The 72089-nt window shown below is 43.9% G+C and overlaps 1 protein-coding gene across 2 annotated transcripts; it reads left to right on the top strand.

Moving 5' to 3' along the window:
• Positions 1-25759: 25759 nt before the first annotated feature.
• On the top strand, positions 25760-50424 carry LOC114600556 (acyl-CoA (8-3)-desaturase-like). 2 transcript variants are annotated; one of them, XM_028736834.2, is made up of 12 exons: positions 25760-26542; positions 28924-29034; positions 31966-32163; positions 34166-34267; positions 34626-34754; positions 35903-35960; positions 37737-37813; positions 38738-38835; positions 44833-44929; positions 47251-47330; positions 47471-47596; positions 48803-50424. In XM_028736834.2, exons 1-12 carry the CDS (start codon positions 25928-25930, stop codon positions 48852-48854), a joined length of 1743 nt encoding a protein of 580 aa, XP_028592667.2. In that variant the 5' UTR covers positions 25760-25927; the 3' UTR covers positions 48855-50424. The 2 variants fall into 2 exon arrangements, with proteins under 2 accessions (XP_028592667.2, XP_028592676.1); XM_028736843.2 differs by lacking the exon at positions 25760-26542 and adding an exon at positions 26632-26750.
• Positions 50425-72089: the final 21665 nt, after the last annotated feature.

The raw sequence follows: 72089 nt of genomic DNA on the forward strand, positions 1-72089 counted from the left end.
TTGTATGGAGCACACAGAGCTTATTATATTCTTGAACCAGCTGTTGCACCCATGATGGTAAAGAAATGGTAAGAAAGGCAAAACAATTGCAAGAGGTTTGTCATGCCTGGAGCTGCAGATGGGTGACACAGACAAACCTGCTGAGAAAAGTGCTGCTCACAAACCTAGTAATTGCAACATACCTTTTTGCATAACGTCCCTGAGAACTAAGTGGGAGCTGACAGAGGCTCATGTACTGTGGTTAGATAACAAGGATATGTAACAGGGCAAGAACAGTCTAGCAGCATTAATTTGACTGTGCCCTTTCTCATTAATTGGGGGAAAACTTTCAGACAACAGTTGTCAAAATTGTTGATTTTTACTGATGGTGCAGAAGGGGCAGGAATTGAAATGTGTTGTAGCATAAATACACAAGACGAGTTGGTAACCATGTGGCTCACAGAGAAGCATCAGATGTAATAATTTCTCCACCTAAGAAAGTGTTGTAGCCTAAAGGTCTGCCATCAAAATCTTGACCATTTCAGTTTTCGCTATTTTTTATATTTGCCAAAGTAAACACAAGATATTCAAATGTGATGCTATCCAGCTATTAACTGTGGTGTGCAATGCACATGTGCTATAGTGCCTGTCAGCATTCAAATGTGAATTTTGACAACACCAATGGTGTAATTTTGAATGTCAGCATCCGCAGGGCATCACTGCTTTGAGACAGTCACCTAAATATCAGCATTCACCGGACCCCTAGCCAGGTGTTTGCTTGAGAACACGTGGAGAACACTGGTTGGCCACAGTGAGAAGAGGATGCTGTATTAGATGGGCCATTGGCCTGACCCAGCAGGCTATTCTTATGTTCATGTGGAGAGAGGAACTGAACAGTGCACACTAACCTCACTTCCAGTGCCCACATCCCCACCAGCTACATCCTCATCAAGTGTTGGGAACCCTTAGGGCCCTTCCCACCAGTGGTATCTCCTCCATTGGGGGCAATGAGGTATTGCCCCGCCAGCCTCAGTCTGTTTTCTGCCATCCTCTATCTGCCTTCCAACCGGTCCAGAAGGTGGCACTTGCGGTCACCTTCCTCCTACTTAGTCTCCAGGTTCCCTTTGTAGAACTCGCCCCAGAGGGGGATAGGTATGTAATGAGCTGCCTCTGTCTGCCATTGACTCTGGCTCCATCAACTGCTAGCTGCCCTGCGTGCTGCCCTGCTAATCCTGTGAGCCCTGGTCACAAAAGGTTCCCAATTGCAGGGAGAATTCTAAGTGCACTCGGCCGAAGGATTCCCCTACAGGTCTGTGGATAGACCTGTCAGGGAGGGACCCTGGTTGGTGTGTGTGTGTGTGACATGGGTGCAACCCATGTGAGGCAATAATGTCTGAATGGGGCTTCTTGTATATCAGAAAAGTAGGGTGATGTCTCTATTTTCAGGGATTCACCAAAATAATCCAGGATTGTCAGTATCTCCATGTAAATCTCCACATCCTCACACCTAGTTCTTGAATGTGTTAAGGTTAAACGGCAAGAAAGAGTTGGCCTTTAAGAGCAATTGTTGTGGTTACTATTTTACCCCTGGAAGCTACAAAATGGGCATTATCCCGCCTCGCATTTCAAAGTACTTGCTGAAGGAGAGGGAGCAGCAGCAAGGAAGGCTGCATCTGTGATGTGGAAGTCATAAATGTTTACAAAGGCTTGGGCACTCCCACTGGTTTGTGGCATACCTGGAGAAGGTAGGGATCATGGCTAGCTCTGCCGCTGGCTGTAGGTATGGGAGAAGCAATACCTTATGGGAGAAGCAATTGCCTCATAGGCTCAGGTTATATATAAACCATATATCATAAAGACACCACTGTCTCCAGTGCACCTCATTCTAAGGAAAACAAACCCTGGGCAAGTGCCTGGATGCCCTAGAATCTTGCACTTCTCCCAATCTGGGGTGGTGTTCAACCTTATGAATTCATATATTGCAACATACAGGGATAGAGACAGTGGCAGAGCACTGGTATTGCATAGGATCATTTGAATATGATGTATCAGTAGTAACTTAAATTGATGATTGAACTGAAAGTGTAAAAGCAATAGTTCAAGTTACTGCAGTAGTTTATGACAAAGACTCTCCTCCCTGGAAGAGAGGGGAGTGGTTGTGGGCGGGAGCCCGAGCTCCGCCCTTGGCCGGGGGCCTTAGCCCCCGCCCCTCCTCACCTGGCTGGCGCCCATGCCCACCGGAGGCAGCCAACCAGGTGTCTCCGGGGGGGCGTGTTTAGCAGCTTAATGCTGCGGCTCCAGCTCCGCCTCCTCCTCAGTCGTCGTCGTCCTGCAGCGAGTCACCCACCCTCCACTCCCATTTAGCTCAGGGTCTAGGTTTTTTGGCCTTGCTATGGACCTTAGGTTGGTCGCCCCGGTTGTCTGGGGGGCCTGGTAGGAATTTTTCCATTTGGCATTAGGCTTTTTGGTTTTTTCGCCTACCTCGTAGCAATCGTCACAACTTTTGTGGTATTGGTGGGTAGGTTAGGCATTGGATTCATGTGTGTCAAGGGCTAGGTGTGGCCATCGCCTATGCTATCTACCGTGGGTTATTCCGTTAAAGGAATCTGGCGGTCGTGTATTCCGTCCGATGCCTGCTTGGCGGGAGGCCATGGCACGACCCTCGGTGACATCAGGGGTGAGCCTATAGTTGGATTGGCATCAACAGGCTCCACCTACTGTTGAATAAACCCACCTCCTATAGTCATCCAATGCCTAAGCCAATACCTTTTCACTGCTGTAATCAATAAAGTTGTGGCCTTTTCTTGCCCATCAACCTTATATCACGTGTCCTTGTGTGTTTATTTCACATAGCGGGGGTCGGGCCCTCGATCCACAATAACACAGAGTTTTCCAAACTTTTCAAGTTGGTGACCACTTTTTAGACATGCATCATTTCACAATACAGTAATTCAGTTTTACTAGCAAACCGGAGATTAAACTAACCCCTTTCTAGCCCTGGGAGGAGAACGGGGAGTGTTCATGAGACACACCTACACCCTGCAGCCAACAGACACACTAATGTGTTGTGACACACAGTTTGGAAGCTCTGATGTAATGCTTCAGTTTTATACTGTGGTTTTATTGATCATGCATGTTGACTTTGATATAAGCCACACTGGGTCAGTTTTACTTTGAAAGGTGGCATATACACTGTTTAAAAAGTAAATGCAAATAAGTTAGCGGTAAATAAATATGGTGAAAATTCATGCATCTTACATAAATACATTATCTTCAGAAATCAGTTCACATACAATACTTGTATTAGGAGAGAAAACAACCCCCCAGCCCTACAAACCTTGCAATTAAAAATTGCTATCTAAATGTACAGACGTTTCTGAACCTGGGTGAAATCTACCACATCACCAGGTTCAGAAGTTGGAACTTTTTTCTCAAAAGCTTTTCCACTCCTGGTTTGTTCAGTTTTAGCATGGCTTGACATGCCACTTTGATTTCTTCTTATTGGTTCCCCGACCACCACCTTGTTGTTTAGTATTCTAATTCATTTTTAAATGGTTTGGTGTGTTTGATGTGGGTGCCAATGTGTCTCTCTTGTTGTCAGTCAGCTTGGGTGAAGGTTTTCTGTATAAATGCAACTAACAAATTTAAATAAAATAGTCACCATCGTTGAGTTGGGATGCAGGCTGGGCAGAGTGAGGGGGTCTGGATCTGCATCCCTCTTCTGATAGTTCAAAAGACTTTCACTAAACAGCTAATGAGTCTTGTTTAATTTTTGTGTTTATACTTTTGGCTTCAGCTATTATTTTGGGTGTCTGTGCAATATGAAACTAGTAAAAGAAGAAAGAATGTAAAGGCAGGGAAAATCTTGTCTCCAGGGCACAACTCCTTGCCCATTCAGAAAGATTGGAAGGGTGTGGGAGGCAGGGTTAGCAAGTACAGCAAAGTTTTGAAACTTTGTGCTCTGTGGCAATTTAGGAAAGTTACTTTCTTGCTTTTCTGGTCAAACAGGCACACTGTGTATGCACAAGTAGAGAAAGTACCTCATCGGCAGGTTTTTGACATGCCAGGTATCAATGCACTTGATGAATTTCACCCATTAGAGCTGAATACATTAAACATGCATCATTATTCACCAGAAGTTGACAAAGCTGGTGACATTACTAAGAGGTTACCATATTATTTTAGGGACCATGTGTGATCATGCCCCAAGAATATGAAATAGGCATGTTTGAATCAATTCCTGCCCAAAGGGATTAGATAAAAATACTAACTGCATGCCTAAGCTAGTTGCGACAACTTGGGAAACTGAAAAAGTGAAGTGCAACTGGCCCCATCTCCCAAAAGTGCTGAGAGGTTAACTGGGGTTTGGCGGAAACCCCCAAGGACTAGCACAGGGAGGCGGGCCAGCCCAACCAGCTGGTGAGTCCCACGTGGCCCGAGGTGCTGTGCGCGGTCCCACAAAGGGCGCCCACCAAGGAAGGTGTGAGCACTCATTATGCCATTCAAATAATAGGTTTATATAGGGGTTTTGTTTTTGTTTTGCATTGGCATACACCACATAGGTGAAGCCTGCTCTTTGGCTAAAAATATGTTTAAAGTGTAAAAGCATTCTGGAAGACTACCACCCTGATCCAGTAAGAGATCTGTGCACAATGCCGGTATGATTGTTGGTGTACACCAAGATGTCACAACTCCTTCTGCATTGAGGTGTCACTCAAACCAGACTGAATTGGCTGGGTGGTCTTTTGATGTGGCTGTGGGTGCACATCCACCTCTGGGGGTTATCAGTTGTTGCACAGGACTAGTCGTCTGTCATTATAGTTGGATTAGGTCCATATGTGCACTTCGGAAATCTGCAGCCTACAGTATATTTCAAATGAACAGCCCAGTCCCATGTAGCCTACTAAGTAAACCCACTAAGTTAGTCCAATAGGACTCCTCCACCGCCTGTAAAACTGCTACACATCAGTAGACCTTAAAAATACTAAAATACTTTCACTTTTTTTGTTCTATATACATTCAAATTATGCTTCCTTATGTGGCTATGGCTATATAAAAGAGCATAATTTCACATTTTCTTTGTAAAAAAAACCCCCACACCCCATTGCCTTCTCTTGCTTCAGAAAAAACTAAAATCGATTCTCACACTTTGATCCTAGATACACGTAGGTGAAATGCCACAATGCAGATATTATTATTATTTAAACTGATCCATCGCCTACTACATAGCAGCTTCTCGTGGTACAGAGAACCTAATATCAGGCTGGACCTGTAAGATTGGGATTGGATCACACCACCTGCTATTTTAGGGTGTCAGGCTTCAGGGAACCCAATCCCTCCCCCAGTGGCAGCCAGTAAACAGAGAAACAAGAGGAGTTCTTACCAAGTAATTTATTCCATAGTTCACAGAGAGAGTCAAAGGAATGCATCCTCCCTAAAAGAATGGCATTGCTCTGAACAAAGTCCAACCCCCTTCATCCCTCCTATTCTACTTCACCCTTGTGACTGCTAATCTGATCTTTTTGCCTCTGAGCCTTCTGTTCACCTATCCTCAATGCCCGCCTGGTCCTGGGAGGGGGCGGTCAGGAATGCTCTTGAAAGACACTGAGTCTGTCAGCTGTCTCTCCTCTGGTGCTTCTCCTTCCTGCTGTTCCTCTCCCAATATTTCCCCGCTTTCCCCCTCTGCAGCTTCTGAACTATGTCCTTCTGCAAGCCACTGTTCTAAATCCATCCTGTCCTCCTGTTCTCGGGAAGGTTCAGGAGAAGGGAGGGGTGGCTCCCACCATTCCTCCTCAGTCTAGCCCCTGACGTCAGGATTCTCCTGCCCCCACCAGCCAATTTTGAGAGGCAATGGGAGATTGGGGGGGGGGGGAGCCTCCTAAGGCTCGTTAGGTGAAGCCCAATCCAAGTTCCTAGAGCCAAAGCACATTCCAAAGCCTTCTTGAGATTTAGATTCCATACACACCCTCCCATGTCAAGAGAAGAAACAAGGATACTCACAACTCAGCTGGGTGTGGAAAGCAACCCATTGAAATGCATGTCAGATGAGCAGATGGTGGATTAAGAAGGTGTGATGGCTTGGTGGAGTTTGTGGTAGGACACACAGAAAGGAACGCATATTGAGGTGGGAAGAGATACACCCTGTCCAGCATCCACCCTGTCCAGCACTTTTTCACAACAGCCAACATCCTTTCCGGCTTCAGGCAGCATCATTAAAATACTGTATTAATATCATGTAGTGGCGCCCGCCCTGTGGAACGCCCTTCCAGCAGATGTCAAAGCGATAAACAACTACCTGACATTCAGAAGACATCTTAAGGCAGCCCTGTTCAGGGAAGTTTTTAACGTGTGATATTTTACTGTATTTGTGGTTTTTATGGAAGCCGCCCAGAGTGGCTGGGGAGGCCCAACCAGATGGGCGGGGTATAAATAATAAATTATTATTATATTATTATTATCATTCAGATGCCGAGACAGAGTGTGCTCATTTTCTCAGGTTGTTTAATTATTTCATTTTCTTCCTTGCATCATTTCTTAAACCTGCTATTCCTGTTATGGATGGGTATTTAAAAAAACAAAAACTTTGTTTCATTTTTGTATTTTTTAAATATTGTTTTATTTAAAATATTGTTTTATTTATGTGTTTGTTCCTGTTCTGAGAGTTCTTGGGAACTGCCCTTCCATGCACAAGCAAATCCAACTGGAATACAGGCAACAGAGCAGCATCCTCCATTGCACTTAAGGGCAGCACACTAGATACAGATGTGTCTAGGTGGCACACACAGTTCTGTCCTACGACAGAGGGGAATGGCTTGGGGGCTCAGAAGAAATAACTGAAGGGGGGATGTTGCCATTGCTCCCCCTCCTGAGCACCTGCCTCCTGAGGCAGTTGCCTCACTATGCCTAACGTTAGGGCCAGCCATACTGCAGTCTCAATCATCATATTTAAAGAAGCTAAAAGATAAATGTATTTGAATTAATAAGATCCAGGTTTGCAATAGATCTATTAAGCAACAAGGTTAAAATATTGTCAAAAATGTAAAAGTTACTTTTGGAATGGCATATGAAAGATGAAGAAGTAAAATTTGTAATGATACATTGGGCAAAAGATATTGATTATAATATACAGTTTGAATATTGGGTAAGATTGTGGAAAGATGGAATAAATTTTACTGCATGCAGTTCGCTTAAAGAAAATATAATGAAAATGATGTATAGATGGTATTTAATACCAGTGAAATTAGCAAAAAATGTATAGAACAAATAATAAATGTTGGAAATGTAAAGAAAAAGAAGGTACTTTTTACCATATGTGGTGGGTTTGTAAGGAGGTGAAGGTCTTCTGGGAAATGATATATAATGAACTTTTAAAAATGTTGAAATATACATTTACCAAAAAAAAACCCAGAAGCATTCCTGCCAGGTATAGTAGGTAGAGAAATACATAAACAGGACAAAACTTTGTTACTATATTCAACAACTGCAGTGAGAATGTTACTAGCCTAAAGATGGAAGCAAGAAGATTTACCAAGGAAAGAAGAGTGGCAGATGAAATTATTGAATTATGCCAAATTGGCAAATCTAACAGGGAAAATCCAGAACCAGCAGGATCAGACTGAAAGACTGGAACAAATTTTTATTATACTTGAAAGACAATTGTAAACAATTAACATCACTAGTAGGGTTACAAGAAGTTTTGTAAGGTTAAAACTATTAATTATTACTTATTATAATTAATTTAGTATTTACATAAGATTATGATTTAATAGTAATAAGAAATATAGGAAAATGCAGTATCCAGAGAATAGGTTTGAAAGCAATCAATTGGGGAGGGGGAAGTCACAGGCTTGAGGAGCCAAATGTTTTATTTACTTCTGTATACCATGATGTTATGTATGGAAATATATGTAAAGACCAATAAAAATTATTATAAAAACAAAAACAAACATGATCGATCTCGTATAATAGATTTTTAACCTGACAACCTCAGCAAACATACTAAGAGCCTGCTGTAGAGGCAGGAGAGCTCTTTTAGGATCACAGAGGGCAGATCATCTGCAAACAGATTCAATTTGTGTTCAGTTTCCTGAATTTGGGATACATTTAATTTCAGCAGAGGATCTTAAGATTCGTAGCTGAGGCCTCTGTTGCCACTGCGAGTTGGAGGGGCAATAGCATAGCTGTCAACTGTCCCTTATTTGGTGAGAAACTCCCTTATCCCAGCACCGTTTCCTGCTGCTATCCCGGATTGATGATGTCCCTTAAATTTCCCTGGTTTCATGCTCGCCCGGCTTGGGAGGGAAGCAGCGGCTGGGGGTCCTCCGCCTCAAGAGAGCGAGAGCGAGAGTGTGTGCACGAGCTGCCGTGTCTCCGTCTCTCCCTTTTCCCCCTCAGGGGCGCGGCGTGAGGAGACGGGTGGCGGCAAGCGGGCAGACAGCCCCTCTCTTGCGAGACTTCTGCCGCACTGCCAGGGGAAGCCAGAGGTGGCGGCGGCGGCGGCGGCGGCTGAGGAGGCGGCCTGAGGGAGGAGGAAGAGGAGGGGATGGGGAGGGACGCAGAAAGGCGGCGCTTCAACGGCTGCCGCGGCGCTGCAACCACCTCATGCCGGGCTCGCAGGCAGCGTGGGCAAGTCTCTCTCCTTCTCTCCCTCCCTCTCGGGCGGGGAAGGGCCGATGGCACTCCTCGCGCCAGGACGATGGCAGCCCCAACGTGCTGCTTAGCATACCCTCCAACCAGTGCAGCATCTTAATGTAGTGATTTCCCCCTCTGCATCCCTTTCATAACTTATTTTTATAAATCATTTGTCCATCCATAGTTCAAATTTTTACTACAAGTTTTCTGTCAATCCTACCAATGTATGTAACTCTTTACAATAGCTTTTAAAATAAATTATAAATTTTCCCCATTCTTTATTAAAGAGGTCCTCTTCCTGGTTTCTAATTCTGCCTGTAAGCTTTGCCATCTCGACGTCGTTCATCAGTTTTGTCTGTCACTCTTCTTTGGTGGGAGTTGTAGACCCTTAGGATGATCTAGTCCATCCCCCTGCAAAACACAGTCAGTCCCAGCCAAAGCAGCATGGCTCCGTGAGTTCTGGATTTCTGTATAAGCTAAGCAAAATCCCTTATTTTGGCTGCTGATCCCTTATTTTTGAGGCTGCTGGTCCCTTATTTTCAAATCTGTAAGTTGACAGCTATGGGCAATAGTGGGCAGCCTCGTTTGTCCCTCATATGACTGTGAAAGAAGTGGAGTCACCCTCATTAATGGTAATGCAAATTTGTGGGGCGAGCGGGCAATTGGTGGTGGTGGGAGAGCTGGCAGGCAAGTGAGCAATCAGCAGTGGGGTGAATGGGTGATTAGCGACGGCGGTCAGGCCATCAGTGGCAGTGATCTCGGTGAGTGGGGGTTGGGTTAGGCTTCTTCCCTGGGGGATGCCATTTTCCACCCAGACTACTCGCCTGCTCCCTCAGGCCTCGGCCTTGCCTGCCTCCCTGGGTGCCTCCTCCTCCAGCAAGTAGCTCCATGGTGGCGGTGGGGCCTGTGGGGGCTCTGGCCTGGGCCTGGAGGCCACTGAGGGGAGGAGAAGGAGTACAGATGCACCTCACATGGTTGCCAGAAGCAACAGTGCTGCAGCCGCTGCTTCCTTTTGTAACAGTGGCGCTGCTCGGCTAGTGACTATATAAAAGGAAAAGCCCAAACATTTTTCAATTTTTAAAAAATCTGTCCAGGTGGTGATTTCACCTTTAGAATCCCGGGCATGTTCGGGGAAATCTGGATGTATGGCAACCCTAACCTGGAGACCACAAAGAACAAGAATATCTACCTTAAAATAACTTTATTAAAACAACAACAACCACCTAATAAGAGCAAACTGTTCTGTAGAACTTGGATAGGAGACCAAGCAGGCACACAGGTCACCTGGCCACAGTCTTCCCTACTGTGGGTGAGATGTGTTGTATAGTTCTATTTGTTTATTATTTCTACATTTACATATGCATAAGTAAGCAGCTGCACATTTTATGCAAATCAACTCCCTCTTTTATCCTTATTCTGCTAATAACTCATTTTCTCTTTTTGGGTGATGCGTAAGTAGCCACCCAACCCACCTGTCTCTGTATATTAGGATATTTTCTGGTAGCTTTTTCTAGTAAATAGTTGCCATTGTCTTGTCTCGACAGATTTTGGAGACATCTCCTTGACAGATTTTTTTGGAGACATTTAGTGTGAGTTGATAAAGAGTTGCCATTATCTAGGTTTGATTTCCTTCATATATCTAAAGAAGGTAAATCCAGAGGTGTTCAGATCTTCTACTAGTTGATTTATATCCTGCTTGTCCATTTATTTGCAGCCTTTATAAAATGCAATGGATTCATTAAAATGATACACCGGGGGGGGGGGGGACTAGCTCAGACAGAGCAAAAACAGAGGCATCTGATTTTATTTTTACCTGCTTCCCTCCCACAATCTCCTTCTAATACTTCATTTTCTGCCAGTCTACATGAGAATCCACCCTCCCTGTCCTGCAACAAATATTTCCTTTCTCTTCATATCATTTCTTCTTAATCATATTGGAAAGGGAATGCAGAGCTAATTTGTAATAAGCAAACCTACTGATATGATCGTTCCCTAGGTAAAGGTAAAGGGACCCCTGACCATTAGGTCCAGTCGTGGCCGACTCTGGGGTTGCGGCGCTCATCTCACTTTTTTGGCCAAGGAAGCCAGCGTACAGCTTCCGGGTCATGTGGCCAGCATGACTAAGCCACTTCTGGCGAACCAGAGCAGTGCATGGAAACGCCATTTACCTTCCTGCCGGAGTGGTACCTGTTTATCTACTTGCACTTTGACGTGCTTTCGAACTGCTAGGTTGACAGGAGCAGGGACCGAGCAATGGGAGCTCACCCCGTCGCGGGGATTCGAACTGCCGACCTTCTGATCGGCAAGCCCTAGGCTCTGTGGTTTAACCCACAGCGCCACCCGAGTCCCTTACTGATTGTTCCCTACCCATGTTCAAACTTGAATGTGATACTAATATACTTATTTCACATAAGGATAGCAAGCCTTAATTTCACATAATCAAAACTATTGTTCTGTACATCATGGTCTCATGTTCTTTCCTATCACAATCATTTCTACACATTCCCTTTCCCTAAATTACTCCCAAATGAAATTTCAGGTGTTTACGAAACTGGGTTAAGCAATCATGTTGATCAAGGAAGAGTTAAGTAACAGAGAGGAGAGTGTAGGAACAAGTGGGCTGTTCTCTCAAAGGAGAGATATTGAAAGTGGAGTCCCGCAAGAATCATTATTGGGACTTGTGCTTTTTAACTTGCTCATAAATGTTCTACAGTTAGAGGTGAGAGTGAGGCAGCCAAGTTTACTGGTGATAGTAAATAGTTTGTGGCAGTTGACACAAAAAGGAATTGTGAAGAGCTCTCAAATAACCTTCAAACTGGATGAATGGGCAAATGCAATTCTATGCAAACAGTGTAAAGTAGGGGTAGGCAACCTAAGGCCCGGGGGCTGGATCCAGCCCAATCACCTTCTAAATCCGGCCCGCGGATGGTCCAGGAATCAGCGTGTTTTTACATGAGTAGAATGTGTCTTTTATTTAAAATGCATCTCTGGGTTATTTGTGGGGCATAGCAATTTGTTTATTCCCCCCCCCCAAAAAAAAAATATAGCCCAGCCCCCCACAAGGTCTGAAGGACAGTGGACCGGCCCACAGCTGACAGGGCAAAAAAATATTCACTTCATATATTTGTTCATTGTGTCTGAACTAGTAGTAACCGATTAGGAACAGGAATGGGTGGTGAGAGGGAGCCCTGCTGGTCTGCGGTGAGAGGTCTGCTCCAAGGTTGCTGTAAAAAGGCTTTGCTCCTACAGAGGACAGCAGAACAGACCCTCCAAGTGTCCCTATTTTCCAGGGACAGCCCCAGATTTGCAGATGCCACCCCAGTTTCTGATTCAATCCCAGAATGTCCTGCTTTTCTGCAGGACGTCCCTAATTTCATCTGAGAAATGTTGGAGGGTATGGAGTTATGCGACCCCTGAGCCAAGGAGATAAGCAACTGTACAACGTTTAGAAGCCATCTGAAGGCTGCCTTGTATAGGGGCCTTTTTAATGTTTAATATTTTATTATGTTTTTATATATGTTGGAAGCTGCCCAGAGTGGAACAGGATGTCCCTATTTTCATCTGAGAAATGTTGGAGGGTATGGCAGAATGTCTGAGGAACTGTATTCCTTTGATGTGCCCAATCATTACATTGACTTTAAGACATTAAAGAGGGTGATACAGTTGGCGTTGATACTTGGTTTGATGCAAAAGCTGATGACTCTGAGTGCAGCGGTGCCTGTTGGCATCCATAGTTATTTATGAAGTTCCTTAATTCATTCAACCTAGTTTAGTTAAGGGGTGTATTAAAATATTGTGACATTATGAATCATAATAGTTCTCTATAAATATTCTTTCAATTAAGAGCAGAAATGAGCAAACATTTGAATAGTTTAAAAATAATTTTGTACAACGGATAATGAATAATCAAATATTTAAATCAGGTAACCTAATTTTTCATTCAGGTAGGTAGCCGTGTTGGTCTGATGCAGTCAAAATATATATACAAAAGTAATAATAATAATAATAATAATTGTCCAGTAGCACCTTAGAGACCAACTAAGTTTGTTCTGGGTATAAGCTTTTGTGTGCATGCACAGGTATCTGAAGAAGTGTGCATGCACATGAAAGCTTATACCAAGAACAAACTTAGTTGGTCTCTAAGGTGTTATTGGACTTTTTTAAAAAAAATATATATATTTCAACTAATTTTTCATTGTTTTCATTTTGGTTAACCTATCATCACATTTGTCAAAGAAAATCAGCTTAGCCTGCTTACTCTTTGCTGAGAGCATAAGAAGGTGGTTATTAAGCCTGAGCTTCCAATCAAGCCAAGAGCCTAATTTCATCCCAATTGTGGCATCCAATGTATGTGTCTACCCCAGCCCACTTGGCCTTCCCTCAGGAAAGACTGGGTAAATCAGGAGCTTTGGGTGTCACTGCCCAAAGGTGTCCAATAGCACATGCTCCCCTCCACAGCACCTTTCCCTTCGAGCTCCAACCATCTTGCAAAATCAAAAAACACCGTGTGCCTCTCCAGCCCATTGCTGGAGACAGGAGTGGTGGTGAAGTTGCCTCCTAGTGCCTCTGATTTAATGCTCCATTTCAAAGATGCAGCATGAGGTCAAGGACAGGACGCTGCCCCTTGGGACAGGAGCATGTTCTGAAGGCCACAAGAGGGGGGGGCGCAGAAAGGCGGGGAGAGTAGAAGAGAGAGAGAGAGAGAGAGAGAGAGAGAGAGAGAGAGAGAGAGAGACTACATTTATTTTTGCTCTGGCTCCATCTAACATCAGTTCCAGTCCCTGATTGAATTTATCAGTTTCAATTTACTAAACTGAGGCTGTGTACACACCTTGTGTTCAAAGCACACAAACTCTTCAGGAATCCCAATGCTGGGAATTTTAGCTCTATAAGAAGTAAACTACAGTTCTCAGGATACTGGTATGTGTGTGTCTTTGTACACCTATGCACGCTTTAAAAGCACTTAAAATGTATGATGTGTTTGCAGTCTGAATGCAAATGATATTGGAATGCAAATGAGCGTTCTTGGGGTAATCCATGTTCACAGAAATATAATTTCCTAGCGTCATGCATAAATTTGGACAATCAGCATTACATTTTTGCCATGGTTGTGACACAGTCCTGATGCTTTTTAATGTTAACAATGACCTCCCAAAAATCAAAGCACTTCATTAATTATTCAGTAGTCAACATGCCTTGGATATGTTCCATTGAGTAAATGAGCACAGAGCAAAATGGTTTCTTGATCTGCAGCAGATGATTGAATCAATATATTAGGGGCCCTCAGCCTTTTGGTATCCTGGGGGAATTCACCACTTTGCCCCTCTCTGTGTGTCCTGCTCTTCCTGGGTTCATGGAGACTAAACTACCACAGGTGTGCTGGCAGTACATAGGACACTCACCACTCACAGAGCCTGGCTGAGCCTGGCAGTGTGGGAAATATACTCTGAAGTGCATAGCAATGGTGTGCCTTCACATCATTTACAGGAACCATGTTGTTCTCATTTTGATTCTGATTTGAAAAGCATTCCTCTTCAGGTGTTCACAATCCAGCAACATTACCATCTGGGTGGGAAGGGATGAGTATGCAAGCTCCACTCCATGCATTACTGATTTAGCCAGCTTCCACTTCCAAAATGGGACTCTGGTGTTGTAACCCTAGAATTCACAGGATGCACAGGAGAGCCTTGGCCAAGAGAGAGAGAAAAGGCTTCTCGCTTTCCACAACTGCAGTTACTATTAACTCTAAAACTCAATTAATGCATATTGTCAACTCTAATATTAGGTCTAAGGTTCTTGATGCTACTAACAACAAACACTACTAATATGAACTCTTATTTACATGCATATTAAAGGAGCAAGTAGGAAACAGCTCTTAAACTGTAGATGGGCCAGTCACTGAATGCACGTAGTAACTTTGTTCCTTGTCATATGCAATTCTCTTAGTGAAGAAAGATCTGTTGACATACGAGGAACAAAGTTCCTTGTTTATTTTGTCATCTAGTCCAACCCCCTAAACTAAAGCATCCATAATAGATGGCCTTCCAACCTCTGCCTGAAATCCTCCAAGGAAGGAGAGTCCACAACCTCCCGAGGGAGATCGTCATGATGAGAAAGAAGATACTACAGTTCAACACCAGGATAGACAGTGACTGAATGTTAACCTTATATCTCTGATCTCTTATACCATTTCTTCTCCTGAGGCCCTTGAATATTTCATAGTAAACTACAATAGGCACAAGCAGCGTGTTTCCTTCTTGCAAAATTGTTGCACTGAAGTTGGCCAGAAAGATGAGTAGAAAGATTAACAGAGAAACATTTTTCAAGATGGTAGTTAAACAGTGGAAAAACACTTGCATTGTCCATACACAAATCTATGCGCCATTTTCCATGACCCCTCCACTTTCACAGGTGAAGTGGGTGGTGAGCAAAGGTAGAGTATTTTTGGTGGGGGCACCCAGCTTTGGAATGCCCTCAACAAGGGTGTTCACCCAGTGCAACTCTGAAATCTTTGCAGCACCAGGTGAAGCATTTTTTTTCATTTGCCTGAGTCTTTAGATTTGCGGACTTACTGTATTCTGTGTGTTGGTTTTGTGTTGATTTTATTGCTACATGATGATGCTATGATTTGACTGCATTTTCTCTCAGGTCCTTGAGACTGACGAATGTCCTGTTAAATTATATGAATGAAATTCACTTCCTCAAGCCTTCCTCTGGATGTTTTTTACGTACTCCAACACCATCAACCCAGGCCAACATGGGCTGTGCTCAGGAATGATGGAAATTATAGTCTGCATGTGTGCTAGATCCTTGTCCTTCCTGGCTCACTAAATAGACCAGTGGGAGACTAGCCAAGTGCCTCCTGAGTGCTTCTGAGTGCTGAGTTCCAGCGTTAAGAAGGCAGTTGTAATACCTTTATTGAAAAAGCTTTTCCTGAATTGTGTCATATTGTACAATTATGTGCCAGCTTCCAATATTCCATTTCTGGGCAAGGTAAAGGAGCATGAGGTGGCATCTCAGCTCCAGGAGATCATTGGTTTCCAATCAGCTAAGTACTGCACACACCCCAATTTTTCAAAAGCCACGGACCCTCTACTTTGAAAATTTTGATATCTTTATGGTAGTTTTTGTTATGTGAATGGTGCTACAGACCCCCTGGGTGGGTTATGTGGACCCCTTGGGGTCCATGGACCACCGTTGGGACCCACTGATCTAGATCCATTTCCATTCATTTTCAGGCCCAATTATTGAACAGAGATGGCTTTGGTCACCTTTGTGGATGACTTAGCCAGGAATTGGACAGGGTGAGTGTGTTCCTGTTGGTTCTGCTGGACCTCTCAGCATCCTTTGATTACCATTGGCCATGGTATCCTTCTGGTCCACCTTGCTGGGATAGGACTTGGAGGAACTGTTTCACAGTGGCTCTGTTTCCTTCTGGAGGAGCAAACCCAGAAGGTGGTGCTAGGTGACTCCTGTTCAACACCTTGGCCATTGGCCTGTGGGGTCCGTCGGGGTGTTGTTTTGTCCCACGTACTAGTTAATGTTTACACGAAACCACTGGGGAAAGTCATTGGGAGTTTTGGGGTTCAGTGTCACCAGTATGCTGATAACATCCAGCTTTATTTATCCTTTTCATCTAAATCCAAAGGAGCTGTCTTGGTTCCAAACTGGTGTCTGTAATCAATAATGGACTGGATAGGAGCAAACTAATTGAAATTTAATCCATACGAGTTAGTCAGAAGCCAAATTAGGAAATAGGAATTCAGCCTGTGGTGGATGGGCTAACACTACCCACGAAGAAGTAGGTTCATAGTTTGGATGTGCTCCTTGATTCAGCTCTGAATCTGGATGCCCAGGTTTCTGCAATCGCCAGGAATGCATTGCACAGTTATAACTAGGGCACAAGTGGTACTCATTCCTGGAAATATCTGATCTAGACACAGCAGCACACACCTTAGTTATATCCTGTTCAGATTATTGTAACACACTTTATGTGCGAAAGACTTTTTAATTCCAGCAAGCTTTTCGCAGCGGACTCGTTTTAAGGATAGGACTTTTAAATAGTGCTGTATTCTTTTCCTATCTGCATTTTAATATACAGAGGTACCTCGGTTTTCGAACGTAATCTGTTCCGGAAGACCGTACAACTTCTGAAACGTTCAAAAAACGAGGTGCAAAGGGCCGCCTGCAATTTCCATTGAGAAAATTGGGGGGGGGGGAGAGGACTCCGCAGAAGCCATTCAACTTCCAAAAATCATTTGAGAATGGAAGCAATTACTCCCACGTTTTCGGCGTTTGAAAACTGAAACATTCGGCTTTCAAGATGCTTGAAAACCGAGGTACCACTATATCTGTTTTTTAAGATACTGTTATTTTGTTTAACTTCTATTCTCATTTAATTACTTAAATGAAAAAAACTATTATCTTCTATATGTTTCTAGCCTTCTGTATGTTATCTGTGTTGTTTTAATTTATGTAAGTCATCTTGAGTCCTGGTCTGAGAAAAAGGTGGGATATAAGTAAATAAATAAATATAGCAACAAAAATTCTGTTGGCCACAGCAAGCCACTTGTTCTCCATTCCTAAACTATAGGCCAGTTACAAATATCCCCTTCCTGGGCAACATCCCCTTCCTGGCCCATGATGCAGGGTGACACAGTCGCCTCAGGCGGTTGCCCCCTGGTGGTGGATCTGCCTGCTGCCACCAACCCACCATGACACACATACCCACCCACTGCCACTGCCTCTCTGGTGGGGCATAGCATTTTCATTTTGGCCCAGGACAGCAAAACGTCCTGGACCAGCCTTGCAGGGCAACATGTTAGACAGGATAGTTCTTAGCTGTCAGATGACACTGCTTTTCTAGATAAATTTATTTCTTTAGATTCAGTTTTGGAACAGAAACTACTTTTGTTGCCATGTTTTTGCCAACAGAGACGGCAGGTAATGTGTCCCTTTCGTTCTTAGACATCTTAGTAGCGTTTATCACTGTGGCATCCACCTGGAGACACTGTCTGAGTTGGGGGTTGGAAATATTGCGTGGCAGTGCTTCTGCTGTTACCTAACTGATTCCAGTTAGCCTAGGGCTTGCCAATCAAATGGCCGGTGGTTCTAATCCCCACGACGGGGTGAGCTCCCGTCGCTGCTCCTGCCAACCTAGCAGTTCGAAAGCACGTTAAAGTGCAAGTAGATAAATAGGTACTGCTCCGGTGGGAAGGTAAACGGTGTTTCTGTGCACTGCTCTGGTTCACCAGAAGTGGCTTAGTCATGCTGGCCACATGACCCAGAAGCTGTATGCCGGCTCCCTCGGATGATGCTCCCTCAGATGAGCACCGCAACCCCAGAGTCAGCCACGACTGGACCTAACGGTCAGGGGTCCCTTTACCTTTAACTGATTCCAGAATGTGTATCTGGAGGCAGTGGCAGACATTAGGCTCTCTAATTTCAACAGTACTCTATGTGATGCTAAAATTCAGTGTATGCCCCTGCCTCGTGAATTCTGTTCTATAGCATTGTTGTGACACCCCCTGCAGCCCAGTATCCAGTGTGGCCAAACCAGTCAGCTGGAGAATTATCCTTCTACCCCATGGAGATTACAGTGTGGGATTTCAGAGAGCTGTGTTTTGTCCCTCCCCCATCTATTTCATAGTTACTTGAAATCACTGGGAGAGGCCCTCTGGGTGTGTGCAGATGATATCCAGTTTAGTATCATGATCAGGTGAGGCATTCTGAACCAGTGCCAGGACTTGGCAATGGACTGGATGAGGGCCAATAAAGTAACACAGAAGTATTGCTGGTTGGAAGCTTGTCTACCCAGTTAGGTGGAGTTCAGCCTGCTTTGAATGGTGTCTCTCTCTCTTAAAGGAGTAGGCTTGTAGCTTGGGGGTACACCTAAATCTAGTATTGTTGCTTGAGGCTGAGGTGGCTCAGAGCACCTTTTATCACATTAGCTATAATTTCCCATTTGCATTGTATGTGGAGCTGCCTTTGAAACTGATCCTGAACAGGGGGGATATGCTGATGGCAGGGTTTGATAAATACAATCATACCATACCAGCACTTTGCCATTTGCACTGGCTCCCTGATTATTTATAATTCAAATTGAATGTCCTGGGTTTTTTTAAAAAAAATTGCAATGTCCTAAATAGCTTTGAGCCAGGCTACTTGAAGGATTGCCTTCTCACATGCAGAGATTTGTACTCCAGACTGTAACTGTGTAGGACTTGAACACTGTTTCTATATACAGTGGTACCTCGGTTTAAGAACAGTCTGGTTTAAGAATGATTCGGTTTACAAACTCCACAAAACCAGAAATAGTGTCCCGGTTTGAGAATTTTACCTTGGTCTAAGAACAGAAACCGAATGGTGGAAGGGCACCGGTGACGGGAGGCCTCATTAGGGAATGCGCACCTCAGTTTAAGAACAGTTTTGGTTTAAGAACAGACTTCCGGAACAGATTAAGTTCGTAAACCAAGGTACCACTGTATGTTTCTGTTGATTTTTAAAAATTGTTACATAACTTCAGGATGCTTTACACAAAGCAATGTAAAAACCAAACAAACCTTTCCCCAGAGTCCCTTCTTCAGCAGCTCCCAAGGCAAGCAGTGATCAGGGATAGGACCTTCCTGGTGGTGCCACCCCACTGGTAGAATGCCCTCTCCAGAGACGCTTTCCTGGTGCCCACCCTGTTATCTTTTAGGTGAATACTTTTTGTTCTACTGGGCTCTTTTAATTCTACTGGGCTCTTTTAATGACATCTATTCTCCTTGCTGCTTTCAAAGTGTTTCTAGTTTCTATGTTTGTGCTGCTTGAAGCTGTTTTGATTTGTTTATTTTTAATTGGGTTTCATGCATTTTCATCAGGGCTGACCTACCTATGAGGCATGGTGAGGAAACGTCCTCAGGCAGCAGAATCCACAGGGACAGCAGATCCTGATATAGATCTAGGTCTTCACTCGCCCTTGCTTCCCTGTCAAGGCGAGGTGACATTATTGTGGTTCACCTCAGGTGGCAAAGTGTCCTGGGCTAGCCCTGATTTCCATCTTTTAAATGTTGTGTTGTTGTTAATAGTCTGTAAGCCATCCACAGAACCTGGCTATATGGTGGATACAAGTGGATTTTTATTCACACAATGGGACTTCCCTTTCTCCTCTCCCAACCCTCTGCGGAAGATTTTGAAGGCACACAAGGGGAGGCAGCTGGAGAGGGAGGGGAGCACATACGGAAGTCCACTGTGCAAATGGAACTGCAGAACTGGCTACAATCCATCAGGTTTCTAGAAAAGAAGGAAAAATAAAATTGGAAGTGGTGAATGAGAAGGCGGCATCTTTTCATGAATGCATTTACATGGCCCTCTTTTTCAAAGGGCTACAACTGGAGCAATTTTCAATTCAAAGAGAGCTGGTGATATCCAACTAACTCTTACTCAGAATATACCCATTCACTTCAGTGGGTCTACTTTGACTATGATTAGCATTGGCTATCATCCAACATGTATTTATTAGAGAAACACAAGCAGGTACAGAATGTCGCTTTTGCACTCCAAACAGCTAGGCTCTTCAAGCACCACAATCAGTGCTTCCCTCCTCCTGCTTCTACAAATTATGCTAAACACCCCAAAATTTGAACACATTTTAATAGGCTTAAGTTGGTGGACCACTTCCAGCATTTGGCATTTCTTTTTGTTATACAGTGGTACCTCGGGTTACATACGCTTCAGGATACATACGCTTCAGGTTACACACTCCGCTAACCCAGAAATAATGCTTCAGGTTAAGAACTTTGCTTCAGGATAAGAACAGAAATCGGGCTCCGGCGGTGCGGCAGCAGCAGGAGGCCCCATTAGCTAAAGTGGTGCTTCAGGTTAAGAACAGGTTAAGAACGGACCTCCGGAACGAATTAAGTACTTAACCCGAGGTACCACTGTACATTCTAGGACAAGTCGTTTAAACCCATTAAACTCACTTGCAAGACTATACCCACCCAGGCAGATGTCCGCAAGCTGCTGTTGCTGCTGGTCTAAGGGAACAGTGTAGAAATTATTTGGAGGATTTCTTGCTGCTCACTCTTGCAGCACCCATACTTTTGTCCCCAAAGCTGCACTGTTGACAGTTAAACTTCATCGCAAGGAACTTAGGCTAGATTTTTAAATTTAAAAAATCTGTAACTGCTCTCACTCAGAACAGCACACACATGAAAACTAATGTGTGTATATTTGCAGTGAAATGTTGTCGTATATTTTTGGCACTGGCAAACGAGATAAATCTTACCTGCATCTCATTAACTAAATGTTTTTTAATTACCTGCATAATAATAAGTCTTTGAAAATTCAGGTATTTATTTTCAAAAAGTGCTTTTATTATACGAGCTGCAGCTAACAGGAAATTATTATACAATAGCTGTAGGGTGGCATTTGAGATCATGGAAGAATGATAACATATACAGTGGTACCTCGGGTTACATATGCTTCAGGTTACATACACTTCAGGTTACAGACTCCACTAACCCAGAAATATTACCTCGGGTTAAGAACTTTGCTTCGGGATGAGAACAGAAATCATGCAGCGGCGGCACAGCTGCAGCGGGAGGCTCCATTACCCAAATCTTCCATACCTGGGTAAGGTAATTGAGAGAGCGGTTGCTGAACAGCTTGGTAGGTTTCTGAAGGAAACATCGGCATTAGATCCATTTCAGTCCGGTTTCCGTCCTGGTTTTGGGACGGAGACGGCTCTGGTTGCCCTAACAGATGATCTCCGTAGACAACTGGACCGAGGCGGGTCAGGACTGCTGATCCTTTTAGATTTGTCAGCAGCCTTTGACATGGTCGATCATGATCTTCTGGACCACCGCCTCGCAGACGTGGGGATACAGGGCATAGCCCGTAACTGGTTGTGCTCTTTTATCTCTGGTCGGGGACAGAGGGTGGCACTAGGGAGGGAAATGTCGTCGCGCCACTCCTTGGTATGTGGAGTGCCGCAGGGCGCAATTCTCTCCCCGATGCTTTTTAACATCTTTATGCGCCCCCTTGCCCAGATTATCCGGAGCTTTGGGCTGGGCTGTCACCAATATGCTGATGACACTCAGCTCTATCTGCTCATGGATGGCCACACCGACTCGGCCCCGAACACACTGACCAGATGCTTGGAAGCTGTGGCTGGATGGTTTCGTGGGAGCCGATTGAAACTAAATCCTTCGAAGACAGAGGTCCTATGGCTAGATCGGGATGGCATGGGGATGAGGGACCAACTCCCTTCTCTTGCGGGGGCCCAATTAGTGCCATTGCCTTCCGTTAAGAGTTTGGGTGTAATCCTTGACACCTCCCTTTCCATGGAGGCGCAAGTTACAGCAACAGCCAAGGCGACATTTTTCCACCTTCGCCGCATCAAGCAGTTGGTCCCTTACCTTTCCCGCCCCGACCTGGCCACAGTGATCCATGCGACGGTCATCTCCAGGCTTGACTACTGTAATTCGCTCTACGCGGGGCTGCCCTTGAAGCTGTCCCAGAAACTCCAGCGGGTACAGAATGCTGCAGCGAGCCTCCTCATGGGGTCTTTGCCATGGGAGCATATTCACCCAGTGCTTTTCAAGCTGCACTGGCTCCCGGTGGAGTACAGGGTCAGATTTAAGGTGCTGCTTTTGACCTTTAAAGCCCTTCACGGCCTAGGACCCTCGTACCTACGGGACCGCCTCTCCTGGTATGCCCCACGGAGAGCCTCAAGGTCCATAAATAACAACACCCTAGTGGTCCCAGGCCCTAAGGAAGTTAGATTGGCTTCAACCAGAGCCAGGGCCTTTTCAACTCTGGCTCCGGCCTGGCGGAACGCTCTGCCTCATGAGACCAGGGCCCTGCAGGATCTGATTTCTTTCCGCAGGGCCTGTAAGACAGAGTTGTTCCGCCTGGCCTTTGGCTTGGAGCCAATTTGATTCCCTCCCTCCCTCTCTTTCTTTTTTCTTTCCTTCTCCTCCTGCGATGAGGCTACATTTTAATATTTTAATGTTCCATTATTTTAATGTTGTATTTTATTTTTGTTTTTAAGTTGTAATCACTCATCTTGTTTTTATTATTGCTTGTAAGCCGCTCTGAGCCTGGCCTTGGCTGGGGAGGGCGGGGTATAAATAAATTATTATTATTATTATTATTATTATTATTATTATTATTATTATTATTATGTGTTGCTTCATTTTAATAAGAGTTTCAGGTTAAGAACAGACCTCTGGAACAAATTAAGTTCTTAACCCGAGGTACCACTGTATTATATAAGAGAGGTAAATGCTTTATCTGACCGGAGGTACAGGGAAGTTTGTTTTTCATAGGGTGCAAATGTAAGAAAGCAAAATATTTTTGAAAGGTGGTGATAATGATGATTAATTACATTTTCTTTTAAACCTTGAACCCAAACCGATATTACCATTGAAATCCAATGTCCTTCTCCTCCTTGTACCCCAGCACATTCAAACCTGCTCCAGAGGCTCTAGGAATTTAGATTTATATCCAGACTAGAGATTTAGGGGCACAACATGTTTAATAATTAATGATAACATAAGGATAATATGGCAGATGATCTAGGTGAAAAGGGACAGGCAACATCAATACTGAAATGAATTTATCTAATATTTTTATTAGCAATTTAGACAACAGAAACAGATGCTGGTAACAAGTTAGGAGGCATCATCAATATAGACCACGACATAAAAGCTGCTGGACCAGAGGCCAGAACTAAGCCTTGCTTGGAGTGCAGAAGAATTGGAGAGTGAAATTTAAAAGTGTGCAGTGTTTGCATCATTTTTCTTGGAGAGAAATAGTAGACAGGTGGTCTCTCTGTCAGAGACTAAGTAGAGAGAGGCAAGCAATGAGCTCTTATTCTATCACTGCTACACATAAAAATTGGCAAAGGAAGTACATTGGTTTCAATAGCTCTACACTGAGTGTAACTTGGGCCACATCTGCGCTATATATTTAAAGCAGTATTTTACCACTTTAAAGAGTCAAGACTTCTCCTAAAGAATCCTGGAGCACAAAGTTTGTTATGGGTGCTGATAGTTAAGAAACTCCTATTCCCCTCATAGAGCTACAGTTTTCAGAGTGGTTTAACAATCAATTCCTCTAAGCCTCTTTCCATGGAACTCTGAGAATTGACTCCTAAATACTTTCAGCACCCTTAACAAACTACAGTTCCCAGGACTCTTTGGGAGAAGCCATGATTCTTTAAAATGGCATGGTACTGCTTTAAATATATAGTGCAAATTGGGCTTAACATTGGATATCACCAGTGCTTTTTCTGGGGGTACTCAAGGTACTGGCACCTTTATCCTTCCCCCCATGTTAAAAGTGTGGCACTTACTGTAACAACTTCATTATGAGTACTGGCACATTTTTTTTCTTTCAGAAAATCACTGGATAACACGCAGTGTATATTTGTAGCACATATAAGTGAAGTATTGTTGTGAAATGCAAGAAAATATTAATAATGCTGAGGTCAGCTTAAACAAATGAAAGAGATACAGTGGTACCTCAGGTTAAGTACTTAATTCGTTCTGGAGGTCCGTACTTAACCTGAAACTGTTCTTAACCTGAAGCACCACTTTAGCTAATGGGGCCTCCTGCTGCTTAGGCACCGCCGGAGCCCGATTTCTGTTCTCATCCTGAAGCAAAGTTCTTAACCTGAAGCACTATTTCTGGGTTAGCGGAGTCTGTAACCTGAAGCGTATGTAACCTGAGGTACCACTGTAATGCAAAAATATGATTCTGTTACAAAAGAATGTTAGGCTTATTTAATAACAGAGGGCATAGTCCATTTCACAACCAAGTTTTTAGTGTCAGGTTTTATTGCCATAATGTTGGCACACTGAAATATTTATTTTATTTTATACCTTCCATTAACAAAAAGACAGTGAAAATAAAAAGGTCTTTGACTAGCACCAAAAAGGCAACAACACAGGTGGCATGTGAGCTGTCTGTGGAGTGTATTCTGCAACTGAGCACCACCACTGAAAAGGCTCTTTCCTTAGCAGCCATCCAGAGCCCACATCACCTCACACCATTTTGTAGCAATACTTGAAGAAGGAGCTGCTCATCTAGACCATGGGTAGGCAAACTAAGGCCCGGGGGCCAGATCCGGGCCAATCACCTTCTAAATCCAGCCCGCGGATGGTCCAGGAATCATAATAATAATATTATAATAATTTATTATTTATACCCCGCCCAACTGGCTGGGTTTCCCCAGCCACTCTGGGCGGCTTCCAATAGAACACTAAAATACAATAACCTATTAAACATTAAACATCAGTGTGTTTTTACATGAATAGAATTTGTGCCACAAGGTCTGAGGGACAGTGGACCGGCCCCCTGCTGAAAAAGTTTGCTGACCCCTGATCTAGACAAACACCTCCCAAAACAATGCACTAGAAAAAAAATCTTATAAATCACACACTCACATATGTATATATAATGTAAGGGTCTGAGTCCTTTGTTTCCCAAATTCCAAAGCTTTAGCAGCAGAAAATGAAATAGAAAGGGAAGTGAGAGAGATGAAATAGCTTGGGAGGTGGTATTATAGAATTAATCAGTGGTGCTGTCAGGATTGTGCCTTGGAACCAAAGTCCAGGCCCAGGCCCTGACCCTTACCTGACAACAGCAAATGATGGAGACAGCAACAGTCAAACCCTACACCAGCATTTAGTCCAGCATAGGCATGCCAGGGCATGGTTAGTCACTGCAACAACCTTTTTTTAAAAGAAGAAGGAGAAGGAGATGTTTATAGTTAAAGGGAGTGGCTGGCAAAGCAGGTGCATGGTTACAAGTATGCATTTCATTATTTCTGCTTCTAAAAATATGTCATCCTTTTTTTTTTTTACAACAAAATACAGTAGTGCTTATTTACCATAAGCGCAGCAGAAACAAATCCTGTTTTATGCCTGACACCATGATGGTCCCCTGACGGAAATTTAAAACGCAAAACTGCATATGCTTACAGTCTGGCTGGATCTAGACACATGATCCAAGAAGCTTCTCTGTTTATAGCGTTGCAAATTTAAACAGGGAAAACAGGTAGAGAAAAACGGGACTCCATGTCGCCATTGGGCGGCACAATGTTATATCACACACACCATGCATATCAATCGCTTTTTCTTTCCCAGTCTTGCAGAGTCCATCCAAGTATCTCTTTATTAAAGCGGGGGTGTAAATCAGCAGTTGTAAAACATGTAAAACATGACGGAGGAAGGAGATGAAATATGCGTGCTCCACGTGGCTGTCAAAAAGGGAGGGTGGCCATAAGATCATTAAGTCCGGGCTCTGAAATTATAGCTTCATCAACCACATGCCAACACTCGGGGCGGTAACTGGGCAACAAAAAAAAAGGAGTGCCATTATGGCTTTTCCAAAAGGGATCCAAGAGGCAGCGCTCTCTTGTTGGGTGTGGCACTTCAAGGCGCCTCCAGAGACACCGAAGCCGGCGCCCAGTAGCCAATGGGCTGGCTCCCCGGAGAGCGCGGGAAGCCAATCAGATCCCGGAGGGGAGCGTCCCTGCGGGAAGGCAAAGCACGTTTATGATCTACTATCTCCTCGCCTTCGAGCGAGTTTCTCGCTGACAGCGGCGCTGCGCGGACGTCGGAATTCCCACCAGGAGATCCGTGACTGCCGCGGGGATCGCAGCGGGCAGAGAGAAGGCCGGGAGAGAATGGCTCCTCCGCTGCAGGAGACCGCGTCGGGAGTGGGGTCGGGAGCGGGAGTTGAGGAGAAGAGGGCCAACGGGGGCGGCGAGGTCCGTTCCCGCCGCTTCTTCACCTGGGAGGAGATCCAGCAGCGCTCGGGTCGGATCAAGCCCGAGCGGTGGCTGGTGATCGACAGGAAAGTCTACGACATCAGCAGCTTCCACCGGCGGCACCCGGGAGGCTCCAGGGTGATCAGCCACTATGCCGGGCAAGACGCCACGGTGAGAGTGGTGTGCGGGTTGTGCTCCTCTTCCTCCTCGGGGGGGGGGGGGGTTGCAGGTCGCGGCGGGGAAGCCCTCGTAGCCCTGGATTACCAAATGCGCGAGGCCGAGATGCGGATTAACCAGTCGCTCTTCCCTGGGACCGGCAACTTTTGGGATGGTTCTAGAACGGAGTTCTCCTGGTGAATGACACGGGATGCGCGTAGAGGTCGTGTGAACGTTTCAGCTTGGCAATAGTTGCCCCCCCCCCCCTGCCCTGACGGTTTCTTCCTGGCGCTCTCCTAGCTGGTGCTTCCCTCCTCAGGAGGGGATGGTGGTCTCAAAACGACCTGTCAATTTCCTTTTGCTGCGTCTTTGGCTTTTATTTCACACTTGCTAATTAGCGGTTACTATTAAGGCGCCGCAAGCCTAGCATAATGAGTTCCATATCAGATCGATAATGTGTAGGTTTATCTCGGTCCAGCGGAAACGAGCAAGCACTGCACAGGCCTTTCTTGTGCTAGGCCTGCCTGGGAGCCCAGGGCCTTTCCACCATGCAGGCCCGCCCAGCAGCGCCCACTGCTGCCCCCCCCCCCCCCAAGTAAGGTGCTGGTCCCATGTTCACGTTTGGTCAGTCTTCATTGAGCCAAAGGTTGGGGGCATCCTCTTCCAGGGCCCCTATGGAGCAGTGGGGGGGCACCTATTTTGGGGGCGGGAGGGGGCAGCTCAGAGACCAGGGGCAGCAGCAGTGGCTGCCCAGAGGACTCCCAAGGAGAGTGGAGAGGGGGCTGAGGGAACACCTGAGGGAGGGTGTTTGAAAAAGGGTGAGAGGCTGCCAGCTCTGCAGGCAAGGGGTGACATAACTGGGCTCCTGAGTCCCATAGGGGTGCTTCAGAAAGAAGGTAGTTGGTCAAGGGAGCCATGGACTCAAAAAGGTTGAAAACCTGTGCATGTTGGCATTGAGTTACCTATAAATAAATAGTTTTCTTCTCACCAAATATATGCAGATTCACTGTCAGCTTCCCTGAGTCCTACATAAAATATTCCTAATCCAGCCTTGCAAATATGCCCACCACATTTACTCATCATGCAAATTTTTCTAGCCCACCAGTCTGTGTATGTGTGTGTGTGTTAGTTATATGTGATCCCAAAGAGAAAAACTAACTTTTATAACAACTCTTGGGTTGTGTGGAGGTGTGTGTGTGTGTGTGTGTGTATTAGTTTTCATTTATATACATTTCAGTTAGTTGTTTTACAATAGTTGTAACATTTAAAACCTTGATTTCCTTCCTCCTCTTTCCGTGGTTCCTTAAATTTATTTTCATCATTTCCTGCATATTCTAAATTAACTTATTCTTTTATTCATTATTTTAATTATATATTCTTTCAATATATTCTTATTTCAATAATCCTGCCAATGTCTTTATCTGTTTACAATTTGTTTGTAAATATTCAATAAACCATTTCTGTCCTTTTACAAAAAGTTTCTTATCTTGACTTCTTATTCTTCCGGTAAGTTTTGCCATTTCTGCATAGTCCTGCATGGATATAATTTAATTTACCGTAGGTGAGAAAGAAAATATTTAAAAGCCTGGTTTCTTGCCTATGTGCTGATTGTTGTGGAAGGAGGCATGCGGCCACACATATAAGAAATGGGTGTAGCATATATACATGTGCATACAGGAGATGTTAAATCATCACACTAGTGGTAAGAAGGATGCTAATAAAGAAAGAAATGGGTTGTGAATGAATGGCCATATATGTGTAGTAGAAAAGATGTGACTCTGTCTCTTAAAATATTGCATTACTGTTAAGCATTTAAGAAGTGTACATGTACACACGGAGAGATCTGTGGAATGGAAAAGAAGACACATCTTAAGACCCATAGATGCAAAGTGGGAAGTCAAGAAAAGATTAAATACTTTTGTCTAGTATAGTATATGAGACCTGTGCTTAGGCTGGAGATACGTCATGTCTGTGATATAAAGGGGAGGGATTTAATAAGAGTTGTTTCATCACAGTACAAAATTCCTACATAGAATTTTAGGTTGAAAATAATGCACAAGACAGGTCCCCCTCCCCCCCATGCTCAACTGTTGAGAAACTACCCTCAATTGCAGGGTGAATGAAAAGTAGTGGAGAAAAGAAACAGATACTGGACCTGGAAGTAACACAGGCCATGTTACCTTACACACTTGCATGAAAACAACAGATATAAATATAGATGAGGTGCACAGCCAGCACTCCTTCAACCCTCAAATGAAAATGGCTGCAAATAAGCTGTGTAGCACATGCAGCAAATTCTTTGTTTTGAGGCTACTTTTCATCTCTCACTTCTGCCTAGATGTATGCTTGCCTTTCATTCCATCCCAATTTTACGCTTTTTTCCCTTTCTCTCCCAGGATGCATTCACGGCATTCCACCTTCATAGGGATTATGTAAGCAAGTTCTTGAATCCCTTGCTGATAGGAGAATTGGCACCAGATCAACCTAGCTCTGAGTCCAGCAAAAATGTAAGTTGGGCATGGGAAATAATTTATATGTCTATCTTTTTTTACCTTTACACTGGAAGAAAGCAGGGAAATCAGAATTCCATTCCACATTGCATATCACTATATGGTGCACATAATATTACACCACTAAAGAGTGGTTTATGTTCTGTTGTCAGCAGAGGGGATGCATCTCATCTGCATTTCAAAATAAGGAAAGCTAAGACTACATTGTGACTGAGAGCTCATCCACACTTCTGGTTGGTCCATGATTCCTAGGGTAGGGGTCCAAGAGGTTTTTCTTTCGTCCTGCTGCTTTACTGTTGAATTGGAGCAAACATCAGTTGGATATTCTGTGGATTGACATTTGTTCTGATTCAGCAGTAAACAGCAGAATTTAAGAAAAACCTCTCTGACCTGTGTCTAGAAGTCATGGACCAAACAGAAGAAGTAATGGGACAAATGGAAGTGTCAATGAGCCTTCAGACAGTATGGCAAACACCCGAAATAAATATATTTCATGTTTTCTCCTTTAACTAGGCTTACAATCTATTCCTATCCCTCATTATGTAATGCAGGTGTCAGGGAACCTTTGGTCTTCCAGATACAGTGGTACCTCGGGTTAAGAACTTAATTCATTCTGGAGGTCCGTTCTTAACCTGAAACTGTTCTTAACCTGAGGTACCACTTTAGCTAATGGGGCCTCGTGCTGCTGCCGTGCCGCTGCTGTGCAATTTCTGTTCTCATCCTGAAGCAAAATTCTTAACCTGAGTTACTATTTCTGGGTTAGCAGAGTCTGTAACCTGAAGCGCCTGTAACCCGAGGTACCACTGTATTGCAGGGCTACAACTCCCATCATCCCCAGCAAGCATGGCCAATGGTCAGGGATAATGGGAATTGCACTCCAGCAACATATGGAGGGTCGTAGATTCCTTGCTGACCCACAGAAGAAAGAAATTTAATATGTTTAGATCTCTTATTGAACAAACTCATCTGTGAACTAAAATTCACAAGAAAATATTCCTTGTTGCACTTTACTACATAAGCTGTAAAAAAAGGTAAAGGACCCCTGGACAGTTAAGACAACTTTCCGGGTCATGTGGCCAGCATAACTAAACTACTTCTGGCACAACAGGGCACCATGACGGAAGCCAGAGCACATGAAAACGCCATGAACTGCTAGGTTGGCAGAAGCTGGGACAGAGCAATGTGAGCTCACCCCATTGCGCAGATTGGAACTGCTGACCTTCTGATCAGCAAGCCCACAGGCTCAGTGGTTTAGACCACAGCGCCACCCGCGTCCCTACATACATACATAAACTGTATGTTGTTGGGCATATTGGCCCTACAGATGTGTATCACGATGTTCCTTTTGATTTAAGCTCTGAGTAAGCATACACAGGATTTCATCCTTAGACTGGTTTAAGACAGGGAAGTTTAGAAAAAAGGAGTAGGGATCTTTAACTTAAAAGAGAACTCCCAGGAGCCTCATCAGATCTTGGGATTCTTTGGTGAACGCAATGGCAATAAAAGTTAATTTGTAGTGGAGAGGCCTGCAAAGGATTTCACTGTGTGCCTTCTTGCATGACAGTTTAGTTTCATGCAGTAATGCTGTATATGTTTATAAGTATTCCAGTTGGCTATAGTGCCCCAAAGTTTTAGTATAATAAACTCAGATATATAAAATAACTTGACAGAATCATGAGGATGGGTTAGCCTTGCAAATAAGTCCACAGAAGTTACTTGCCTGCATAATTTTTTATTACCCAGCTGCCTGCAGTTCCCTAAGTCGCTTTTTGCCTTCTGTTATCCAACACTTTTCAAAGTTTGTTTGCTACACTTAGGGTATGTATAACTAACTAACTAACTAACTAACACACACACACACACACACACACACACACACACTGATTTGGGGCTACAATGGGCAAGCCAAAAGTTGTGGCCACCTTACAATCTGGATGCAGACAAGCAAGCATTTCCATAAATCAGCAAAGGCATTTTCCACCCCTGCACCCTCCTTTCCTTTCCAGGAGGCAAGGCAGAGGTGAGCATTCCAGCCTTGGCTGATAATTCCACCTAGCAGCTGCTGCAGGAGATTCCCTCTCTTCTCAACTTCTTCGTTCTGCAGGAAAGAGGCAGGGGAGCCTGTGGGCTTCAGCTCATGTTGATAGTGAACCCCTCCCACTCTGCCGAACAGTAGCTGTATCTACCTCCTCACCTCCTTTTCCTGCGAGAAAGGGAGATTGTGGGAGGTGGTATACTTCCAGCCCCTCACCCTCAGCTTTCCTCCAAAACTTGGATCTGGTGAGGATGCGGGAATCACTGTGGATCTGCCAGAATGACGCTTGCCCATCTCTGCAGCTTGAATCCTGGGAAGAAGGCTCGTCAGAGAGCAGTACCACGGTTCATACAGATAGCGTAACTGTCAAAGACTGGTTGGTAAATGGTGATCTAAAGAATGGGAATGAACTTCTGGAAACACTACAGTTGTAACAGGGAGACTACATGGGCTCCCCAGCCATATATTTCTCCGAAGGCTTATAATCATTCATGTTGAGAAGGCGAGAAGACTTTTAATGGCATAAACAGTGGCATAACCGAGCCTGTGCTCAGGACAGATGACAGTTTGTGGTCTCTCTTCACTGCCACAACTCAGTGTGCATAGCTGGAAACTTCTCCCTGTGCCACAGGAATCACCAGAGGATTTAGTGATGTGGCTAGTACTGTGGAGAGCAAGTATGGGGGACTTGTGGTCCTCCAAACGTTTTTGGACTCTTAACTCCCATCAGACCTAGCCAGTGTGGCCCAATGGATGATGGGAGTTGGAGCCCAACAACACCCATAAGTGGTTCTCCCTGTTTTCATTTGATGCATTCCGATGTTACGTGTGTGTGTGTGTGTGTGTGTGTGTGCGTCTGGAACAACTGGTTGCTATTCTTTGTTTCCCCACAGAAATTGCTAGTGGAAGATTTCCGGGAGCTGCGGTCCACTGTTGAGAAGATGGGACTTCTGAAGCCCAACACTCTTTTCTTCTTCCTGATGTTCCTTCAAATCATAGTGATGGATGCTGCTGCCTGGTTTACCATCTGGTACTTTGGATCATCCTTAGTGCCGTTCTTTGTGGGCGTTGCACTGTTTACCACCGCTCAGGTAGAATGTCAGAGACACCATTCCATCTTCGAAACTGTTTTTTCCTACACATTATTATTTCAAAAATACCATGGGGTTCATGAAACCAGAACACAGTCCAATGCAGCTAGCTCTTCACAGCACACTTGGGTTTGGGGTGGTTTGTTTGTTGCCACAAAAACCAAAGCTATTTCCTTGTGCTACATTATAAAGTACTTGTGGAACTTTGGAAAGTCTCTAGAGAACTTTGCTGTTTGAAAATCCATATTCAGGCAGGGTAGTTTATCCATGCACTTATAGTTTAATAGCTTCACCAAGAATCAGACACAAAATCTGTTTTCAGTTTCATGGGTCAACCCTGGTAAATATGGGGATGTTATTGTTTCTGCATGGGCATAATCTTAGTAAAGAAGGAAAAGCCTTCTAGACCCTTCTAGCACCTATTACATCCCCTTATGCCAGCTTCTTTGACCTAGGGAGTCAAACTGCCCCCTCTTCCAACAAACTGGAAAGAAGCAATATACACAGACTTAGAGCCTATTGTGTAAGGCAGGGGTGAGGAATCTGTGACCCTCCAGATGTTGTTTGATTCAGCTCCCATCAGCCCCAGGGATGATGGAAGTTGTTGTCCAGAAGCATCTGGAAGGCCACAGGTTTCTCAGCCCTGGTGCAGGGAGAGATGTTAGGCAGGTCAGAAGTCGCACACAAACCTCCTGCACCATGATTTTTTTGAAGAGGCAAGTGACATGTTAATCTGGCAATATTCAGCCTTCAACAAATCCACTCGCCATAGCAAGTAAAGCATGTTTCCACTGCCTTGTGTCCTTTTTAAAGACAGGTGATTTATGGACTTGAATCTTTCAAGAAAAATAGTCTGTGAGCCCCTAAAAGCTTTTATGGAGCTGTGGCATTGGATTGTGATTAATGGATATATTTACATAACATGATTGAATATACTTACACTAGTTTAGAAAGGGATCATGGGGCATGGGCTGTAATATTAGGGTTAAAGAGGTCAGGAATTAATGCTGGAGCCTCTTGTGACTGCTTTACTGGTTGCTGATAGGGAGAATAATATTTGTGTGTGTGTTTTGGTGCTTGTCTTTTTAAACTGCTATGTGAAGAACAAATATATTAATAACATTCATTGATTCAATTTGCATATTACCGTTAATCATTCAAAAGGGCATCCCCAATTAGTCGAGAAATGCTTTGCCCTAGTTCAGATCAGCATCAGCATCATATAGACAATCTTCAGGCCTGTTAGCTCCATCCTCTGCCTTTCTGGTACAGCTGCAAGGTGGAAATAAGAAGCTTTTGTCTTTAACTAACCTTAGTTTTTGTGTTGTGTTCATGCCAGGATAAACTGTGGTTAGTCTGAACTATGGTTACCTGAAACAAGCCTGACTCCAACCATAGTTTATGAAGTTGGCTTGTTTCAAAATCATAGTTAATAACAGACACAACACTAAAGTGCCATTAATTGAAAACAGAAGTAAAATCATTCAGTCTCATCTTTGTGGTCATGCCAAAGGAGGAGAGGGGAGAGAAGCAAGTAAGCCCATGGTTTGGGAAGTAATCCTTAACGACATTTTAGCATTACATCCAAACCAGGCCATAGTGTTTCCTAGCTAATTGGGGATTCCATTTGAGATAATTAAAGCCTGCAATCTTATGTAAAAAATAATTGCCTTTGGCATGGATGATCTCCTGGTACTTTATTAAAAAAAGAGTAATTGCATTGTTTTCATTCTATGTTTAGTTATTGAAAAAAATAAAAAATTGTCCAGTAGCATATTAGAGACTAATTAAGTTTGTTCTGGGTATAAACTTTCGTGTGCATGCACACTTCTTCAGATATGCACATGAAAGCTTATACCCAGAACAAACTTAGTTGGTTAATTTTTTTATTTATTTTGACTGCGTCAGACCAACACAGCTACCTACCTGAATCTACCGTATGTTTAGTTGTGCAATGGATCTGAGTTATGTTTTCTAAATGATCCTCTTTTTTATCTTACAGAATCAAATGTCCTGGTTGCAGCATGACTTGGGACACCTTTCAGTCTTCAGCACATCCACATTGAACCACTGGGTTCACAAGATCTTAATGGGCACAGTGAAAGTAGGTATATTTCTCCTTCTGAGTGGAAGTTGTCCTTTCTGACAACCAGTGGGTTTGACTGAGAGCCAGTGTGGTGTAGTGGTTAAGAGCGGTAGACTCGTAATCTGGGGAACCCGGTTTGCGTCTCTGCTCCTCCACATGCAGCTGCTGGGTGACCTTGGGCTAGTCACACTTCTCTGAAGTCTCTCAGCCCCACTCACCTCACAGAGTGTTTGTTGTGTGGGAGGAAAGGAAAAGGAGAATGTTAGCCTCTTTGAGACTCCTTAGGGTAGTGATAAAGTGGGATATCAAGTCCAACTCTTCTTCTTCTTCTTCTTCTTCTGCTCTGTTTTCAACCCTGTGTTCTCCTCTCATATAGGGAATGCCAGCCCAGTGGTGGAATAACCTGCATTTCCAGCACCATGCCAAACCCAACTGTTTCCGTAAAGACCCTGATCTCAACATGCACCCCCTGGTGTTTGCTTTGGGGAAGAAGCTGGCTACAGAGGTACGTTTGCAAGGTGTATGCTACTGAAGGGTTCCTTAGGAAAGCAGCCAGAAAGAGTGGACAGCCAAGAATAAAGCTATTGGGCAGCTTACAGGAGACAGCCATGATTTTCAGCAGGAAAACATCAGATTTAAAAAATATTTTAAATTGTATAAAATATAAAGATTACACACACACACACACAATTATAAAGACAAATAATATATAAGCATGATATATAGAAGATAAAATATTGACATGTTTTCAGACCTTATTTCCTTTACCTACACTAACAAAACTGTCTGAAGGGAAAGAAAAAGAAATGAAAACTGAGTCACTATACATTCATATAGAAGCAACATGCCACCAACATTTTGTATAGATATAATCAAACTGAATGTCCATAAAGAAAGTATTTCTTATTTCTTATGTCTTAATTTTTCATTCTTAGCATAACTTATAATTTTACCCTTGGTTAAAAATTCTTTCAAGTTGCTCAATTACTGAGAAGTAAGTCCTCTTGAGTTCAATAAGACTTATTTCCAGGTAAACGTGTACAGGAGCAAGTCCCATTGACTTCAATGAGGCATTTTAGGTTTTAGTTTTAGTAGATATGCAGAGGACTGTGATATAAAGGGGCAACACCTGAATTTCTTAATAAGCCAAGTACCTGCTTTCCTATTTCTATGTTCTGTGTGTCTTCCGAGCTCCTAGTTTGGATTGTTGATTCGAATGCTGCCTACATTTTTATGATTTGTTGTCCATCAGGAAAGACCACAGAGATATATAATGGGGTCAGGAAGGTACAACCGGCCCTAAGCAGAGAATGATCATTCATGCTCTGAGGGTCCTGGTGGGAAGAAAGACAGGCTTAAAGTGTAATAAATAAAATAGCTTTTGGGGGGGTAGATCATCCCAGTTGGCCTCTCTCTTTCTCGTTTATGGTAGCAAGGATGTGTATTTTCATAAGGCCATGACCCAACCTTGGTTATGATTTTTATTTCCACACACCTCATTCTATGATGAAGTCCAGGGGGAGATGGGAGTCAAGGTGCTAAGTATATTTTATTCATGTAGCAGCTGTCACCCAGAGACTGAAAGAATAGGCGACAGGTGATAAGGTGGGTGTCTATAGCCTGAGTGAGACGTTGATACCTCTTTCTTCACAGCTCGGGTTGCAGAAAAAGAAGTATATGCCTTACAACCATCAGCACAAGTACTTCTGGCGTGAGTATCTTTGTCCCTGAAAAATGTCACAAGTTTCCACTCCTTTTTCACAGAGCTTCTCCTTCCTGAAGATACTTTCCTAAGTGAAATAGTGTGAATATCTGCCGGGTAGAGAGTCTTCTGTCACGGGACTTGTGCTTGATGGAGTCCCTGATCCACCTCCCCAAGAGCCAGATCTGCCGCAACTCATCAGGTCCAGCCAGGTGCAGGGCAGGGAGCAGCTGCTACCACAAAATCCTAACGAAGGGCTCTTGGAGCTCATAAGTTTAAATTCCCTGGAGGAACCAATCAGAGAGAAAGGGGAGAAAAGTTTCCTGAGAAGGGAAAGATGGGCCCAGGGGCCTAAGGAGCTTTCAGCTCTTGGTTTCCTGAGAGGTTCTTCCCCAACCTGCATGAAGTTACAGAGAGTTTTGAATAGGGCAATCCCCTGCCCCCCCCAACCCTATATAAGGGAACCTGGCTACTGTTCTGGGGTGCCCCAAAGAGGATCTTGTGCCATTTTGGTTTTATGTAGCATTATATTTATATCCCACCTTTCCTCCAGGGAACTCAAGGTGGCCTACAGAATTCTCCTTCTCCCCATTTTATCCTCACAACCCCCCTGTGATGGAGATTAGGCTGAGAATGCCATAACCTCTAGATCTCTCACTTCCCAAGCTCTGTAGCTCAGGGAAGGGAGCTACTGGGGTATATGTTCATTCCTGTTGGATTGAGCCCTTGATGTTTGTCTCCGACATCTCGGGGGGTGACCCAGGCTCTGAGAAAGATGAGGTAGAGCCTATGGGAAATGAGTCGTTGCTCCTCTGCAAGACCTTTGGAATCTGTGGCTTTACAGCACTAACCTTCAATAAACTTTGAGTTTATTGAAGGTTGAGTTGATGTACTTTCCTTGTCTCATTGTTAGTTGGGGATGTTAGTTTTGAGCTTATTCTTCACTCCCCTACTCCCCATGGACCACAGAGCATTCAATGTGCCCCTCTCTCAGGACATTGCCATACAGTGGTGCCTCACAAGACGAAAATAAGCCGTTCCGCGAGTCTCTTCGTCTAGCGGTTTTTTCGTCTTGCGAAGCAACCCTATTAGTGGCTTAGCGCTATTAGCGGCTTAGCGGCTATTAAAGGCTTAGCGGCTTAGCGGCTAAAAGGCTATTAGTGGCTTAGCGGCTTAGAAAAAGGGTGGGAAAGCGAAAAAAATCGCAAGACTCACAAGACGTTTCCGTCTTGCGAAGCAAGCCTATAGGGAAAATTGTCTTGCGAAGCGCATCGGAAAATGGAAAACCCTTTCGTCTAGCGGGTTTTTCGTCTTGCGGGGCACCACTGTACATAGAAAGGGCACAGGTTATAGAATCCTAGCCAGCAGAGTTTGAAAACCAGAGAATATAGGATAATAGCACACTGCATATCTGTTGGGCCATAGGGTGAAAGTGAAATATAGCAGTACAATCAGCAAAAATTTGAGAATAAAAATTTATAGCTTAAGAAGAGGCATTTTAGACTATGCATTGAGTTGCTTTAACCACACTGCAGGGGAGAATTGGAACAAAGATGGCGGAAATATTATCTTGCTGGCCGTCAGACTCACCCCTTGAAGCAGATAAAATGGAGTTATCGAGTGAGGACAAATACTAGCTGGATAAGGGAAAGGCAGAAAAAATGAAAAAGAAGAACCCTTCTCTGAGCAAAGACAAGCAATTCTCAGCTTTCTCAGGAAGATGGATGGAAATTTGAAATTTTTATAAAGGTTGTTTTTTAAATTCTTCCTTTCATTTTTCAACAGTTGTAGCCCCAGCATTGCTGGTTCCCTTCTTCCAGTGGTCTGTATTCTACTTCTCATTCAAGCGCAAAGAATGGGTGGTAAGTAGTGATTAAATTTCCAAAAAAAATAATCTAGATGAGCATCTTATCTGTGTTGATTTTTTCCCCTAATTCCCACCAAGAAGCAGATTTCTTTTTAATCCGTTCCACTAAAAATGCAAACAGTTATTGCACATTATATGCATTATTATACATATTGTTACATGCAGTGCTTTTTCCCGGGGGGACGGCGGGGTACACATACCCCTAAACATTTTGTGAATCTTTGTACTTTGGTCCATTTATTGTATTTATTTTCCCAATTTGAACTATAAAATGGTGATTTTCTTGAGTCAAAATGAGAGTACCCCTAAACATTTTTTTAGGTAAAAAAGCACTGGTTACATGCCACCCCAATCTCTGCCGAGTGGTGCGTGCGAATTCAGGGGTTCCAAGCACTTACCCAGGGTTTGTGTTTCCTTTTGGTGGTGCCTTTATGGTATATGGTTGGTTTATGCATATATACAACCTGAAGCCTAGATGAAGGGGCTCAGAGCGCTGCCACCCCAAAAGGTCCCTGCTTATTCCCTAGCCGTAGCCTTGCACTCAAGCCGACAGCAGCCATCATGCTTTGCCCACTCTCCAGCATACATCCCTGCTGACTCCCACGTATTGACTGGCTTCCTCTCTGAGCTCCCATTGCTTTCTGATCCTTCCTCTTTATAAGCTCTGGCCTCTACTAACACAGGGAGAGGCTGCACTCCTTTGATGTATTAAATGGCTCATTACCTCAAATGAAATTAGGTTTTACACTTGTCAATTGCCTAGCCTTAAAGCGATGGCAGATATACACCTTAGGAAGTTTGCCTAGGTTAATTCACTCTTCACATATACTAATTCCAGCAGCGGGCAACACAAATTTTAAATACACACGCCACTGTGCAGCAAAAAATATAACCTTTCTTTTTCCCCTTCCTTTGACAGGATCTAGCCTTGATCATTTCATACAACATCAGAGTCTGTCTCATGTACATACCTCTTATGGGATTTAATTGTTTCATGGCATACTACTGGCTCTCCAGGTAACACGAAACCTCAGAATCCTTCTCTCTGCTGAACTCTCATCTCTTTTTTGTTGATGTTTAATCTCAAATATCTATATTTTTTTATCCAATTGTGATATACTCTGAACATATGTTACTTCCAACAGTTAGGTCCTGCTAGTCATTTTAGGTTAAACGCTTTCAGGTTGTGCATGATGGTCTTCAATTTGCATTGCATCAGCCCCCAGACTGCAACTCAAATCTTTTGCCCCATAAATACAGTGGTACCCCGCAAGACGAACGCCTCGCAAGACGGAAAACCCGCTAGACGAAAGGGTTTTCCGTTTTGGAGGCGCTTCGCAAAACGAATTTCCCTATGGGCTTGCTTCGCAAGACCAAAGCCCATAGGGAAATCTCCGGGGACCTCTTTTAAATGCTAGCGGTGGGGAGCAAAGCCTTTCCCCCCCCTCCGGCCTTCAGAAGAGGTCCAGGAAGGCTGGCGGGGGCCGAAAGGCTTTGCTCCCCACCGCCAGCATTTTAAAAGCAGTCTGGGATAGCAGGGAAGCGCTTCCCGCTATCCCGGACGGCTTTTGAAGGCAGGAGAGGTCCGCGAAGCCTGGGCGCGCTGATCTCAGCGCGCGCAGGCTTCGGCATGCCGGCAACTCTCCGCAAGCAGCGGCAGTGCTGCCGCTGCTTGCGAAGAGGTCCGCGAGAGCTTGGCCGGACAGCTTTTGAAGGCAGGCGGGGGGGAGCAAAGACTTTTGCCCCCGCCAGCCTTCAGAAGAGGTCCTGGACCTCTTCTGAAGGAGGGCGGGGGGCAAATGTCTTTGTCCCCCCTGCCTGCCTTCCCAGGAGAGCGGAGAAACGCAGCGCGTTTCTCCGCTCTCCCGGGAGGGCTTTTAAAGGCAGGCAGGGGGGACAAAGACTTTCGCCCCCCGCCAGCCTTCAGAAGAGGTCCAGGACCTCTTCTGAAGGCTGGCGGGGGGCAAAAGTCTTTGTCCCCCCTGCCTGCCTTCCCAGGGGCTTTTAAATCGCCCGGGACAGCGGAGAAGCCCTCCGCTGTCCCGGGGTTTTTTAAAATGCTGGGGGTGGGAAGAAAAGCCCTTGTCCCCCCCCCCCAGCCTTCAGAAGAGGTCGGGGGACAGACTGTCCCCGGACCTGGTCTGAAGTCGGTTTCCCTAGGAACGCATTAATTGATTTTCAATGCATTCCTATGGGAAACCATGCATCGCAAGACGAAAAACTCGCAAGAAGAAAAAACTTGCGGAACGAATTAATTTCGTCTTGCGAGGCACCACTGTATTGTTATGTCCTGCACACATCAAGATGCTAGCTCAACATGGTCTTTAGTTAACATTTGAGAGACATTTATAAACTAAGACACCAGAAAGAGAAGCATTTCTCACATTTTGTTTAGAAAGCATAGCCAGTGATGGAAAGGGGTGGGGGCAAAAAAAAGAAAGAAAAAGGAGCATGTGCCCTGGGCATCAGGTGGAGGGGCGATTGCTAAATTATGGGCAATGGTCAGCTGGCTTGCTAAATTACCGGCAACAGGGAAAATAAGCACTAGCAAACACAGCTGGCACTCTGCTTCCCTGACCATGGCAATGTGCTGTGTCCCCCTCCACCACAGTCCCTGTTTGTTCCAAGGATCAAGGTGAGGAGGGGGAAGTGAGCTGTGGCACCACGGAACTGTCGCTTCTCTCTTGTTTTCTTCTCTCCCCCCGCCCCCATCCCAGAAAGCTTTCTGGCCCCTCTTCTCCACAGACAGCTGCTCCTTAAGGTGTCAGCAAATACACTTGATCACCGTGGCCCTGAGCAACGTGGCACAGGGAAGACCGTCAGAGATTTCATTGCCTTCTGTGGCTTGTGTGCCTGGGGACTTGGCAGAGCTGGGGAAGGTGGGAGCATCACCCGTGGCTGGCAATGGACTTGCAAGGGGATGGTTGGTAGGATGGGGGTGAAGGTAAAGAGCTAGGGGGACGGGGAGAGACAGGCGGGCAGGAGAGAAAGGCAAAACCAAGTGCGCCCTAGCCTGCTTGTTTTTCTGTTTCTGGAAGTGCACGTCTATGTTTGGTGTGGGTGCATGCAAACGCCGCCTCTTTTCAGCGCAAGTTGGTAGGTGCGTTCAATCCAGCGTCAGTGCATCTCATGTTGGCTGGGGCCGCTGTGTTTTGGGGTGCTGAGCTCTAAGCATAGTTGGTGGTAGGCACTGCCACAGTAGAGTTGCTACTCCAAAAGCTGGGAATCATCTAAGCTAGTTCTAAGCATCATGAACGGTTGTGGGAATGTAGCAGAGGAGTGGGAGAGGCCCAGTGGGCTTGCCAGAATGTAAGCAGGGACAGGAGGTTGCTTTAGTGTTTGTTTGGGGTGGATAGGGTAACCTGCCTTCTGAAAAAATGGAATGGAGAAATCCCTCCTTTTCAACTCCTGGGGACAGAAGGGGGAAAGGTCAGGTCTGCCTTTGTTCTCTCATTTGCCTTCTTCTGATATTACGGTAATTCCTGTGCACTGCCCTGTACACTTAGCCAAGGATCTTAGCTGCCGCCAGTCAGTTTAAGCAGTCCTGAAATCCGTCGCTTAAAGTTCACAATCAGGGAGGCAGGGCAGTCTTTGGCACTTGCGGATCCGGGACTGGGCATAGCTGCAGGCTAAGTAGCACAAATGATTGCGTTGCTTCATTTGTGAAATACTTTACTTAGTTCTCAAGGGCCAAGTAAATAAATTGGAGATGGGGGATTGACAGCAAGTTGGCTTACCACCACATTCGACACCGTCACACGGATCTGCTTGTTTGTTTTTTAAAACCCACCCTTTACCCTAAAGTCCCAGGGTGGGCTACAACAATTTAAAATACATTTTAAAGCAGTTCAAAAACTTACAATTAAAAATGTCAATTTCAAAAACTAGAGCAGATCCTGATGCTATATCCTTCCCTCTTATTGTATGTGAAGCAGCAACCATCAGTTGCTTCATAGATATTATTGATTTTAGGCTGTATTTCTTGTTTTAATGGATGCTCTTTATGGTTCATATGGATATTTTTTAAAATATTAAACAGATGAATGAAATGCTAGCTAGACATTTGGGTTGTGGTTTGGTGGTAAGTGTCAGGCATGGCTTGTATTGCATGAAAGGAGAAATACCAAAAAGTTAAGCCAGGCAAGAGGCTTGGGTTTGTCACTAGCCACACACAGACCTCTTGTCACTTTCATCTTCTCAGCAGTGTAATTTGCATTATATGGGAAAGGAAAACATGGCAGCTAAAAGAGCAGCTTTGCCCACATACTGGTTTCAAAATAGTTTTTGCAGGATAAATTAGCCGGTGTGCTATTTCTTTCCTGATTAGTCAGCATCAGTTCATAGTTAGTCAGCATCAGCAAATAAAATTTCCTCTGTTACTTTACATGTAAGCTGCAGTGCCAAGGATATAATTTCCTATATCTTTTGTTGATCTGGTTTTTTAAAAGCCATTGTTACACTGCCTACTTTCCAGTCCTGTGTTATTTGCCTACTCAGTAAAATTTCTAAGCAGTGCACATAATAAAATAATTTTCAGTAAACCCCTCAAAGCCCTTTAAATAATTATCAATATTTAACAAACATACGGATTTATTTAGTTTGTCAATAAATCCCAGGACTTAGTCTCTTCTTGCCCCTATTTGGCTTAATTCTTTATACTCCCTCCCTTAAAAATCCAGTTCAGTCGAGTATCTGACCAGTGCTTTCTTCAGATGAAAAAATATGGAAATAATGCATTCAGCTTCACTACTATTCTCCCATTGCAGACCTTTTACTTCCTTGTTGTCTAATGGCCCAGCTACCTACCTCCTTGGCCAGTTTCCTGGTTCTGAGGTATCTAAACAAATATTTTTGCTGGGCTTTTTTTTAAGCAGACACACTCTTTTTTCTATTTATTACACTCCCCAAATTCTCTTTTCACTTCCATCATTGTCACTGTATGCTGATTATCCTGCAGTTTGCATTCCTGAGTCCTCCTCATCTGGGCAGAGCTTCATTGTTCTGAAGGAAGCTTCCTTGCCTGCCCTTGCTTCCTTGACTCTGCTCCTTCACTGGCAGCCTCCTGAATTTCATAGAATCATAGAGTTGGAAGAGAGTCACCTAGTCCAACCCCTTGCAATGCAGGAATCTCAGCTAATTTGATGGCGTCTTTCCTAAATCTGTGTATACTTCTTGGAAGCTTCCTTTAGTTTGGTTTTAAATAATCTCCAAGGATTTTGAAACGATTTGAACAGCATTGTCATCCGTTTCATCTAACTAATCCCCTTTCCCACTTGTGTATATGTTGACATTGCGGTCACTGTTCCCAGTCAGTTTAACTACCCTTATAGCTTACACCCAAAGCATTTAGGATTACGTCTAGCATCAACTCCCATCAGCTCCTTGATCAATTGTTTTGAGGCACAATAATTTTGTATACCTGGAAATCATGTTTCTCCGGATTCCGCAGCAAGACATCAAGGAGGGTTTGGTGCCACCGCGTGGTTAAAGGCAGAAAAGGCAACATTTAGGGAAGTAGAACTCCCATCAAGCAATTTCCTTTCCTGCCTTTGTCAAAGCACACATTCCCAATTTCAGTTCCCCTCTCCTCAGGCATTTACTATAATTTCATTTTCTACCTATTTTTCCTGTCTCCCCCCCCCCCCCAGGTTATATGAGGATTATTATGTCCTCCATTGTTGCAACATTTCCTCTCTCTCTTTTCCCTAATCAAGTATTTTAGTTCAGTTGCTTTTGGCTCTAGAGTTATTTATACAGCCTGTCAAATTTATACAGCCTGTCAAATTCAAAATGGGCAATTTTAGCTTTGCTTACCAAATATGACTTGAAATAAACATACTAAATATGTTTAGGGCATTAAAAAAAAAATCCAGAACATGAAGATTTCTGGTGTGGAGGCAGCCTTGCTCTCACTTACTATGGATATTTTCTTAGGACTGCTTCACCTATTCTAGTAATAGAGCAATAGAGGTACAGATTTAGTGCAAAGTATGCCATGAAGTGGGATGTGAGTGGCGCTGTGGTCTAAACCACAGAGCCTAGGGCTTGCCGATTGGAAGGTCGGCAGTTTGAATCCTTGCAACGGGGTGAGCTCCTGTTGCTCAGTCCCAGCTCCTGCCCACCTAGCAGTTCGAAAGCATGTCAAAGTGCAAGTAGATAAATAGATACCGCTCCGACGGGAAGGTAAACGGCGTTTCCGTGCGCTGCTCTGGTTCGCCAGAAGCAGTTTGTCATGCTGACCACATGACCTGGAAGCTGTCTGCGGACAAACGCAGGCTCCCTCGGCCTATAGAGTGAGATGAGCGCACAACCCCAGAGTCGTCCGCGACTGGACCTAATGGTCAGGGGTACCTTTACCTTTACCTTTTTATGCTATGATGTATGCAATCGGTGTGGGGCAGGGACCTTACAGTGAAGGGTGTACTCTTTGAAGTTTAAATGTGTACCTGTTTCTATTTTAATATGTAAAGTGGTCCTCAGCAAACAGCTTGAATATGGCTGTGATGGGTTTTACCAGACAAATCCCACATCAACATACCAAGTTAAGTAACAAGATGTGTTTTTTGTGTGTGACAATGCTCTGTATGAACCAACCCAGACCCTGCAATCATCAATTGAGTCCTTTTGTTGTGTGCCCCCTTCATGAGAGGCTTGGAGGGTGGCAACACGAGAAAGGGCCTTTTCTGTTGTGGCTCGCCACTTGTGGAATGCTGTTCCCAGGGAGGCTCGTCTGGCACATTCATTAGATATCTTTAGACTCCAGGCAAAAACATTCTTCTTTTCCCATGCCTTTGGCTGACTGAACATTCAATGTCCTTTTAAACTGGGGGGGGGGGGTATTGTTTTGTTTGTTACTATGTTATGCATCTTTGTGTTTTTATATTGTAAACCACTCTGTGGTCCTTGGATGGATGGTGCTATAGAAATTCAATGATGATGATGATGATGATGATAATAATAATAATAATAATAATAATAATAATAATAATAATAAAAATGCATTTGACTTGGCAGGTATCTAGAGTCCACTTGGTTTACTTGGGTTTCACAAATGAATCATATCCCAATGAACATTGATTATGATAGAAATATGGACTGGGTGTCTACCCAGGTAAGACACTTTCTTACTATTCAAATAATTGGTTTCTGGTGTTTTATTGTGTGTGTGTTACGCAAAACGTTATTGGCACAATACTAGTGCATTATTAGTGGCTTTGGCTTGTTCTGCAGTGTTTCCCCAATGCTACCACATTATTTCTGTCTAGAGGGGCAACTGACCAAGAAAAGTGGGACAAAATAAAGCAGAACATTTGTGGCACAAAAAGTTACTGGAACTATGGTATATGCACTGATTGGAAATGAAGCAGTGTGACCACCACAAAACATTTGGAAGCGACGCAAACGATGTTGGAAATGAGATCACGTATGGCCACCCCAATAACATCATGAACAAAAATAATCATGAACGCACAGTGGAAAGGGTGTCTGAAGGGGCTCAGAGAGTCATCACAGACACTTTTAGACTAGTGATGGTGCAGAAGACAAAAATATGGAGGGGTGGGTGGGTACTGGAATGCAATATAGCTCCAGTTTGGCAAGTCAAGCTGAATACCACCCCCACTCATGCTTCAACTGTGCTTCTGACCGCACAGAAGTTTTTAATGCGGAGTCAGACAGGGATTCATTCATGTATTTGTTAAAACATCCTACCTTTTCTATTTACACCCTACCTTTCCATTATAAATAGAAATGTCCAAGGCAGCCTAAACAAAAGTTTGAAAGCAATCAGCTTTTTTTTTTTTTTAAGCAACCTTCTCCATGTTCCCCCACCGAAGGAAGTACAGCAGACACCTGCTAGGGACATGGTGCCTTCAGTGGTGGAGCCCCCAGGGAGGCTTGTCCGGTGCCTACAACTGTGGTCTTTTTAGCTGCAACCTGAACACCTTCTCATTCTCCCAAACCTCTTAAATCACAGTTTTGGAATTTGCACAAAGTTCCCCCTTGTGGATTTAATTTTATTTGGCTGCTGTGTTTTTATACTGATTTTTGTTTGCCTTTTTTTTGCTGGGCTTTTTGCTTTTGTGATCTATTTTTTAATCTTGTTTTGGCGTTTCTAGTGAAATTTTGTATTGTGTTGTTTGTGTAAAGAATTTGGGGAACTTGGTTGATTAGCATATAAGTAAAATGAAAGGAGCACAGAAACAGAAAGAACCGATTGCAAATCCAGAGGAACCAGGGAAAGTCAGCTCTAAGGCCAAAACCAGAAAGATACCCAGGTGGCATTGAAAAATCCTCAGCCTCTTGCCAGTTTTCCCTGCTGCGAGTTTTCCTCCCCTGCCCCACAAAGAGGTAGCCAGCATGGTCTTCTCCAGCTGACAGTTCCCATCATCCTTGATCATTAATCATGCTGGCTAGGACCAATGGAAGCTGGGAATCAAATAACAACCAGAGATATCTTAGTGTATGTAGAAAAGTGAGGTGAGGGGATTATTGGCAGGGGACTGGTGTTGCTGGGCAAACTCCTCCAGACAGAGTCTTTCAGAGCTAAGGGGTACTTTAAAATGTAAATCTCAAGCTTTTCTGAGAGGTCTTCTTTTTTAAAACAACAACAACTACAAAAGCTGAGCCAATTGCAAATTGGGATGGAGGATATTTTGCTTTTTTCCTGTGGGAAAGGAATGCTAAGGAAACACAATCAGTACAGGCAGCCCCCAATTTGTTTAGGGGATGTGTTCCATACAGTGGCAGAGGGTGCGTAAGCCTGCTCCACTCTGCTCTGCTCTGCCCTGTCCCATCCTGTTCTGTCCCTGCTCTTGTTCCGGCCACAATGCACAGTCGTGTGTCAATTAAAAAGGTAAAGGTACCCCTGACCGTTAAGACCAGTCGCGGATGACTCTGGGGTTGCTTACTCTGTAGGCCGAGGGAACCGGCGTTTGTCCGCAGACAGCTTCTGGGTCATGTGGCCATCATGACTAAGCTGCTTCTGGTGAACCAGAGCAGTGCACAGAAATGCTGTTTACCTTCCCGACGGAGCAGTTCCTATTTATTTACTTGCACTTTGATGTGCTTTCGAACTGCTAGGTTGGCAGGAGCAGGGACCGAGCAACGGGAGCTCACCCCGTCGCGGGGATTTGAACCACCAACCTTCTGATCAGCAAGCCCTAGGCTCTGTGGTTTAGACCACAGCACCACCCATGTCAATTAGACACACATAAACCAGTCATTGCCTGCATATCATCTTTTGGAAAGGTGGGATACTTGCCTTTCTGACCATTTCCCTTGAGAAACTGGCTGGAATGCTACTTCTGTGGGATCCAGTTGCTGCTACTTAGAGGAACATAAAAGATAACTGTGCCTCATTCAGTTGCAGTCTCTTTGTGTGAAACAAAGAGATCCATTGTTCCATATCCTTTCTTATATTTCCCCCTGCAGCTCCAGGCAACGTGCAATGTGGATCAGTCCCCGTTCAATGACTGGTTCACTGGCCATCTGAATTTCCAGATTGAGCACCAGTAAGTAGGACAGTGGGAGCCACAAAATCCTTTGTGCATCTCCCTAGTGTGTGGTTTTATGAAATCATTGCTATTGGGATGGGCATTCTAAATAAGAAAGAGGAGCTGATTTGACAGAACACCCTTTCTTCCCTCTCCAGTCTTTTCCCCACGATGCCTCGCCACAACTACTGGAAGGTGGCCCCCCTGGTGAAATCTCTGTGTGCCAAGCATGGCATTGACTACCACAGCAAGTCCCTGCTCCAGGCGTTTGCAGACATTTTGCAGTAAGTATGGCAAGGGTGCTTTATGAACTGCAGTGTGGCAAGAAAAGCAATAAGGAAGTGGAAGAAAAGGGCAAAAAGTACTGGAGCCCTGGTCAGCCACTAACATTTAATAGAGCTTGTCCCTTGATGTAGTCAAGAGCAACAGTGGCTCTACCCTCTGTCTAGTGGCACTTCCAGGTGACCTGTTTAAGCATTTATTCCAATTTGTTTGAAGGGATGTTGGATGATGTTGCATCAGAGCAGGTGCTACCCCACATTTCCCAGTGCATTTCCCAATGGCTTTTCTTATCGCTGAGAAGTGTTAAGAAAACACTGCCATCTAGTGTCCAAAGGCAGGAAACTCATGAGACCAGGTGCTTTCACAAGTTGATATTCCTGCCTTTGGGCGCTAGATGGCAATGTCTCCCATCTGCTGTTTGCTCCATAGAGAACAGGATGCTGGATAAGATGGGCCATTGGCCTGATGTAGCAAGCTATTCTTATGTTCTTAACCTGAATTTGCTGGTGTGTGGTTGAATCCTACCCAAAAATAACGACCTGACATCTAAGGAACAGTCAAATATCTGTTCAGTCCCTTCCTCCCCACCCCACCGCACTCCCCAAATCATGAACATCAAAAGAGGCTTTTTCAAACCCTTTCCTTATTAAGCTCCTCCAGGCACTCCTGTTTGTCTGTGTTTTGCTTTATGCATGACACTGAACAGCTGAAGTGAAAAAGGGGAAACTCAAGATACATCCAGTTATATTATAATAATAATAATAAGAAGAAGAAGAAGGAGGAGGTTTCCCCAGCCACTCTGGGCGGCTTCCAACAAAATATTAAAATACAGTAGTCTGTCAAACATTAAAAGCTTCTCTAAACACTAGGGATGAAGGGTGGGGAATGGCTTCGGTTTGCACTTACAGGTGAAGCTTCCGATTCACACTGTCTGAAAGAGTACGAGAACTGAAACTAATGTGGCATACTTTTGAAGTTTAATTTTCTATATGCTAGTCAAATAAACATGGTAAATCAGAAGTTCATTGATTTAGGGCAGTGGGAACTGTTTCAGATTGATCAACATCACTGGATATGGAATTGCTGCCTGTGCATTGATCAAAGAAGTATATAGTAGTGAGATGTAGTGGGGGGGGGGACCCCACCTTTTACTTGCCGCATTGTCCTCTCTTCTTGTTTAATCAAAGCCCTCCCTCCCTGTTTTGCAGCTCTCTAAAGGATTCAGGAGATGCCTGGCGTGAAGCATATCTGTATGGATAAGAAGCAGCAGAGACTTGAGAAGGAGGACCATGAAGATGCATCACAGACTAGAGGGCAGCTAATGTGCTATGAAGAATTGGGGTCTGGTGGGTGAGCTAGACAAACGTTAAATAATTATTTTTGGCATGGGGTTGGGGGACTCCTGAAACTTTCCTACATCTATGCACAGTTGGGGTTTTTTGTGTGTGTGCACATGTTGTTCTGGTTGCACTGTGGCTTTTCGGGTGACAGGGTCATGGAAAGGGAAGGTCTGTGCTTCATGTAGAAGTACATCTTGCTTTTGGTTGCATGTATGAGTTCGAAACCTGACTGTCGTCTTCCGTATGGTTGGTGAGGGATGCTTTCAGAAGAGGTGTGTTTAAAGCAAAAAGGCAGAGCTGCAGTAGGGAACTACAATGCAGGTGTAATATTACTTGTGAAAGCCACATGTTAGGGCTTATCTACACTTACTTTTCCTCTGGTCTTTCCATGCACAGTCCACACTTTAAAGCTCTGTGTTCGAATGCCCTTTCCCTTTGGAGCTTTCCCCACAAAAACCTGCTCTTTAAAGCGTAGTCGGAGCAAATGCAATCCGTTGGAAATCTGAATTGCTGTTTGTGCTGATTGAGTGTTAAAGAATGGATTTTCAAGGAAAACTCTGGGGCAAAAAAAGAAAACAGACATGTTCAGACATAGAGCTTTTACAAGTGTGCACCTCTGCCTGGAAAGAGCAGGGCAAGAGGTAAGTGTGGATAAGACCTTAGTTGAAGGTAACTTTAAATCTTAGCTTCAGTTGCAAGCTCAGGGATGCAATTTCATGTTTGCATAGAGGTAAGGGACCAGATAACATAATTGAGTTTAAAGCTGAGTGTGTTCATGTTCCTGTTTCAAAATGTGTTGTATTAAGAGCCGTTGGTTGCAGATAGTTTTCTTCAAAGCCTCATAATAACCAGAGAAAGAGGTGCTCCTGGAGGATAATCACATGTGATCTGAACTCTCCTCATGTACCCCTCCTCCCAAACAGCACCTGTTGTGCAAGATGACCTTTCCATGCTGAGGTTAGGAAATGTTTTCTCAGCAACTTGTATTCATCTGTCTAATGTTATCACTGCCCCAACATCTTCCCAAAGGAAGATGCCTTCACATGGTGGCAGACCAAAGAAGTGCCTCTTCCCCTCCACTATGCGCTTCAAAGAACGCTTGAGCCTGGGCCTCCAAACCAATGCCTGATCACATGACTAGCGCTCCTCTTTTGAAGGAGACGAATTGTGTGGTTGCAATCTCAATGTAATCCGGCATTGGCATGAATGCCTCTGGTCATAGTTCTTTGAAACCACACTCTCTTACTCCATTACTACACAAAGGCCACTGCCACTGGGAATGTGTTACCTGGGGCAATGCCTCTTGCCTGGTGATTATCTGGCAGTGTGATTGAAAGTATTAATTAGTTCAGTATTTGTTGTCTTGACCTACAATTGGAAGCATCGACCTTCTGTTGGTCCTTTAGCACAGCCCTCTTAGGATGTACACCACTTCATGTGTACATATTTGTATTTATTTGTATCTTTTAATATATTTCATAAATTTATTTGGGTCAATATGTGTGGCTGTCTTTTTTCTCCCTGTTCTTCTCATTGGTTCAAATAGACAAGAAGAGCTGACTCGAAACACATTGTATGTGGATTTGTGCATTTCTCCATGGCTGCATCAGGTTAAATTCGCATGTGGTCTGAATTAACCTCTGTCATAGTGATGGGGAACCAGTCAGTGAAAATGAAGGGTAGGAAATCTGCCACTCTCCAGATGTTGCTGGACTACAACTCCCATCGTCCCTGACCATTGGCTATGCTGGCAGGGGTTAATGGGAGCTGGAGTCCAACAATATCTGGAGAGTACAGAGTTCCCATCTCTGCTCCAGCAGGTGGCATTGCGAGCCTCTATCAGTCCAGCATATGTAAGCTTCCACATACTATAACTGGAGATGCCAGGAACTGAATCATAGATAGCAGGGATAGAAATGTAGATTTAGTTATTTGGGGAATGAGCAGGCCCATCAGATTGCAGTTTATTTTGGGGTTTTTTTTTATAAAAGGAGCAGTTCATGTCTTTAGAGCAAAGGTAGTTCTTTTAGTTATGGATGCTGCCCGGCTGTTTACCATTACCTTCTGGAATCGTACAGCACCAAGTGACTCATTAGTCAAATGCATCTGTCTAAACATTCCACCAGAGGGAGTTCTTTCCTCTTGCATTCCAGTATACACACACCCACACCCACACACCCTCGAATGGTTGTATCCACCTTCCTTGCTCAGTGACTCAAATAAGTATGGGAAGTACATCCTTGACCACACTTTTTTGTGCCAGGCCTGAGCTTGGTGCCCTTTCAGAATTTTCAGACTGCAGTGCTCTTTGGGTAAAACCACACAAAGCAGAATTCCCCCATTTATATAGTTCTTAAAGAGAGAGGGGATGGACAGGACTGTCTTGCTTTTGGTCCTTGGACCTGTGTAACTACCCAGCCAAACTGACAAACTCACACTTAGAATCAAAGAGTCATAGAACTGTAGAGTTTGGAAAGGACTCTGAGAATCATCTAGTCCAACCCCCTGCAATGCAGGAATCCCAACTAAAGCATCCATGACAGATGGCTATCCAACCTCTGCCTAAAAATCTCCAGAGAAGGAGAGTCCACCACCTTCCAACTCCAGCTTCCCTCAGCCAGCACAGCCAGCAGAGAAGGATGGTGGGAGCTGGAGTCCAACTTCATCTGAAGGGGCACAGAGATGCTACAAGTTATATTTTTGGCATTTCTCACACCTCTCTTTAAATTCTTCATTGATGGTCTCACCATTTCTTTTTCCTAAAACGCAACACACACCCTGCACCAAATCCCCTTCTTCCGGCCAAAATACATTTTGGAGACCAACATAGTATGTTCCAGAGGAGGCATATGGTTGGCTGGAGTCCCTAAGTTAGTGGAACTCAAGTCCCATCAATTACAATGGGAACCGTGCCATTACTGACCAATCTCCTTCATTTCAACAAGAAACAAGTTAGCCTGCATCCAACCCATTATCTGAAACATACTATACACTGTGGAACATCAGTCTGCAACTCACTTACCCATATTCCCCTTAAACCAAAACTCAGAAAAATGAAGGGGGGGAAATAGCAGAAGGAAGCAGGGAATGAAAAGGAGAAAACACATTGCAAGGGACTAACACTGCTTATACACCATACATTTAAAGCATACATACTCAACTTTTCTCATACCAGCTGGTTGTTTTATAATTTATTTTATCTTTATTTTCAACATTTTTATACTGCCTGTTGACCATAAGTGCTCTGGATGGTGTACACTTGATTTTTAAAAGAACAATAACACAGACATAAAATATAAAAGTACGGCATGAACATAAAATCAAGCACCAATTAAAACATCAGAATAAAACCTGTGTGTCCAAGGTATAAACACAAACTTATTTTCTAACTGAAAAGCATGTTTCAGCCTATTTGCTAAAGGGAAGATCAATAACCCCATAGCACCACCTTCTGCAATCGACCATCAGAGTCGGAGGGGAACCACTCCAACATGGTACTTCCCAGTTTCCAACCAGGCAGCCTACCCTGAAGGATGCCATCATCTGTGATATTGAGAGCTTCAAGTGAATCAACAGGGCTGCACTTTCCTCTCCCTCGCTTGGCAGAGGTCATCTCACAGACTGGCCAAGGCAGCTTCCACTCCGAAACCAGGGCTGAATTAGAAAAGCAGCGGGGAAACCATAGCCCACAGGCCTCATTAGGCCCACCTCGCCTCCCCATTTGGCCTGCAAGTCATGTCCATCTGCCCTGCACGTGACCATCACCCATAGCCTCAGGTGTGGGGCAGGTGATGGTGCAGCTGGGCCAAAGCGGGATTTGCCGGCAATGCCACCTGTATCCAGTTGCTCACCGTGCTCTAGAAAATCATTTCGTTCAAGAGTGTATAGAGTTTACTGGCAATCATTTCCTCAGGCACATTTCTCAGGAGCTGGGTGTTGGCCAACTAGCTTTGAGTCACCTGCATCTTCAGAGCTCATTTCTACAGAAACTGTCTTGATTACAACCACCTTGAAGGAGGCTGGCACCATTTCTTTCCTCGACAGTTTGTGAATAATTTGATCTGAAGAGATTTATTGCTGCAGTAGCTGGAATTTTTGTGATATTACAGCTTCTGTCAATGCAGAGGCATCGCTGTCAATGCTTTTAAACATGTTTCAGCACGTTGCAATAAAGAGGATAGACACCAATGTAATTCTGCAGCAAAGTTAGCCATCAGCATGTATGGTTTCGTTAAATTACAATTCTCGGTAGTTGAAGAATATGCATGATGCCACTTTCTCACTTGTGGCACATAGATGTGATGACAACATCAAAAAAGACAGATCTAATTATCTCAGTATCTATCTATTTTAATTTCACAAGTTCTTCCTGGAAAGCAATTTACATGAATTATAAAGCATGACATGTGAATTACAATTACATTTGTGTCTCCAGGAAAAAACTGATTTTCCCCCCCACCACAGCTACCATTTTGGGAGGTACTGCAAATAGGAGTGTGTAAGAATTATTTTCGCTTATTTAAAAAGTTTGTTTACTCATATGTTGTAAATTTGGACCTATTTGCTTAGTTGCTAATGTGGATCTTGTTCATTTCTGTAACTACCGTTCATTTTCATTTCCCACTGGCTTTGCTGGGAAACCCAGAGAGTCTTCTGCTGACTACAACTGCTGTTTTTCCATCCAGCCACCAAATTTTTGGGCATTCCATCCTTCAGGTTATTAGGCCTGTCAAATTTCAGACAGGGGAGAGAACCTCCAATTCTGAGGCAATTAAAAAAGAGGTACACTTCCTGTGGTCTTTCCGCTCATTTCAGCGGGAGATCCAGCTGCTCCTCTCCAGTACATAGCTTCTGTGTTTCTCCAATGAATCCGTATCAAATTTTAGATAGATAGGATAAAGAGGGCATGTGTGCCTCTCAATGCAACGTAGGCTGTAGGTCAGCACTGGCCTACATTTTCAGACTGGGAATCGTTTGCACATGAAGCAAAAGAAAAGTCTGCTCGATCAATGGTCCAGGTAGTTCAGCATCCTGTTCTTATTGTGGCCAAACAGATGCCTCTGCAACAGCACTCTGCTCACCTGCGATTCCAGCAACTCGTATTTTGAAGCATACTGCTTCTTTTTGCTTGCTTGCTTGATTTTTAATAACATTCATTCATTCATTCATTCATTCATTCATTCATTTATTTATTTATTTATGGGCGGACCATAGGAATTATAAATGATATAAATAAATAGACAAAGTCGTCTCCTGCCATTTGTGTATCACAAAAATAGCATCCTAAATTTGCAGTAATATCTACAACATATGGTTCATTATTTGTGGTCAGTGTTTTAAGTTCTTGGTTCATGAATTGGTTTAAACAAAAACAAAGGGGAAACAGGATAGAACAGAGTTAATAGATAACATTCAACATCACGTAGCTAAATGCTTAATCAGGAGCCCTTGTGGTTGTGCTTAGATTAAGTATGAGTAGTAATCATTTTTCTTTTTAGGTTACCAATGAAACAATATAAAGTATTGGTATATTTATAAATGTGGGAAGGGGGCTTCAAAGGGAATATACCGTATTTTTCGCTCCAAAAGACGCATCAGACCATAAGGCACACCTGGTTTTGGGAGGAGGAAAACAAGAAAAAATTATTCTGAATCCCAGAAGCCAGAACAGCAAGAGGGATCTGGCTTCTGGGATACCGTGTGGCTATTCTGGCTTCTGGGATAACCGCGCCAAGCCTCTTCAGGGCAGCAGGGCAGCTGCGCACGGCTAAGGCAGAAACCAGGACAGGTGCATCGCTGAAGGGGTGCTGCGCAGTTCTCCCTCTCTGAGAGGGAGAACTGCGCAGCACCCCTTCAGCGAAGCTGGAGAAGGAACAGAAGGAGTCCCTTCTGTTCCTCCTCCGGCTTCCAGGACAGGCACGTCGCTGAGGGGGCGTTTCGCAGTTCTCTCTCTCTGCACTGCGCAGTGCCGCTCCTTCACAGGCACGTGGCCGCAAAGCTGGAGAAGGAACAGAAGGAGTCACTTCTGTTCCTCCTCTGGCTTCACAGGAAAGGCACTGCGCAGAGAGGGAGAGCAGCACAGCGCCCCTTCAGCAAGGCGGGAGGAGGAACAGAAAGGGCTCCGTTCCTCCTCCCGCTTCGCTGAAGGGGCACTGCCATTCGCTCCATAAGACGCACTCACATTTCCCCTTACTTTTTAAGAGGAAAAAAGTGCGTCTTATGGAGCGAAAAATATGGTAATAATTTATGTTTAGATTTAAATTTTGATCAACCAGATTGAGCCAAAGGCTGATGAGGGTGGTTGTTCATTTTCTGGAATATTGGCATATGTTATTAAATTAAATTACACTGGGATAATAGGTAATTATGTATAGCACCCTTCATCTGTTGATCTCAGGGCAGTTCATAACATAAAATTGCAATATAGAATAATACAAAATAAAGCTATCTTTCTTGATCTGTCTACATGTCAACCGTAGTTTATTGTTAATATCTCAAGAAGAGCTGTTTCCCAAACGGTTACGTAACAGTTGTCTAGCATGTCAGAAAAGTCTTTCCAGCGTCTGGTTGTGTTGTGCAGCTTGTAATAATTGGCTTTTATTATGCAAAGCCAGGTTGGTATCTTGAAATATATTTAATAAAGTGAATTTTGGCTTGACTTCCAATTGTTGTTTTGTCATTTTATTAACTTCTTGAAACATCTAATTCCAGAATTCCCACCACATGTGGAAATATGAACCAAGTCTGGGGCAGCCCCTCCAGCAACGTGGGAGGCACCAGGATGAATCATTCCCAGCTTCCTAGGGGTTAGGTACCACCTATATATGAGTTTTAGTGTTAATTCTCTATAGTATGCCAAAATAGACTTAAGGGGTTTTGCTGTTGTTGTCCAAAGTCTATTCCGTTAACCTGGGTCAAGTTCATAGCCAAAACTGCATTCCCATTACTGTTTAATAGGGTCAGGTGAACCCACCGATGCACTGAGTAGAATTGCAGGTGTTATATCTGGGCCTTGTCCTTCTGTGGATATTACAAGTCTTTCAAATGAGGCAAGTGATCTTGTGGCTATCTTACTGGTGATTGGGTTAGCTAAAAAAAAAGTGTGGATTTGATGGAATAGCAGCCAATGGGGTTGTAAGTTTCCTGGTTCAGTCTGTATTTCTTGGTCTGATAGTGGTGTATTTCTGTTATAAAGGTCATAGGTAAAGGTAAAAGTACCCCTGCCCGTATGGGCCAGTCTTGCCAGACTCTAGGGTTGTGCGCTCATCTCACTCTAGAGGCCGGGAGCCAGCGCTGTCCGCAGACACTTCCGGGTCACGTGGCCAGCGTGACAAGCTGCATCTGGTGAGCCAGCGCAGCACACGGAACGCCTTTACCTTCCCGCTGGTAAGCGGTCCCTATTTATCTCCTTGCACCCAGGGGTGCTTTCGAACTGCTAGGTTGGCAGGCACTGGGATCGAACGACGGGAGCGCACCCCGCCGCGGGGATTCAAACCACCGACCATGTGATCGGCAGGTCCTAGGCACTGAGGTTTTACCCACAGCGCCACCCGCGTCCCACTCTATAAAGGTCAATATAAACCTTTATATAAACCTTTTACACTCCTATGAAATAGTGGGTGGAAGGTGAGGGGTGGTCCATGAAGATAATGCTGAAGTTAGGATTCCTGCCTTTTCTTTCCATTCATTAAGCATGGTTTGTGTGAGTCTGTTTTGAAATTTTAGGCCGGTTCTAAATTTTTGGTTTAAGAAGAGAGATGCTGAGCTTGGAATTCCCTTAATTAATTCGGTTTTCCATTGGACCCATTGTTTTGAGGTATCCTCTGAAATGAAAGGGATGACACATCTTACTTGGTTAGCAATAAAATATAGCTCCAGGTTTGGGATGTCTCCTCCGACTGTGGGGAGGTACAGAAGTTTGGCATTTATTCTGGGTCTTTTGCAGGGGAAAAAAATAACAATGAATTATTTTTTTCTACCACTTTTGTACCCAGGTGAGTGGGATTAAAATTGGGAGTGATTGCAATAGAAACGGCAAGGTTTTTGTTGTGTGAAGAGAATCTGTTATGGTTTCTTGTTATAATTATTCCAAAATATCTAAGCTTTGTGTGTCAGAATTTAATGCCTTTGAGTTCTGTGGGTGCTTTTTGGATCTTGGATGGTATATTGAAGAATACAGCTTCAGATTTTGAGAAGTTATCTTGCAGTTAACTGTTAACTGAAGTTAACTGTTGGTGTTGCAAAATTGTTAAGCTCTTGAAGTACTTCTGTTCCCGTGTTCAGCAGGCCACGTGTCATAATCATTAAATCATCTGCAGGTAGTCTGATTGTATAGTTTTGTTTTCTAATTAGGACTCTCCTGATGTGTGGTGGTGTTCTGATGCATATAGCTAATTGTTCTAAAGCTAGGATGAACAAAAGTGGACAGCCTTGCCTTGTCTCCCATCGAATCCCCGCCGGGGATGAGTTTATATTGTTTATTCTTACTGTGGCAGAAGCTTCAGACTGTATTGGTTTCAAAATCCGTATGAATTTGGGGGCAAATTGCATTTTAGGACTGCCAGCAAGTAGTCCCATCCCAGGCAGTCAAAGGCCTTGAGGAAGTCTAAGGCCATGACTACCAGGGGGGAGGTTGCCTGTTTACTATGTTTGATTGTATTTAAAAGTTTTATGATTGGTTCAGGGATGTTTCTTTGAGTGGTGCCATGTTTTGGGAAGGGGTGCTCCTCTCATTAGGTCATTAAATAGTTGGGACATATGTGGTAATAAAGTTTCTTTGAATTATTTAAAAAACTCAGAAGTGAAGCCATCAAGTCCTGGGGCTTTATGTGGTTTCAATTTTTAAGAACACTGTCAATTTCTTCCAGGGAAATGGGTGTATCTAGGAAGGATTTCTCATCATGAGTTAGTGATGGTATAGGTAAGTTTCTAAGAAATTGTGGATATCTTTTTTTTATTTGGAGATTGCAAGGTATATAATTTAGACTAAAAGGAGGCAAATTCTGAGCAGATGTCTTTTGGAGAGAACATTTTAGTGCCATTGCTTTTTTTTTGAATATTGTGTACCTTTGATTTAGATTTAACTTTGTAAATCTGTTTGCCAAAAGTCTAGACGTTTTTACCTCAATATTCATTAAATGTGTTGTTTCATGTATGAGGTTGACCATAAAATCATAGAGTTGGAAGGGTCCCCAAGGGTTATCTAGTCCAACCCCCTGCAATGCAGGAATCTCAGCTAAAGCATCCATGACAGATGGCCATCCAACCTCTTTTTAAAAACCTGCAAGGAGGGAGAGTCCACCACATCTTGTGGGAGTCTGTTCCACTGCCGAACAGCTCTTACTGTCAGAAAGTTTCCCCCCGAATGTTTAGTTGGAATCTCCATTCTTGTAGCTTGAAGCCATTGCCTTGAGTCCTACCCTCAAGAGCAGAAGTGATGCAGGTGGACACAGTGTCGGAGAACTACATATGCCACCTTGAGACCCTGGGATATAAACGTTGGTTTTTTTTAAAAAAAACAGTGATTCATTCATCACCATTTTTAATTTCCCCATGAGATGGAAGGGTTAGGTTTGCTATATTACATGGGATGCACTTGATGTTTTATTCTGTCTTTAATATTCTTTTGGGAGCCACCCAGAGTGGCTGGGAAAACCCAGACAGATAGGAGGGGTATAAATAAATAAATTATTGTAATTATTTTTACTCCAGTGTTTGATTGTTTCCTTTGAAGGTATACCTCATGGACACCCCCCCCCCCATCAATCTGCTTATCAACACCCAACAACATAATGATGCAACAGTAGCTACCTTGGCATAGACGTGATAAAATTACCATACATACATTAATTCACATTATTTATGTAGCTAATGTAGTCTAGTTAGGTGCCATCTAGGCTACTACCTGGTATTTCTATAGGGCTTCTGAGTGGCTCCTGCAACTCTTACAGGACCTGGCATGCATAAATACAGAGATACTATAAATGTGCTGAGACATCAGCTCTAATAAACCTTCTTAAGCATGATCTCTTTTAGCTTAGCTTCAATTTCCCCCTCAGGATTATGAGTTTGTTTATAATACTCCAGTCCAGGCTTCCCTGGGCCAAAATGTATCCCTTTCTCCTCTCCTTGGCTTGGCACCTGTCAGAGACTTTGCCCTCAAACTGCTCTGACCCTGGGCTTTCCTCTTTCTCCATGACTGAGTAAGAGACAAAAGCTAGCACTGCAGACATATTCCCAGATGATACTACAATTTGTTGACTACCGAAACATTGGCTATTAACCTAAGGCTTTGGGCCAAAGATGAAAGTTACCTCACAACATTCTCCATCACAGATTTTGCTTGTGTATGTGCTCTGGCAGTGTGAATATTCCCACTGAGTCTGCTCTTAACTTTCATTAGAGCCCAATTTGATGTGATGTTAACAGCAGCTTCAAGGAAACCTGTGCAGCCTTAGGACCATGAGTGGTGGGGAGGGGCAGGTGTACTCTTCATCTTTGGCTGCCATGGCTCTGGTAAAAATGATCTTGTCCTCTCGTTCTCATATTGGGATAGATAGCAATAACTTAGTTGGGCAAGGATGCAATGGCAGCTCAGATTAGGGCACTCAGTTTATCTCACAGCCTTAATCTTATGATAATCTTATGGGTGTAAATGATGCATGTGATACGATTTGCACAGTTTAAGCTGTAATATAGGAAGTATCCAACTTCCTCTAGCACAGGGCCTTTTAGGTGTGCAGTGAAACTTCTCCGCTTTATCATTTCCCCATGTATCCTCTAAATCTGTTCCAGGGTTTTCTCCAAACTTCTGAAGCAGATTTATGTTGTGTGGAGGGAAAAGAGAAAGTGGAGTTGTTCCATTGCTCATCTAAAAGTCCTTGCACTAGCGGAACAATTTAGTTTATCTGTGGGAATGTCTAAAGGCTTTATCTGATATCCTGCGCACCAATGCTATGGGAAACCCAGTGGGCTAGGAAAAGCATTCCTGGAGAACATTACATATATAAGTCTAGCAACACAAGCACTGAGCAGAATCACACAACACCAAGATAATACTTTCCCCGCCAACTGTGACATAATATTGGACATAATCTTTTCATTGAATTATGGAATTGCAGTTGGGAGGGACCTTGAGGGTCATCTAGTCCAATACCCTGTAATGCAAGCAATCTCAACTAAAACATCCATGACAGATGGCTATCCAACCTCTGCTTAAAAACCTTAAAAACAATCTGTTCCACTGTCAAACAGCAAGGCTGTGGAAGAATTTGTTGGACCTTACATTCTTGGTAGAGCTTGAGTTCAACAGCTATTGAGGTATTTGAAGTCCCCAGTGACTACTATATAAGTCTTCCTTTTGAATGTTTGGTAATCTGCCCTGGGAAGTCATCACCCAAGTCTTCACTCTGGCTTCGAGGTCTACACCGCAGTAAGGTCACTATTGTTTTCCTTTCCTACAATGTTTACTTATATACCGTACTTTTCCGTCTATAAGATGCACCCATATATAAGAAACCCCCTATTTTGGGGGGGCAGGGGGAGATGGCACAGACTTGTTGAGCTTTTTTTAGGGTGGGTTGCCGAAAATCACTCATATTCTTATACACAGAAGAGTATAATCTGCCTTCCATGCTCCAAGTCATTACACGTCCTTTACATATAATGCTACTCATTATATATATTCATTTACGTACACATCTATACAATCATCTTTGCCATCCTATATTAGGAGCTCAAATTCATCTTGCTTATTTTGCATGTTAGTTTGTTTTGTGAACATAAGTAAATCTTATTTGACAGAGCCAGTTGCTCAAGTTGTACAATATGTGATGACAGATCAGAATCATCCCACATATGCAAAAGTTGCTGGAAACAATGCAGGGAAGCTAGTGGATTAAAATATTTGCATAATAATAAGTTTTAAGAAATTGGTAGGCAAAGAAGATGTAGGTGTACAAGACCTATACAAATTGTACAATAGATAGACTAAGAATGTACTACCAACCACACCTCAAAGCAGGTAATCTGGTGAAGTCTCAATGGAAATTCAGTTCAGTGATTAAAACCACTAAAAATACAATGAATCTTAGTTCCATCATGCTCAAGTATAAAACTTGAATGCCTGTGTTAATTTCATCCAGGACACTACAAGTTTAAAAGGTTTGGGGGGTAAATCTGTGCTTGGTTTGAGTTGTGGGCATGAAGACGTACCAAAGACACACCAATTATTGTGTAAAATATGCAATGTGAACCTAACAGAGCAATATCATACTTTCCCTGCTGTAAAAATGGCCTTCCTTCTAGAAGATTATGCCTTCTAGAATCTCGCCCTATCCTAACAGCAGCAATCTTTTAGCACTCTGCAGAGTTAGTCTTATGTTTGAAAATGAGCAAGGATCAATTGTCTGACTTGGCCACCTCATTGCTCAGTCTAAACCACAGATCATGTTTGAGCAAGTCCCAATACAGTTTCTTCTTCACCAATGTGAGAGCTACCCATTTATTTCTACACTATTTCTGTTCTTTAACCAGTTACTGATCCGTAGAAGAAACTCTCCTCTTACCCCATGACTGCTAAGTTTGCTCAGGAGTTTTTGGTGAGAAACTGTGTCAACAGCTTTTTGAAATTCCAAAGTACACAATGTCTCTTGGATCACAATGTAAAGCTGTAAAGAACATTCTCCACTAAGCAGTGGAAGCAGAAACTGCAGAGGAAACTTAGTTGTCTGAATACAGTGTGCCACACACATGTGCATGTTGGATAGAATTGCATTCCTATGTTTTACTGAACTCTTGGAATAAGTTAACAAACAGAAAGGTGTCTGTGCCACTTGGGCCGCCTCCTCAACTAGCTTCCCTCAGTTAAGAGTGCTGCTGGATGCTGGTTCATCCCAAACGTACATGACTTTTGGAGAGCAGGGGGCACAGATCTGGTCAGGTCAGGGAGAGACTAGGACTACAGTTCTCCTTGTGAAGGGGAGAAATGCAGAATGCTTGAATAGGGAATTGCTAAGCTTTACTGGCTGAATCACTACTGGCAGAGATCACACCTAGAGAGGAAGTTTCGTGTGACCCTAGAACCTTGGACCTGGCTTAGCAATTCCTATTGGCTTGGAGCTGAAGAAGCCGCTGTGTTACCACTAGCTGGTTGGAGTACCTTATTGCAGCGCACCCCAGTTGCTGCTGCAGCCCCTCTGCTGGAACAAGACATTGCAACGCTCTCAAATTCCGTGTCCCGAAGAATCCCTTTCATTGGCTGCATCACCAAACTGTGAGTAAGCCCTAAGGGCACATACTTCCTTTGGCATGGTGGGGCCCTGGGAGAAGATGGACATGATGAACAAAAAATATTTTTATACTGTTCCCTATATTGCTAATCTCATTGAACTGCTGTTAGCTGAATAAATATAATTGCTTGTACATATTGTAGGGGGGGGTGTGTGAGAGAGAGAGAGAGAAAGAGAAAGAGAGAGAGAGAGAGAGAGAGAGAGAGAGAGAGAGAGAGAGTGTTGAGGGAAGGCTGCTACTTAGAGATCCAAATTGGAGTCCCTGGTTTCCTGAAAGGGGGCCTAAGAACTTAATATAAGGAGGATATCCCCTAGACACTGAACCCTGCCCTGGGGTGCTGACTCAAGGGTTGCAACCACATGCTCATTGCTACTGTCAAATAGCTCTAAAACGTTTGTGAAACAAGGCCTCCTTTGCAGAAGCCATGTTTATTCTTCTTCATCATCCTCTTGGATTTGGCAATACATAGTCTAGTTCGGCTTCTGTTAATGTGGTTTTGCGTAACCCCCGATGCATGCTGGAGAGAACAATTCTTACATCTCACACCAGGTCCTGGGTTTCACTATTCCTTCTGGTTGATTTCAAGACCAACCCTTCTAGGACACAGTCATTTAGTGTATTTAGCAATGTCGCCTTTATCAAGATACTTTTTGCTGTGAGCAACAGGATTTTCAATGGTTTTTTGAAGTCCATGTGTGAGTCAGTCTACCAAAATCTGGTGTTCTAGCATTGTAGCATGCAGTTGTCTGTTTTTGTCAAAAATGGAAGGGGAAGGGAGTAAGACCAGCATGTCTTGAGGTGAAATGGGAAGTGCTGTCCCATCAGCACCCAGCCCTGTCATTGGCACAGTCCTGGTGGAGAGGTGGCACTTGCACCAATTTCTGATGAGATGCTACAAAATCTCACCAAAATCCCGCAAGATCTCACGAGATATCAGCAAGATCTAGCCAGAAAATAGTGCCAGTGCCAGATACCTATTTGGAGGGATCAAGGTGCTAGCAGTAATATATAAAGCCCTTAATGGCTTGGGACCTTTCTCCATATCAAACAGTCTAAGTCCTGACATCATTGTAGAACCCAAGCAGGGGTGTGTCCCAATTGTGCAGATGATGTATGGTGAAGATTAATTTGTTCTCCCAAGCTTTCAGAGTCCCTGTTTAATATAATTCAATTGTTTTATCAGTCCCTGGTCTGTCTTTGTTTTATACTGATAGCTATTGTGGTGGGAGCACTACAGAAAATGCCTGATTCATCATTCTGTGATACCATCTAAGGGCACTTCTAGACTGTCACTATTTTAGGTTGGGATTCAGTCACCTACTGGAAAATTCAGGTTGATCAATTAAAGTTGATTTGGAGCTCTTGAACAACAAACTCGTTTTTTCAGAAAAGTGGTAAGGAAAGTGACAGAAATGCAATGGAAAGTGTGGGATAACATCGATTGATGCAACTGTCAGGGAGTAAGTCGTTATGGGTGTGAAAGTTACCAGAACTTTCTAGAACATTCTAGAAGGGTTTTTTTTAGCTGTCTCTAAGCTTCTCAGGGGACGCGAGAGCACAGCTGGTGTTTTTTCCAGGCTGTGTGTTCAAGGCTACTGCTCCGAGGACAAACTATATCTGCTGTCTGCTGAGCAGTTCTGTCGTTCTATCTTCTTCTACTGCATTCTATACTTCTTTATTTCGTTTGTAATATTTTTATCCTGTGTGGTGTATTTTTCTTATTGGAAAAAAGTGGATTTGCTCTCGGGTGCTAAGTTTTGAACCTGTTGAAACTCAGCATGACCTGTATGGTTTGGGAACTCGGTAAACTGAGGAAATGAAGAATTTCCTGCTGCCTCTGTGGGTTCTTTGTACGATAATTGCTCTCCACGCGTCCACTGTGCTTTTGCTTCTCTGCTACTACAAGGAGACTGGCGTGTCTGGGTTTTTGGCACCTTATACCCAGTGGCGGAGCACATGCCCGCGCTGCCCAGGGCAGGTGCGCTCCCATGGGGGGGGCGTGGTGCAGAGGGTGCCCTCCCAGGCACAAGATAGTCACTTGGGTGCCCGGAGTGGCACGCACGCTCTGCAGCCAGGGGTGGAGTGAGCCGCCCATGGCGGACATTCGGCGCGCTGCCCGCCCACGACTCCCATGCCTCCCCCAAGCTGTCAAAGAAAAGGGGGAAGGGGGGAATGCCACCGGCAAAGCGGCGCAGCTCCCCCCTTACCCTGATGGCTCGGGGCCGGCTTGGAAGTCGCAGGCGGGTCGAATTTCACCCCCCTCAGTGAGGGCACCTGGGGTGTCTGCCCCCCACCGCCCCCCTTTCTACACCCCTACTTACACCCTCAGCAACATCATCTAACCTCCCCACAAACAAATTGGAATGAATACTCAATAAGTGGAAGTTTTAATCTTCTTTCCAACAAATCAGGATGAATGGTTTCAGGTTGTCTGGAAGGGACCAAGTTCAGCCAATGCTTTTCCAATTTTGGAGCATGAGGTGCTGAATGACAGGAAGACACTGGAGCACATAGCACTCTATAAAATGCAACTAACTGCACATTATGTATCAGTCTAGGTTGTCAAATTCCGGCAACATTTTATAGTAACAATTATAAATATTAGCATTTGCAAATTAAACATTCTAGAATATTTTTGTATTAAAGAGTTTTAATCACCGAGACCACATAACACCGGTGTTGAAATAACTACACTGGCTCCCAGTACGTTTCCGTGCACAATTCAAAGTGTTGGTGCTGACCTTTAAAGCCCTAAACGGCCTTGGTCCAGTATACCTGAAGGAGCGTCTCCACCCCCATTGTTCTGCCCGGACACTGAGGTCCAGCACCGAGGGCCTTCTGGCGGTTCCCTCGCTGTGAGAAGCCAACTTACAGGGAACCAGGCAGAGGGCCTTCTCAGCAGTGGTACCCGCCCTGTGGAATGCCCTCCCACCAGATGTCAAAGAGAGAAAAAACTACCAGACTTTTAGAAGACATCTGAAGGCAGCCCTGTTTAGGGAAGCTTTTAATGTTTGATGTATCACAGTATTTTAATATTCTTTTGGAAGCCGCCCAGAGTGGCTGGGGAAACCCAGCCAGATGGGCGGGGTATAAATAATAAATTATTATTATTATTATTATTATTATTATTATTATTATTATTATTAGGTACACAGTGATTTTCATTGCAGCAGGTTATCACATCCTTAAATTAGACCACAGATGGGCAACCTAGGTCTGAACAGCTGCATATAGTTCACAGCCACATTCTATAGGGCTCCTGAAACCTCATAAAGCATCCCCTCTTCTTCCTTCCCTTAAGAGTTTCTTCCTTCTTACTGACTTACTTGGTTTTTTCCTGGCTTTCAAGCAAGTTTTTCTTCCTTTTTTCTAAGTAGCTTCAGCATGGACCCCGCCCACCCCAAAAAAGCCCACCCATGATTTACACAGTCAGATAAATTTGCAAATACAGTCCATTCCCCCTCCTTTGCCATAATAACTGTAAATCTTCAGCTAAACGTTTTCCTATGAAATTTATATCCATTATGTCAAGTTTTAAGCAACCACATTTTCAAACTTTTTACATGGCAAAAAAGACTATTGCATAACTTTTAAACTGTAGCAAAAACCTGCTAGCACGTATTCCCAAAGTAGAGGCACATTTCATCCTAAAGTTATGCATGTTACAGCACTGTCGCATAAGTTTCTACTCAGAAATAAGTCCTACTGTGTTCAATGAGCCTTACTACCAAAAATGAGTATAGGACTGCAGCCTTAAAATTAATCACATGCTTAAATCTCCCCTGTTGAAATAATAGGATATTCAAGTATTATTCCCATTGGCTTCTTATTATCTGCTGCTTGCAAACAAACATCTTCATAACCTCCCCCCCCCCCACACACACACCAAATAAGCTGCAAGAGAAATACATTTCGTATCATTAAAGAAGTAATTCCTCCCCCCCCCCCAAGACACTGGCAAAAGAGTCACTTAGCAAACACCAGCACATTCTAACTCAGACCTCACACAAAATATTCCAATATGATATGTACGGAGTGAGAAATAAACTTTGTGATAAACACTGGGTTAGGTTAAAATTTCTCCAACATATTCAGTAACAATGCTGAAAAATTAGGGAGCTTACCATGTATTTCTATGGTGTACTCAGGCAAGACGTTCTTCCATCTGTGTAACCCAGTAGTAGGATGATGACTTGTTCATAAATCCGTCCCTGTTCATTAATTTTTTTTACAAGCTTATGATTCTTAAGGGTTCAAGTTCCTTCCAGCAATGTTGAGCTGTATGGGTATGAGCCATTACCAACACCCAGTCCGGTTTGCTTTGTTATTTTAAATTAAGATATTGCTGTGCCGCATGTACTGACATGGCAGTGGAATCTGTGCGGCATAAGCTCTTACTACAAAATATTGCAACACCCCAGTATGTGAACTCATTGCAATCACATGAGCAAGCAACCGAAAATGTTCTTCATTTTGTAAATGTAAAGACAGAGCCTTTATTGCTCTGTGGTTGGCATTGGTGCTGCCTTGACTGCAGTTTTATGGGAATGATTCTCGGAGTAAGATTGATTGAAGGTATTTCAGTCATCTTTAATCTATTGCAATCTGCAACATCAATCAGCCCACACCCCACAGTCCTTTCCAGAGCAAATTGCAATAAATCAGATTCTACAGACCTACTTATTGAATTCTAAGGACCGTATCTCACGCTATTGTTGTTGTTGTTTAGTCGTTTAGTCGTGTCTGACTCTTCGTGACCCCATGGACCAGAGCACACCAAGCACTTCTGTCCTCCACTGCCTCCCGCAGTTTGATCAAACTCATGCTGGTAGCTTCAAGAACACCATCCAACCATCTCATCCTCTGTCATCCCCTTCTCCTTGTGCCCTCCATCTTTCCCAACATCAGGGTCTTTTCCAGGGAGTCTTCTCTTCTCATGAGGTGGCCAAAGTACTGGAGCCTCAGCTTCCCGATCTGTCCTTCCAGTGAGCACTCAGGGCTGATTTCCTTAAGAATGGATACGTTTGATCTTCTTGCAGTCCATGGGACTCTCAAGAGTCTCCTCCAGCACCATAATTCAAAAGCATCAATTCTTCGGCGATCAGCCTTCTTTATGGTCCAGCTCTCACTTCCATACATCACTACTGGGAAAACCATGGCTTTTACTATACGGACCTTTGTTGGCAAGGTGATGTCTCTGCTTTTTAAGATGTTGTCTAGGTTTGCCATCACCTTTCTCCCAAGGAGCAGGCGTCTTTTAATTTCGTGACTGCTGTCACCATCTGCAGTGATCATGGAGCCCAAGAAAGTAAAATCTCTCACTGCCTCCATTTCTTCCCCTTCTATTTGCCAGGAGGTGATGGGCCCAGTGGCCATGATCTTCGTTTTTTTGATGTTGAGCTTCAGACCATATTTTGCGCTCTCCTCTTTCACCCTCATTAAAAGGTTCTTTAATTCCTCCTCACTTTCTGCCATCAAGGTTGTGTCATCTGCATATCTGAGGTTGTTGATATTTCTTCCGGCAATCTTAATTCCGGCTTGGGATTCATCCAGCCCAGCCTTTCGCATGATGAATTCTGCATATAAGTTAAATAAGCAGGGAGACAATATACAGCCTTGCCGTACTCCTTTCCCAATTTTGAACCAATCAGTTGTTCCATATCCAGTTCTAACTGTAGCTTCTTGTCCCACATAGAGATTTCTCAGGAGACAGATGAGGTGATCAGGCACTCCCATTTCTTTAAGAACTTGCCATAGTTTGCTGTGGTCGACACAGTCAAAGGCTTTTGCATAGTCAATGAAGCAGAAGTAGATGTCTTTCTGGAACTCTCTAGCTTTCTCCATAATTTTAAGCATAACCTTGCTAGCGTGTGAAATGAGTGAAATTGTGCGGTAGTTGGAGCATTCTTTGGCACTGCCTTTCTTTGGGATTGGGATGTAGACTGATCTTCTCCAATCCTCTGGCCACTGCTGAGTTTTCCAAACTTGCTGGCATATTGAGTGTAGCACCTTGACAGCATCATCTTTTAAAATTTTAAATAGTTCAGCTGGAATACCATCACTTCCACTGGCCTTGTTATTTGCAGTGCTTTCTAAGGCCCATTTGACTTCACTCTCCAGGATGTCTGGCTCAAGGTCAGCAACCACACTACCTGGGGTGTACGAGACATCCATATCTTTCTGGTATAGTTCCTCTGTGTATTCTTGCCACCTCTTCTTGATGTCTTCTGCTTCTGTTAGGTCCTTACCACTTTTGTCCTTTATTATGGTAATCTTTGTACGAAATGTTCCTTTCATATTTCCGATTTTCTTGAACAGATCTCTGGTTCTTCCCATTCTGTTGTTTTCCTCTATTTCTTTGCATTGCTCGTTTAAGAAGGCCTTCTTGTCTCTCCTTGCTATTCTTTGGAAATCTGCATTCAGTTTCCTGTATCTTTCACTATCTCCCTCGCATTTTGCTTGCCTTCTCTCCCCCGCTATTTGTAAGGCCTCGTTGGACAGCCACTTTGCTTTCTTGCATTTCTTTTTCATTGGGATGGTTTTAGTTGCTGCCTCCTGTATAATGTTGCGAGCCTCCACCCATAGTTCTTCAGGCACTCTGTCCAGCAAATCTAAATCCTTAAACCTGTTCCTCACTTCCACTGTGTATTCATAAGGGATTTTGTTTAGATTGTATCTTACCGGCCCATTGTTTTTTCCTACTTTCTTCAGTTTAAGCTTGAATTTTGCTATAAGAAGCTGATGATCTGAGCCACAGTCAGCTCCAGGTCTTGTTTTTGCTGACTGTATAGAGCTTCTCCATCTTTGGCTGCAGAGAATATAATCAATCTGATTTCGATGTTGCCCATCTGGTGATGTCCATGTGTAGAGTCGTCTCTTGTGTTGTTGGAAAAGCGTGTTTGTGATGACCAGCTTGTTCTCTTGACAGAACTCTATTAGCCTTTGCCCTGCTTCGTTTTGAACTCCAAGGCCAAACTTGCCAGTTGTTCCTTTTATCTCTTGATTCCCTACTTTAGCATTCCAATCCCCTATAATGAGAAGAACATCCTTCTTTGGTGTCACTTCTATAAGGTCTTGTAAGTCTTCATAGAACTGGTCAATTTCAGTTTCTTCAGCACCAGTGGTTGGTGCATAAACTTGGATTACTGTGATGTTAAAAGGTCTGCCTTGGATTCGTATCGAGATCATTCTATCATTTTTGAGATTGCATCCCAGTACAGCTTTCGCCACTCTTTTGTTGACTATGAGGGCCACTCCATTTCTTTTACGGGTTTCTTGCCCACAGTAGTAGATATGATGGTCATCCGAACTGAATTCGCCCATTCCCGTCCATTTTAGTTCACTGATGCCCAGGATGTCAATATTTATTCTTGCCATCTCATTTTTGACCACCTCCAACTTACCCAGGTTCATGGTTCTTACATACCAGGTTCCTATGCAATATTTTTCTTTACAGCATTGGACTTTCCTTTCGCTTCCAGGCATATCCGCAACTGAGCGTCCTTTCGGCTTTGGCCCAGCCGCTTCATCAGCTCTGGATCTACTTGTACTTGTCCTCCGCTCTTCCCCAGTAGCATGTTGGACGCCTTCCGACCTGAGGGGCTCATCTTCCAGCGTCATAACTTTTATATGCCTGTTGTCTTTGTCCATGGAGTTTTCTTGGCAGGGATACTGGAGTTTTCTTGGCAGGGATACTGGAGTGGCTTGCCGGTTCCTCCTCCAGGTGGATCACGTTTGGTCAAAACTCTCCACTATGACCTGTTCATCTTGGGTGCCCTGCTCGGCATAGTTCATAGCTTCTCTGAGTTCTTCAAGCCCCTTCGCCACGGCAAGGCAGTGATCCATGAAGGGGATCTCCTTGGCAGCAAAATTAAAAGCATAGGAATGAGGCTGTAAAACCTTGTTTTGAGCAAGTCCAGCTATGAAGTAAGCTGGCTCCCCTTTCCAGCAACTTGGAAAGTAAGTTTAAAAATAAGTTTTACATTGGTACTTCAGGTTACATACGCTTCAGGTTACATACGCTTCAGGTTACAGACTCCGCTAACCCAGAAATAGTGCTTCACGTTAAGAACTTTGCTTCAGGATGAGAACAGAAATTGTGCTCCAGCGGCACGGCAGCAGCAGGAGGCCCCATTAGCTAAAGTGGTGCTTCAGGTTAAGAACAGTTTCAGGTTAAGAACGGACCTCTGGAGCGAATTAAGTACTTAACCCAAGGTACCACTGTACTTACTTTATAATCATGCATTGGTTCAAAGGAAAGGCATCAATGAAAACCATGCTGGCAAAAAGCCTTACATTTACAATATAACCAGCTTCAAGCATGTGCCTAAATCCGGAGCAAGCGGTAGCATGTCTGCATCCAACACTAGTTGAAGAAAGAAAGGGAAGGAAAAACAGGGAGTACTATATCTCCTTCCTCTCCAGGAGAGGAGGGAAAATAACATCACACAGAGCCCTGTCTACCAATTGTATTTCCATGGTCTGAGTCTTTTTTCATCTTCTTTGGCGATCACTTGTGGCCGAGTAAGATTGTCTTCCATAAACATGGTTTTAACAGTGAGTCCGTAAGTGACTGTGGATGCCAATTCCAGATCCACAAGTCTTTCCACAGTGGGGACATAGGTTTCCAGGCGGGAGTTGATCACAGTGAAGGTTTGCCAAGTGTGCCTTCCTCTTAGCGCGTTTCTCCCTTTCGTCCTGAGTTTGAGCGTCTTCAAAGCCCTTGGCACCTTTTGTAAAGGCTGTTCTCCAGTTGAAGCGCTCGCAGGCCAATGTTTCCCAATTGTCAGTGTTTATACTACATTTTTTAAGATTTGCCTTGAGAGGGTCTTTAAACTTTTTTTGTTGACCACCAGCATTACGCTTTCCATTTTTAAGTTTGGAATACCGTAGAGTAGTTGCTCTGGAAGACAATAATCAGGCATTCACACAACATGACCAGTCCAACGAAGTTGATGTTGAAGAATCATTGCTTCAACACTGTTGATCTTTGCTTCTTCCAGTACAGTACACTGGCATTAGTTTGCCTGTCTTACCAAATGACGTGTAAATTTTTCCGGAGATACTGTTGATGGAATCTTTTGAGGAGTTAGAGATGGCGTTTATAAGTGGTCCATGTTTCACAAGCATACAGTAAGGTTGGTAGTACAATAGCTTTGTAAACAAGCATTTTGGTTTCCCTGCGAATGTCCCAGGCCTCAAACACTCTGCACTTCATTCGGGAGAAAGCTGTGCTCACGGAGCTCAGGCAATGCTGGATTTCGGCATCAATGTCAGCCCTTGTGGAAAGAGAAGAGCCCAGGTAGGAGAAGTGATCAACATTTTCCAAAGTTGCACCATTGAGTTGGATTTGTGGTGCTGCAGATGGGTTGTTTTGTGCTTGTTGGTGCAGCACTTTGGTTTTTTGGGTGTTGAGTAATAGGCCAAGCTTTTTGTAAGCTTCTGTGAAGATATTTAGAATGGTTTGGAGGTCATCCTCTGAGTGTGCACACACTATGTTGTCATCAGCATACTGAAGTTCTGTGACGGAAGTTACGGCAACCTTACTCTTTGCTTTCAGCCTGCTCAGATTGAAGAGCTTTCCATCTGTTTGATGTATGATTTCTACTCTGGAGGGGAGTTTCTCTTCGACAAAGTGTAGGTCATGGGAATGAAAATAATGAATAGAGCGGGGACGATAATACAACCCTTTTTAACACCTGATCCCACTGTGAATGGTTCACTTTGAAAGCCATTGTTATCTGCGATTGTTGCTGTCATATTATCATGGAGTAGCCGAATGATCTTCACAAATTTATCTGGGCAGCCAGTTTTCAGAAGGACAGTCCACAGGGCATTATGATTTACAGTGTCGAAGGCCTTAGTC

Source organism: Podarcis muralis, chromosome 1, assembly GCF_964188315.1.
Source record: "Podarcis muralis chromosome 1, rPodMur119.hap1.1, whole genome shotgun sequence".
Lineage (NCBI taxonomy): Eukaryota > Metazoa > Chordata > Lepidosauria > Squamata > Lacertidae > Podarcis > Podarcis muralis.

Bases quoted from the DNA above. Each gene is read 5' to 3' on its own strand.
- LOC114600556 (XM_028736834.2), top strand. From the start codon at position 25,928: ATGCCAACACTCGGGGCGGTAACTGGGCAACAAAAAAAAAGGAGTGCC. The intron at 34,268-34,625 runs GTAGGTATATTT...CCTCTCATATAG, and splicing joins TCTTAATGGGCACAGTGAAA to GGAATGCCAGCCCAGTGGTG. The intron at 34,755-35,902 runs GTACGTTTGCAA...CTTTCTTCACAG, and splicing joins GGAAGAAGCTGGCTACAGAG to CTCGGGTTGCAGAAAAAGAA.